Genomic DNA, 72,089 nt, shown 5'->3' with positions numbered 1-72,089 from the left:
TAGTTGTCAACTCGGTTAAAAAGACATAAGAAAAGGATACCCAAGTACTATTCCATGTTTGTAATCCTGTACATATTTTTTTTCAATTTTATCCTGTAGTCTTTAGGACTATTTGGGAGGTTTTAGTTTTAAAATGATCTAGTTCAAATTAGCATCCCAATAGTAAACACCTGGTAGGTAGGAAAACTGTCATATTGGGTCCATATTCGGTTAAAAAAAAGTAAATCTGTTGCTAACCATATGGTAGGGTGATACAAACTTATTTTAACATTTAAAGTAAAGATTTGACATTCTTTCTATACATCATAATAAACACCTTTTGAATGAGTGAATGAATGAGTGCTGAATGAAAAATGGCAAATCAACATCTGCTGTCTTTTAAAATCTGTGTTACCTCACTGCACAAGGGTACTCATGTTTTTTATTTAAAACTTTATTTTGAGACACTTGATTCTACCATCTACTTACACTTAAATCCCCCAAAATTCTTTGCAATTATTTTCTCATGGTTTGTATTTGCCCCTGTCTTCCTCTTACATGTGTTTTTAAAGGGGTATTAGTCACTAATCTCCATTTTCTACTTTCTGTGGGTATCACTTAGAGTGTAATTCATATTTTATGTCACTTTCAAGTTTCCACATTTAAGAGTAATTTTTTTCTGCTGTTCATCTCACAAACCTCCAGAAAGAAGTCTTTTGGTAGTCTGGAATAGGACACCTACAAGTATCCTGGGATCACCTCTCAGGTCCAAATGAGTCACTATGTATCTGGTAAGAGTTTCCTTCTAAGTTAAGCCACCAGTAACACACGGAACAATACTCTCTGATATCAACACCCACCACCCTGTGTGCTAAAAAAAGAAAATAAAGTCATGAATTGTTTTGAAAGTCTCTTAACAGTCAATCACTTACACTAACTTTTCCACCCAGAGAGTACCCTTGTCTCTTGACTCTAGCTAAATAAGTGGAGAAGCTCTGTACATTCCAGAAATTGTCATCTTCATCTTGGACTTGGTAAACTGCTAAAAGCCAATTTTAAAATCTTAATGTGCTATCTATTAAGTAACACTCAGGTGTTCCATTTTATAAACAATGTTTCTGTTTAATGTTATTTCTCAAATGTAAGGTTGTCATATTTAGCAAATAAAAATATAGGATTACCCAGTTAAATTTGAATTTCAGAGAAACAATAAATACTTTTTTTAGTATATGTATGTTTAATGCAGTATTTGGGATAAACTTACACTAAAAACACTTCATTGTTGTTTCTCTGAAATTCAAATTTAACTGGATATCCTCTATTTAATCTTGCAACCCTACTAAAGTCCCACATATAATAGGTAAATGTTTGGGGAATCAACACTCTTTGTTTTGTTTAGATGAAGAGTTTGATTTTATTTGTGTTAAGAATATTTTTGATGAGAGGATAAGCTAAATTATGTTGAGGCCAAAGAAAATGCGTCAGAATTGCAGCAGGAAGAATTTTGATTAGGTTTAAGGAAAGTTATTTTGACTCAGCAGTTTTATATATCTTAAAACAGAAACTTTTTCTCAGCATAACTTTTTCAAGATCCAAGATCCTCTGAGATATTATTGACTCTAAACTCTAAGATACCTTAGGTATAAAGACCAAACTGTTTGAACAATGGAGAAAAGTAGACTGAACCTTTATGAACACATAGACTCTTAGCACAGATACTTCACTGGTTATGTCTCAGAAGAGTGCATCGAAGGAACTGAAAGCACCGTTTAGCAGAAATCTTTGCAGGTGTAGAGCCTGAGAGAATCATTCTAGAGAGAAGCCCTTAATATTTAAAAAACATAATGTTGAATTTAGGTTTTCATCTGATCTGAAGGTCTTCCATTTGAGAGTAGACTGTATGCTCCCAGATGGCAGACCTTTATCTCTGTATCTGTGAATCATCCACAGCACCTTGCAAAGCAGGTGCTCAGTAAATACTTTTCAACCAAGAGATTAAAAGCCAAAGTTTGTATGGAAGGAAGCATTTGCTCTTTACCACAATGTCCCCTGTGGGCCATACTAGCAGATCTTCCAGCAAATAAATATGGATAGTTTGCTATTCTATTCATAGCACTGATGAGCTGTCAAATCATCTTTGAGCTTCTTTTGCTGGTGTGTCCCAAGTTTTATTTTCTTCTTACTGATGTCATCTAAACAGTCTTGTTTTTCTGGTTCTTCTTTGAACACTTTGATATCCTCCTGCCTTCCTCTAGCCGCTTCCAGCATCCATTATGTTCCCTTTGCCTTACTGATTTATCACACCCATTTCCTGCATGTGTTCCAAACTAATGTTTGCTCCATTAGAGGGATTTCCTTGTAGACGGTTCTGCCCAGAATATGTGATGCAATATAGACAACAGAGAGAATCTGTTCAACTGGACATGTATCTTTTTTCCCCTGTACCTTCAACTGAACATTTATCACCAAGCAGTGTTTCTTAAGCACTCCCATGCTTGGCATACTTTATTGGTAATTGCACCGGTCAAAGTAAGACGGTCTTTCCTTTTCTGAAACTTAACGTTGCTTACAAAAGAGTACTTTGTTGGTTCATTTGTTAAGAGATGTTTCCTTTGTTTCTTTCTCCCGCCATCTCTCTCCTTAAAGCACAAATCTATAACCCCACCCCCCAATTAAAACACTATTTACATTGTTGAATAGGCAATGCAAGTGCACATTATAAAGTTCAAACGGCACAGGTGATTTGGAGAGAAAGTAAGTACCCCACCCCCACCTCCAGCCACCGTGCAATTCACCTGGCACACAGTCACTGTGTCTAACTGACCTGTTAGGTCAAGAATCTCCCTGTGGATGAGCTGCACTTACATAAGTATATATATTAATTGCAAAATATCGTGTACTTTAAGCATTGTTCTGCTATTTGCTGTATAAAAAAAAATTAATACCTATTAGGAATATAATACAATTTTGAACATATTAAGCTTTCTCTTTTTTAACATGCTTACATAACAGCCTATTTTATAGTTATATAATGATTTCTTTTTTACTAGGTACCTTTTGGTAGTCACTTAGAATATTTTCCCAACTTTTGCTATTATATACAGTGTTGCAGTAAATATCTTTAAACATATGCTATTTCACTCTTTCCCAATATATCTCTAGGAAAAATTCCCAGATGTTAAATTTCAGGGTCAAAAATCACAATGTTGACTAGACTGCTTTAGTTCATTATCATGAAAGAAAGTTCTCAAATAAGTTTCTTGTTGTTGCTGATCATAAATATGTGGAGGAGATGGTCTCTATAATTTTCCTTCCTATGAGGTTCACCTTAATTTGGCTATTATTTACTTTCCAAATACCTGTAGATTTAAATCAAATTTTATTTTATTTTATTAAAATTTTTTTTCAGTGTTTATTTATTTTTGAGAGAGAAAGAGAGAGAGAGAGACAGAGTATGACCGAGGGAGGGGCAGAGAGAGAGGGAGACACAGAAGCCTAAGCAGGTTCCAGGCTCTGAGCTGTTAGCACAGAGCCCGGGGCTCGAATTCACAAGCCTGAGGTCATGACCTGAGGTGAAGTTGAACACTCAACCAACTGAGCCACGCAGGTGCCCCTAAATCAAGTTTCTGAGAAAGCTTACCATTCAGAAGAAACCTAAGGTGAATCTATATAAAAAATATAAAGCACAACAAGTAGCCTTCTTTTAATTTTTGATTTGCTGAAGATTAGGAATTAAGAACTACATGTAAGGGTTTCTTTTAAGTGGATCATTTTTTGTAAATTATCCACTTTCATATGGACCTTCCTAGGGGTCACTTGGAAGTCATTTTAGACTCTGAAATGTAGAACATGTGAGATCTATAGATCACAGTTGTACAGATCAATTCTAACACTGCCTAGTCACATAAATTTTTAAAGTTATATTAAATATGTTCTCCTTATCCACTGAAGACATTACCAGGAGAAATTTTCATTCCCTATTTCTCTTTTTGCCTAAGATGAATGGAGGGCTTGCCCCATCCTCAGAGGCTTTGGAAAGTGCTGCAGAAAATCTTTTCCCCATTGTTTTCAGAAGACAGCCCAGACCTTTGAGGTATAGCTCAGACTCTGCTGCTCAGATAAATCAGCCTGGTGCTGACTTCCAGCAACAAAACAGTACTGGAAACATTTCACATGAATGATCTTATATAACTGATATTGTATTAATCCAGAAAAAAATATTATTTCCCTCTTTTCATGCACAGGGAATGGAAATAGGCCAAGTTTTTGCACTGCCCACGCTGAAGCCTTTTTTCTAGACTTTGATTTACAAGCATTCCACTGAGGTAGATACTATAGGAGTTCAGACCTTCTTGACATTTCCTAAGTATGTGTATCACATAATTAGACAACGCCAGCAGGCCCTAAGTGTGAGTGACTTCACATCAAAGCTCTATGAGTTGCTGTCATGGGCCTTTTGCACTGATATTTGCACATCACCTGGCGACAAATGTATGATGGAACTTATAATAAGACTTCCTCTTTGTGGGAAATCCAAATTTGCTTCAGTTTGGTGGCTTCCAAAAGGTGAAAGCCCAAGAAGCACCCTGTCTGTCCTTACCCATTACGAAACAGAACATTGAGCCACAGTCAGTCATGCTGTCTTACTAGAAGAAATTGTGGTGAAATGGGAACTGTTGGTTATGTAGTCTTCAAAGGCACTCTGATGGAAATGGCAATAGATACACCTGAGAAGATACAAGCTTAGTTTCTCAAATAACACCCAGTAACATTCCTTTACTCTTTCACTTAGAAATCCTCACCACCCAATTTGCAAAAACTACTGAGATTAGAATTGACACTTTCACATTCATGCAGTTTTAGCTGAGGGAAGATACTTAGCTGACACTACTTAGTGACTGAGCCATCATTATCATCCATCAAGCAGCCTTCCTCAGTTTCCCACAGCATCGGCTGTAGAGTGTGCTCTTTACTCACTGGGATAATTCTAGACAGTTTATTTAATATATACTTTGTATCAAATACAGTTCTGACTTCTTAGGATGGTTTGGAAAATTAAATGAGATAGCATGTGCAAAGCATCTTAGATTCATAACCCTGTCCAATAAAAATAGCTGGTCACAAATGTAGGCCACATCAATGATTTTGAGGTTTCTTTTAGTTCAATTTAAAGGGTATGAAGAAACAGTTAAAATACCTTGAATAATATTTTCTTTAATCCAATGTACCTAAAACATTGTCAATTTAACATGTAATCAATATAAAATTTATTAATGAAATATTTTATATTATTTTTTTCATACTAACTCTTTGAAATCTGGTAGGCATTTTACATTTAAAGCACTTCTCAAATTAGATAGACTACATTTCAAATGCTCAATAGTCATTTGTAGTTAGGATACTGAACAGTGTACTCTTGGGACAATCATAAACATTCCATAAATATTAGTCACTTTAGCTCTTACTAATACCCTTTTTCTCTTCTACTGTGATGCTTTTTGACTCTGCTCAGCACTTATTTACTTTTTCTTTATATTCTATCTACTGCTTGTCTTTTTCTTTTAGAAAGAATGTTCATTGAAAGGCATTTTTGTTTTCTATAGACTTTCATCCACTACATATCCCTTGAGAATCTATGTTCCAGGCACTGTGTGGTCTATTTTCTAGGTTTGTATTTCCCATAATACATGGCAGTGTCTTCCGGATGGTAGGCACCCAATATATCTCTGGCATGTGCATTGCCTAGTTTTGTTTACCCACACACATGTCTGACCATTTTTTCTCAAAAAAGTATGTTTTTATAGATTTAGATTTTTATTTTTAATTAATAAGCAATGGTCTTGAACAGTGATGGCATTTGCCTTGATTGAGTATGAAATTTAGTCATTGATGTTTCTTTATTACTGTGCAATCATAGAATGATTGCTCCACTAATGGATTCTTCTAAGATCTGCATTGCCACAGAAAAACACAAACTTGGCACGAGTTCATAACTTCGTGTTAGAAGTAAACAAAACTAGATATTTATATGTAGTATTTTAAGTGATTAACCAAAATAACATAATATGAAAATTCCATTCAAACCATAAAAGCTATAAAATGTTAGTTGTTGGTAATATCATTATTGATGGTCTATAATAGTTTTTGCCGTATGTTACATGGAATATTGACCCATGACAAGCTCTTTGGGAGAAAATAAAATGGATCTGTGGTCAAACAAGTAATGAAAGTTATATATACCATATACCTCTGTTGGATGGTAATAGTGCCTCTTAGGATATTTAAAGCCCTTTTAAGTTCAGTAATAAAACTATTTGAGTTTGTTATTTGACCAGTGAAAACATTTTTTTTTTAAGGATGACATCTGTAATTCTACAAAACTCATATATGATAGAATACAAATTGGCAAATTCTGGACTAAAATAACAACTGTAAGCAGTCAAGAGATCTGAATTTTAAGCTTGGCTCCCCACCACCTACAACTGAATCTTACTCAAGTCTTCTCATCTCTCTGATCCTCAGTTTCTTCCTTGGAAACTATATACGTAAGTGATTTTCAACCTGATTAAACATCTTCCTCACCTGTGGAATAAAATAGACATATGGCTGAGCCCCATCCCCAAAGACTCTGACTATGGAGATGTGGGATATGGCCTGGATGTCTTTTGTGTGTATATATTTACACACATGTATATGTATGCACTGAGTTCTAAAGCAAAATGTATTGTTTATAACGGGCTACTTGGAAGATGGGTAAAATGGGTCTCTAAATTTGGGGCAGACATGGGAGGGAAAATAAAAGTGGAGTAACTAAGTTTTGTGTAAATAAGAGATGTTTCTAGAAGGTGCTGTGGAGTCAGCTAGAATTCTGTGGTGAAGGATTCAAAGTATGTCACACTGACCCCTTTATCAATTACTGTGTAGTTGGGAATGTGGTGTAAATCTTAGTTTCAGGCTGTCTCTGTCTCAATTAGAATAATTCTAATAAACTGATTAGTTTCTGGTAAGACTCTCCTTTATTCATGTGCTCTTAGAAATAAAGGTGAAAATCGACCCACCATCCCTAATAAGAAATGTTAAAAACTTCCTATATCAGTCATGTCATAGTTAATTTATCACAATTGTTAACATAGAGAATCTTAAATTCCATACAAAAGTAGTAATTATTACAAGGTTTTAGTTTTGGCATAAAGAAATAATTGGAATTTGGAAATATGATCCATTTTACTTTATTCTACTACCTCATCAAAATAGGTTTACTCACTTTTTCCTTGCTTCCACGGACCCAACTAAATACATCCTAACCAAACCAATGAGTAAGTAGACCCTTCCTGCATCATGGGACTTTCTGTGTCATTCTGACAAAGGTCAGGTTGAAACAATGGGTCCTGAACTACACCCATAAAGCCAATGGTTTCAACAAAGATACTATCTTGAAAGGTTTTCCAAATTGTTATACCACAAACCCAAAACCCAACTGAAGCTCCTACAGAAATAGCCTAGGATGGAACTTGGCTCCCTCCACCTGCATTTGTTGCATATGACAAGTGGAAGAAGAAATACCTTTTAGCAAAAATCTAAGGACAGATTTCATTGTGCTTAACAAGAGATGTTGAACAAGATTGCAGAAATCACACCTGAGAAGCAACATGCTAAATGTGTTTTCAACATTAAAGCTAAATTGCAATTTGGTTATTTTGCTGGTTATCTAGATTATTTCTGACTCTCCTTTTGGATAAGTCAGCCCAAGTCTTCATTGGTAGGATTTTAAGTTTTAAATTATTAAATGCTGGTTTTACCTGTTTTCTTCCATTTGCATGTACCAAGTCTGAAGGAAAAAGAAAACATAAAAGTTTTTTAAACTCAAATATATCGACATCTTTGTGATTTTACAAGTGTGCAAAAGAACCAAAATATTTTATAACTCTTTTTTCTAATATCTTTTTCATGGATTTTCACAATGCTCAATATCTCACAATAATAGATATTTTTCAATAAGCCACAATCATTACCTAAAATTTCTTTATGTGATACCATTCATGTATATAGGCATATACAAATTAAAGGAGAAATTGTATTTATCATCTTCTGATCAAATAAAAGCAGACAAAAAAGAAAATAAGTACTATTCACTCTTATGAATAAGGTATTTTCCCTTTGTAATAAAAATGCTCAAAGAATTGCATAATTCTTTCAGTTAACTGTGGGGACCTTTAATGTGCCTTTTGTTTGTAAAAGTAATTTATCCAAGAGACAAGACTTGGGGCTATAAATTAAGATTAAGAAACAGATAACAAAACAGAGTGCAGAAGATGTTGCTATTGGAGTTTATCAGATGTGGATATTAAAATCACTGGGATTAAGAAGTTCAAAAACTAAAGATAAACCTGAAGAATTCCTGCAGAGAATTGGAATATGAGTAAGGAATCAAAAGAAAATTAGAGAGCTATAAAAACAATAACTGATATTAAGAACTCATTAGATTATTGTGGTGGGTTGAATGGTGGTCCCAAACTTTTCTCGGGGTTAATAGATAAAGGGGCTGATATAACCATTATATCCTCCACCCAATGGTCTTCTCACTGGGCTACCTATAGCCACCCTGGTTGGAGTGGGAGGCACCAAGTCTTCCTGACAAAGTCTCACCTTATGTAAATGTTTAAGGCCTGATGACCAGATAGCCTACATACAGCCCTATATAATGAATATCCCTATCAATTTATAGGGTAGAGACTTACTGAGTCAATGGAATATTCAGCGTAAAACAACTTTTTCCTAGCCACTGCTCAAATTAAGTCCCTCCCATTCAAATGGAAAACTAACAAACCTGTATGGGTTGAGCAGTCGCCAATAAAAGTGGATTGATTGATTCATCTCCAACAATTAGAACACGAACAGTTAGAAAATGAGCATATAGAGCCTAATAGGTGCCCTTGGAATACGCCTATAAAAACTGGCAAGTGGCGACTTCTTCATGATTTTAGAGCTATTAATGCAGGAATTGAGCCTTTTGGTCCTTGCAGCTAGGAACCCCCTCTCCTTCAATGTTGCCTCAAAATTGGCCAATTCTTATTACTGATTTGAAAGATGGCTTTTTTCACAATCCTGTTAGCTGAACAAGAGAGAAATTTGCCTTTACCGTTCCTGATCTTAATCACTGCTGGCCAACACGCCGTAACCATTGGAAAGTCCTCTCCCAAGGGATGCTTAATAGCCCAACTATATGCCAATTTTATGTCAAAGAAGCATTAGAACCAATTAGAAAGCAGTTCCCTTTTTTGATCATTTATCACTATATGGATGATATCCTTTTTTATGCCCAGCATCAACAACCTCTAGATGAGCTCTTTGCCATTCTCCCTGACCCAGTAAACAAACAGGGTTTAAAAATATCCCCTGAGAAAGTACAAAAGTCAACTCCTTTTTCTTTCTTAGACTGCAAATGTTTCATACTCAAATTCATCCCCTCATTCAGACCATTCCTAATGATGTTCGTACTCTTAATGATGTACAAAAATTGTTGGACACCATTAACTGGGTTCATCCTCCCCTAGGCATTACTAATACCCATCTAACCAACCTCCTAGCACTGCTTTCTGGTAATCCTAATTTAACATCACCACACCAGCTCTCCCTGGCAGCAAAGAAGGAGCTGGAGAATATTCAGTCCATTCTTACCTCTCGTAGTTATGATAGGCAAAATCCCAACCTTTCTTTGCAGCTATATATTCTTAATACTAAAGATTTTTCTACTGTGTTAATTGGGCAAGCCGCTGTTAAAAAGTTTTAAAAATAGAATGGCTCTTAATCCACGGTAGTCTTAAACATATTCTCACCCCACTCATATTCAACATAGCACAATTAATCCAAAAGGGACGTTGGAGATGCTGAGAATTATTAGGTCAGGACCCTGCAAGCATCCACTTTCCAACTTGCAGCACATTTTTGATAGGGCCATCCCTAATTCGCCGGCTACAGTTGGCCCTCACAGATTATGTGGGCAATATTGTTTATGGGCTCCCCTCTGACCCTTGGTTTAAGATTCACCAGGAAATTAACATTGTTCCTGAGAGAGTCATGCTATAACAACAAAGGCTTCTCGTCTTTGGAGAGTTCGGAAAAACTGGGAACATATTTCTTATACTGGACCTGGCTCTACGCAGCATTTACAATTACAAGCTGTATTATTAGCATTAGAAACTTTTCCCCAACCTTTAAACATTGTTTCTGACTCTCAATATACAGTGAATTTAATGAAAAATTTTCCTTTTCACATTCTTCACCTCCCACCAGACACTGCCTTTGCTATACTCCTCCAAAGTATTCAACTAGCTCTAATCTCTCACACCTCCTGGCTCTTTTTCATTCACATTTTCATTCACATTCTTTCCCATACATCCCTTCTTGGGCCCATTGCTAAAGGCAATGCCCTAGTTGACAACATTGTTTCTCAAGAATGTTATCCTCTTTTTGAAGCCAGAGCCTCCCATAATCTTTACCATCAAAACTGGCAAGCTTTAACCAAACAATTCAACCTTACTGCGAATGAGGCCAAACAAATCATTCACTCCTGCTCAGACTGTCAATTACTATCCCCTGTTTCCTTCCCAGCAGGAATAAACCCCTGCAGCCTCAAGCCTAATGAGATTTGATAGACAGATGTTACAGTTTACCCTGCATTTGGTAAACATAAGTATATCCATGCATCTGTAGATACTTACTTAGGTGTTATTTTTGCCTCAACTCATACAAAATAAAGCAACAAAGCGGTCATTCAGGTCATTCATCGTCTTTGGCATGCTGTTGCAGCCTGGAGCTTCCCCCACACAAGTAAGACAGATAACAGCTCAACCTATGTCTTCATTTCATGACTTCTGTGCCTTATGGAATATCTGACATATTACAGGTATTCCTTATAACCCACAAGGCCAAGCTATTATAGAACGAGCACATAACATGCTCAAAAACATGTTAAAAAAAAAAACAGAAAAGGGGAACCCATGACTGTCTACATTACAACCTCAACTTCATGTCAATCGTGCTGTGATTACTCTTCATTTTTTAAATCTTGACCCTCAAGGACTAACTGTAGCTGAACAGCATTCTTCAAAACCAAGTAAACCCTCTCACCCTATGGTGCTGTACAAATCCCCCAAAGGGGGCCCACATGGTCTGGGCCGACTAAACTTCTCACCTGGGGTAGAGGATATGCTTGTGTTCTTTCAGATTCCGGACCTCTGTGGATTCCCTCTTGGTTGGTGAAGCCTTACCATGGCATGGTAGAGACCCCCAGGATATCTTCCAATGAACCAAGACTTCCAGAGAATGACTCTGAATGAGCGGCCACCAGCTCCCTTTTTCAACATGGAAGAAGCCTCTTCATGGACTCATCATCTTGAAGCCTTCTACAAATGCAAGTCCTTGCCCCTGATATAACATGGGGGAAGCCTTAAACACCTGCTTAACCAGGCCGGCATCCTCTTACAACACAATGGTATTGCATACACCCCTGACTCGCTTCTGATGACCATGATCTCCATCACTGACAGAAATTCGATTTGTGTAATCCTGATTCTGCTCCTTGCCCTCATTTGTCCAGGCCAAGTTCAATATTCATATTGGGCTCATTGCCTTAACCCACCTATATTTGATAGCTTAACATTCCTAGACTGGGATATTCCTATTAGCAATAATGACATTGAATTCATGGGAGGAGCCAATCTTAAGCCACCCTTCCAAACAGAACAAGAGCCTTGGCTTTATATGCCAAGACCTCAGTGATGGCTTGCTTCAGCACCTCCTATGTGTGTTACTAAACTTAGCAACTTATCTACTTGTGTTAAACTAAAAATAAACTGGATTTTGCATATACAGCCCAAAACCTCTACAAGCCAATTTTACCTTTTTCTCAGCCACAAGCTTTGATATGCCTCAAAAAACAAGCATATATCACACTCCTAATGTTATAGTTTATTCTAGTCTCGAATATTCAGATCACCCCTGGAATAATATATCTTGGACAACCTGTTATGGAGAGACTGAGCGTAATCTTCACTGGGGTAATTGGACTGTTACTGACAGGGTCCTAGAGGACATCTTGAAATGAAATATTCAAATAAGACCATATCCTTTGACCAGGTTAGTAGGGAGAATATTTTTTGGAAAGACAGAGGATTGTTTGGCCCTATAATTTCTGCACATAAAGGGAAATTAAAAGGACCTTGGCTTGTTAATCTTTGGAAACTAGGTCTTCCCTTCTTCACTTGTATTATTAGCCTTGGTGAAATTTATGTAAAACGACATGTTAACCTAAATTGGGCCTCCCTGGCACAACTATCAGTTTGCATGGACCACTATTTGTGTCCCTTCTCTCTACGTTCTCTTTGCTACCTCCACTTTACAGACCCAACAACTAGAAAATAGTTATAATATCTCTACCTGCCAGGGCTGGTTTATGTCCTATGTAAGTAATGATAACATCACCCAATTAAATATCTCCTCCTTATTTGAACTTCAACAGTGCATCTCAGCCTGGGTTCCTGTTAATAGCTCTGAACCCTATATGCATTCATCAAGACTAGGCACACTTTCTAAGCTCATTTGACATTGGCACTCTACTCTAAGGCAAAAAAGATTTGTTGGCCTGTTAATCATGGACATCCTAGCAGCAGTAGGCGTTATTGCCTCTGCCACTGTAGCTGGCATCAGCCTGCATCTTACTATCCAGATAGCCCAGGTTCTTAATAAAAATTTATGGTCAACACTACCAAAAAATTTATAAGCCAGACTTCCATTGATAGACAAGTTTTGGCCCACCTAGAAGTTCTTGAGGCTGCAGTGGAATTTATTAGAAAACTACAGGAGACCTTCTTCCTCCACTCTAAACTGCCCTGTGACCCTAATTACCAGAATATTTGTATAACTGGCATTCCTTATAATCACTCTCAAGCTTGGGATGCTGTCCACACACACCTTCACAGTGTCTTTTCTTCCTATTTCTCTGACAATATAGGAAATTTAGATATGACATTGTGCCAACAGCTACAATATACAAAAGATCAGCTTAAAAATGAATATGCTGATTCCTGGGTAATGTGGCATAACCTAAATCCTTTCTCACTTACAACTAGCACCCATCTCAAATTCTGGATAACTCTGAGAAGTGGAGTGCTTTTACTGTGTCTCTTTTTATGTCTTTGCAGAATCACCCCTCAGATCATCCAAAAGCAAAAGAAGGACCAGAAGCTCATCATGATGGTCCTTGAACACTAAACTAAAAGAACCAAGAAAAACAAAACAGGGGAAACTGTGGGGAATAAACTTAGGAATTCCCTGGGCTTTCACCAATTGGTTAACAAGGCATAAAGAATTAGAAAGCCATAGGATGTTCTCACCCAGGTTTGGGTAAACAAGATTAGCTAAATAAGTATAGAGAGGGTGAAGCAAAAGCCCCAGTACAGATAGGGTGGGGCAAAGGCCCCAGTATAGAGCAAAGATATATGAGGTAAACAAGGTTAGGTATTCAGGGCAGAAACACCCCCCCAATTTAGTACTATAGCAGAAAGTGCTTCCACAGGAAGGAAGGATCAAATTAGGTAAACAGGTAAATGGGGCTATAGACCCGTTGCAGTGCGAAGTTGTCCAGAGTGGAGCTGATTAACAAAAGAAAGGTTCCTTGTTGACTGTGAGGTAGCATGCTCTGTCTTTCTTGTCCCCTAGACCAGTTTAGGTAAACAGAGGTGTTGCCTCACATCTGCTGTAAACAACCTCCCTCCAGGCATCAAGATTTTGTTTTGTATTAACCTAAACCCCTAGCCCCGCATATCTTCAAAACCCCCTTTCCCTCATGCCCATGAGGTAACGTTCAAAGTTTCATCGTCCCTTTGTGCACATCCATCACCATGTTTGTAAGCCTTCTGATCCTAATAAAAACGGAGCAAGGACCCTTAATCAGGGCTCTTGTCTTTTCTTGGACATTAGCCATCTCTCGCATTTTAATCCTGCATCCCGCTTTCTTGCTGGACAAGAAAGAACTCCAGACCCAGAGTCTATGACACTAACTATATCATTAATTACATTTAATATAATTGACTAAATGATTAAAAATTACCATCATATACTGCATAAAAGAGAAACACTTTAAACATGAAGACACAAGAAAGGCTAGGCACCTGGGTGGCTCAGTTAGTTAAGCATCCAACTCTTGATTTAGGCTCAGATCATGATCTCAAGGCTCATGGAATCAAGCCCCGCAACAGAATCTGTGCTGATAGTGTGGAGCCTGCTTGAGATTCTCTCTCTCCCTCTCTCTCTGCCCCTCCCCGACTCATGTTCTCTCTGTCTCAAAATAAATAAACATTTAAAAAAATGATGTAATAAAGGTAAAAGAAAGAGCAACATAAAAGATACAGAGTGAAAACAGAAACCAAAAGAGAGATGGTATTAGTAATAGACAAATACCATATTATGAATAGACAAAATAAAAACATTGATAGATATAAAGTAGCATTCATGAAGATAAAAAGTTCAATCCACCAGGATGATACAGTATATAATTTAAATTGTATACATCCTTAATAAAATAGTCTCAAAATACATAAAACAAAAAAATGACAGAACTAAGTGAAAAAGTAAGCAAGCCTATAAATACAGTGACATGTAAAAAAAAAAAAAAAACAGAAACAAAAACTCAGTTACTGAGTAAACAGTGGAAGAATCAGTGATCACATAGAATATGTGAAAAATATAATAAAAGGTAACTTTGTGGACTTATATAGAAAGCACTGAGCATCTGCAGAATACATATTCTGTTCAAAAGCACATGAAACATCTGCCTAAACTGAATACATACTGGGCCAGAAATCAAGTCTCAATAAATTATAAAGGACTGAAGTCACAAAGAGTAGGTTCTAAGGTATAATAAAGATAGAAATAAGTTACAAAATAACTAGAATGCCCCCAGATTTTTGGAAATTAAGCAATACACTGCTAAATAAGTCATTGGGTAAAGAACAAAAACCCCAGGGAAAACTGGTAAATATTTTGAGCTGAAAGACAGCAAAGAAGAGACATATCAAAAATTGTAAGATAATGCTAAATAGTGCTCCTAGAAAAAATATATAGCTTTATATGCATACATTAAAGGAGCTAAAACACCTAAATGATCCAAATTTTTTAAACATTTATTCATTTTTGAGAGACGGAGAGAGACAGAGTGTGAGTTGGGGAGGGGCAGAGAGAGAGAGAGAGAGAGAGAGAGAGAGGGGAGACACAGAATCTGAAGCAGACTCCAGGCTCTGAACTGTTAGCGCTGAGCCAGACACGGAGCTTGAACTCATCAACCGTGAGATCATGACTTGAGTCAAAGTCGGATGCTTAACTGACTGAGCCACTGAGGAGCCCCTAAAACACTCAAATGACCTAAATATACAACTCAAGTAGATAGGAAAAAAAATCAAGTGAAACACAGAGAAAGTAGAAGGAAGAAAGTAATAAGCAGACATGAAATGAATGAAAACAGAAATGAATGAAAACAAAAACAAAAATAACACAATAGAGAAAATCAATAAAAACAAAAGTTGGTTTTTTGAAAAGATAAAATTTTAAACTCTGGTGAGACTGTTAAGTAAATGAGAAGGAAAGATACAAAAATATTACAGGGAACAGAGCACAGACTTAAAATGTTAATAAAGGATGCTATGAATGACTTTAACAAAAATTTGAAAATTAGGTTAAATGGATTCCTTAATACACAAATTACAAAGCTGAAAAAAGATAATTGAAATAGTCGTGTATTTATTAAATATGTTAAATCTTTCCTTAAAATCTTCTCCAAAAGAAATCTCCAGTTTTCTTTTACCAGTGAATAGTTTTTACAGTGAACTCTTTTTAATATTTAAGGAAATAGGAATATCTCTCTTACACAAACTATGTCTGATGATGTAAAGAATGAGCCTCTTCAACTTGTTTGATGATGTAAACAGAAATTAAAAATCCCTAACAAAATATTAGCGATTCAAATGCAATAATGTATGCAACATGTAATACATCATGACCAAGTTGGGTTCTTCTTGATATATAAAAAGAAAATTATTTTAAAGTTCAAAAACCAGTCAGCATAATTTACCACTTCAGCAACAAAAGAATAAATATCACATGACTATCTGGATAGATGCAAAAAAAAAAAAAAGTGTTTGATAAAATCCAATAGCCATTTATGAAACAAAACAAAACAAAACAAAACTCACCGTGCTTGAAATAGAACAAAACTTTCTTAACCTGTTTAAAAAACTATCTCAATAAATTTTGCAGCAAACGGCATCCTTGGTGTTGAATTTTTAGTCTTTCACCCTGTAACACGGGATAAAACAAGGTACTTATTATTATCACTTCTATTTGGCATTGTATTTGCTGTCCTAGCTAGTGTAATAAAGCTAGAAAGAGAAATAAAAGGTAGACATATGAAGAAGGCAAAAAATAAAAACTTTTGTTAGTCACTCTCAATGGTTTTTGTAGAGAATCTATTAAACAATTAGAATAAAGAAATTAAGCAATTTGTTGGATACAAGATTAGTGTGCGAGTATCAATTAAATTTCTATATTCTAGTAGTAAGAAGTAGAAAATTAAAATTAAAAATTTATTATAACTTCAGAAATACCTAATATCTAGGAATAAGTGAAAATTGTGCAAAACCTCAACACACACACACACACACACAAAACCTATATAACTGTATTAAAAGAAATAAATATAAAGAAAAGTATTTCCATGTCTATGGACTGGAGGAATTTACATAGTTAGCATTTTGCTTTTTCCCAAATTGATCTATATAATAAATGTACTCACAAATAAAAATCGAGCAGACTTTTTTTTTCGGGGGGGGGGGGCGGGTAAAATTTGGCAAGTTAATTCTAAAACTGATGTGAAAAAGCAGAAGGATGAAAATAGCCAAGACTATCTTGAGGGAAAAGAACAAAGTACTATGACTTATGCTACCAGATGTCAAAACTTATTGTAAAACTACAGTAATTGTTTCAATATTGAAGTGGAACAAGATGGACAAATAAACCAATGGGATAAAATAGAGCCCCCAAACAGACCTATATCTAAATGGAGATTTGATTTGTGGCAAAGGTGGAATTGCATAGCAGTGAGAAAACAGATGAATACTCTACCAATTGAATTACTATGTGAAAATATATACCCCCTTTATCTCTATCTCACACCATATGTAAAAAATTAACTCTAGGCTAGTTGTAGATCTAAGTGTGAAAGGTGAAACAAGAAAGTCTCTATACAATAAAATAGAGAATATCCTTTCAGTCTTACATAATGCAAAGATGTCTTAAAAAGAAAAATCATAAGTCCTATATAGATAAGGTCTGAAAATTGGAGTAAGAACTTATATTTGTCAAAATACACCATTAAGAAAGTAAAAACACAAGTTATTGAGTGGGGGCAGGTATTTGCAATCTGTAATACTAACAAATAACTTACATCAACAAGAACAGGGGCGCATGGGAGGCTCAGATGGTTGAGCATCAGGCCATGATCTCATGGTACGTTGGTCTGAGCTCTGAGTCAGGCTCTGTGCTGACAGCTCAGAGCCTGGAGCCTGATTAGGATTCTGTGTATCCCTCTCTCTCTGCACCTCCCCTGCTCATGTTCTGTCTCTCTTTCTCTCAAAAATAAATAAGCATTAAAAAAAAATAACAACACAATACATTGAATAAAAAGATTCAACATTATTAGTTGTCTCAGAATACATATTAAAGCCATCCTTCTAAATATCAGAAATTGCCACTAGTTGAGAACAATTGGTTTTGATGACATGGAATTTTGGTTTTAAAATTTACCAGCTGCTTGACTTTGGATAAAGATTTCTTCATCTGTAAATAAATGATAATAATATATGCTCAAAGTGTTTTATCTCTATACCTCAGAAGTTAAGTTCTATTTCTCAGGTGTTTTTAAATGGAAGAAAAAAAACCCCCACAAAACTCCACCCTAAGTTTCAGGCAATTGAGAGACAAAGGGATTTCACATTTGGAAAACACATTTTAAAACTTGTGGTCAGGTTGTGACTCTAACTCAACCAATGCACAACACATACCCAACCAATATATATTACATTCATGAACTAATGTAAAAATATATTCAAGAAAGTATCATTTTAGTGTCTAACCACCTAATCTTAACTTTGGTATGTTAATACTTAAAAAAAAAGAAAAACCACTTGAACCAGAGGTCTTCCTATGCTGCTTTTTTCTCTTTTTTGGCTATTTTGGTTAATCTCTAATATTTATCTAATGTTTATTTACAAATATATAAATGAAAATGCCTAGTGGAATATTTAATTCATATAGATATTCTCGTGTTTCTATATGCAGAAATTATAGTTCTGATTTGAGAACCCTAACTCTACTATTATTAAAGCTTTTGCTAATTTTGAAAATTTTTTTAGAGTTATTTATTTATTTTGAGAGAGGGAGTGAGTGCAAGTGGGGGAGGGACAGAGAGAGAGGGCGAGGGAGTATCCCAAACAGGATCTACGCTCTGCATGAAGCTCAATGTTGGGCTGGATCTCACGACCCTGAGATTATGACCTGAGCCAAAATCAAAAGTCGAACACCTAAATGACTGAGCCACCCAGGAGTCCCTAAAATAACTTTTATTTTAAAATTACAGTCTCACAAATCTCATTCTTTTTTTATCTCTATCTTTTCAGAAAACTCTACCACTCTTGATTTTGATTTTGACTGCTTGCATCATGAATGCCTAGGGGCAAAATGTATTTTTCACTATTTTCTTAACAGTGTAAAGTTCTGGGGGTAGGAACATATGGTTGTGGAGAGAATAGGAGTGATTACTGGAAATCCTTGGAAACTGTCAAGATTCCTAACATCCTGAGACTTCATTTTCCTTTCTCAGTGAAAGTTGTCTGACATTATAAACAATCAGCTTTCCATTTGGTGTTGGTTTTGTTACAGAGAGAAAATAGGCTTTGAAATTAGTTAGGCAGGCAACTTTAAAGGCAAACTTTCTACTTAGCATTTGTGAGACATTAGGAAAGTACTTAATTTCTCTAAACGTCCATTTACTCACCAATTGAATCAGGAAATTATATATTATTTATGTTTTTTGCAGTTAGAATAGTAAAAGGAAAATATGCAGAACTGTACCTGATACATGCAAATATGGAGTAAGTATGGACTTTCTCCCTTACTCCTTTCTATCCACTTAGGTAGGCCTTGCAGCCCTGGAAGATGTTTTGCATCTTGGCTCTATTCTTCCTCCTTAATAGTAACTCCTCAGACTCGTCCTTTTCATTAGCTCACTGAGGGAGTTACCTTCCTTGTGGCTTTTAAAGATTATTAACTAAGATGAACAGAGTGAATGATCTGTTTTTTTTTTTTTTCCCCAACTGCATGTACTGATTTACCCTTCCTTTGAGAAACAACTGTTATTCCTTTAATATGAAATTCACTTCAGTTCCCCTACCTTTTTTCATGGTTAACATGCTCTTGCCAAGGATGTGTGTGAGTTCCCTCCCTTGGTATCTGAGCAATATTTTCAGCAGATAAGGATGAGTTCTGAGTTCTGCTGTTACCTCTGTTTCCTTCTACATAAAGCACAGTGGGAAAAAATGCAAGGTACCCAGGTGACTTTCTGAGATGCTATCTGGGCCCTAAGACAGCACAGCTACTTGAAAGAAGTCTTGATGCCTGCTTAAGAGACTGAGTTCCTTAGATGTGTGGTTCCAAGTTACATTTCACATATCATCATTCTTTCAGCTGCACAAGTTGGTGAACAGAGAAGAATGTATTAGTTGTGTAACAAGACATCAAACCAAAAATATTCTAGGTGATTCAATAAGAATATATGACAAATGTGTCTTAATATAACTCTGCATTTTAAAGCCGATCTCCCTAGTGTTTTTAAGAGAAGAATACAGAAGAGAACATTCTTTGCCTAATTACAATTTGCCTGTAGCTTGATGTTATTGCTGTGGGTGTCTCTTACAATGGATCTACACCTCCTTTGCTGCCAGCCGTTGGCATACTCTGCTTCTTGTGCCAAAGCTCTTTCTGAGGACACACGAGTAAAACAGTGCCTTGAGGAGCATGTGAACTGACTTAAGGAGTCCATGGAAATATATATATTTTTAAGTCAAAATGTATTTTGCTCAAATATTTAAGGTTAGTTATTTTCAAATAAGCAAAATGGAAAAGATAATGGCTATACTTTATTATGTAAGGAAAGAGAAAAAAGAGCTAAAAATACAAGTTTGAGGAATCCTCAGGGGTATCTGACTCTGTTTAACTGTCAAAGAAAAAGTGTATTTAAATTAATTTCCCCAAATCTGACAGAAATCTTTAAAAGCTGTTTAGAGGTAAACCTTAAATTGAGCAAATTTCAGAAACAATCTCATTAAACATATTCAAGGAAGTATGGAATGAGGCTATTTTGGTAGAAAACAGTGTTTCGCCAACTAAAGAAGTGTGGTATCTTCTGAAATACTGCAGTTATTTTGCTTTTCTCTTCCCAGTCAATCACACTTCCTCTATATTATATGTGTTATTGTACATAATAATATACCTTCATATTATCCATAATATTCTCAACTTCTCTTAGATAAATGTCTTTCTCAATCACCTCCATGGTTTGTACAGCTGGACTGAGCCAAAGAACTTTTTCAGTCAGATGATCAGAGGTGGCCATGTCTGAAGGAAAACTGGTCCTCTAACCTCAGTGGGGACAGCATGGAAGGAGGCAGCATGCCCTCAGAAGGTCGAGCTCTACCTGGTTTGGCTGACCACTCCTCCTTCAGCTTCTGTTTAGAAAGGAGTGGAGAAATGGGAGGATTACACTAGGAAAGAGAGCCAGGCGCCAGGACAACCTTCTGAGTCACAAACCCTGAATGGCCTTGTCCTTATGCACTCTACTCCTCATGAAGTTCTTCTGTACTCACTAATACATCTGTGGTGTGTGGGCAGTTATGTTGTTCAAGTGATAGCTTTTACTTGTGGTAGTATCCCATTTGAGTCAGCATAGTGCTTTATCTATCTTACCATAATATAATCCTGAATTAATGCAACTCATCTCCCAGAAGGCTTCCATCCAACCAATAGGAAGAAATTTGATTATTGTTGGTTTTCTTTTTTTCTTTCACTTGAGGATGAATGGCATACCAGCTCTTAAAACTCAACAAAAAGTACACTTTGTATTAGTGACGACTAATTTTGCATAAGAGCAACCAGATTTCAAATCTTATTCTATTGTACAGAGAGGTTAATAATAATCTGGTGGGAAACATTGGCTAGTTTAAAGATAAGTACAAAGGAGGATGAGTTGTTGTTTTTAAAAACTCCTTCCCTTAAACAAGATTATACCACCATCAAAGTACTCCAGCAAGTTGTTAGAAAGAGATAAAGGACAGAAAAAGAATATTAGTTCAGGGTCAGTCTGAGTCCAAAAATCCAGGTGTGGAAGTCTTTCCACTTTTCGGGGACTCTTCAGAGTCCTTCCACTCTTCCATGGCACTTTATTAAACTGAGTAATAAGGCAGCTCCTCTGTCATTTGCCTTATATCAATCTTAGGAATTTCCCAATTTGTCAGGTCTACAGTGCATTATAATTTCTTCTTATTATTTTGGTTGTGTCTTCCTTCCTTTGGAGAAGTCTTCATTTGAAGCTAATGATTTTTTGTTTGTTTGTATGTTTTAGTGGAGTAGGGAATGGGAACCCATGATGGCTGGATCTTGTCTCCCTCTTCAAATATTTATTTCTGAATTTATGTTTGTCTTCACTTGCAGCTATGTTACTGCGATAACCCCAGGGTTAGAAGTAGAAGTTAGATGAATGGTGCCCAGTTGTCATTTCCAGAACTTGAAGTTAAGTGTTTTTCTTTTCACCATGTTCCTATTTTCCATGCAAACTGTAATGCACAGAAAGATGAAATAGGAAGACTTTTGAACTTTCACATCAGGTCTTAGAGAAAGCATTTTGTTAAAGTGCATTTCACTATCTGACAATAATAGGGCAAACAACATGAGTCCAAATATAGCTTCCGTGAAAATTTTGACCTGATAAGATTCCTGGTTGTAACTGATGACCCACTTGGAGACAGAGAATCAATCAAGAACTGAATGTGGTGGCTCCTTAGAATCTGCTGTTTCAAAGTTTGGCCAGTTTGTATCTGTAGCAATTATGACCCTGCCACTACATCAGTCTTGCTGTGGAGCCTTTAAAAGTACAGATATCCATTGTTATGTCACCACTGCTCACTCCTAACTCCATCCTGATGATCCTTCAGTACATACAGGGTGGGATTCAGGGGTTCTCTGTGTTAAAGAAATCCATAGGTGATTCTGGTGGTTATCAACCAATTTGAATTCTGGTTCTATTACTTACTAACTGTGTGACCCTGGGCACAGCTTTTAACTTCTGCGTATTCTCATTTCTTCATCTAGATTACATAGACTAATGAAAACTAAACAATAAGTTATTATGTTAGAATAAGTAAATATAATTTAAAGGTGGCTTTAAACAATCATTTAAACTAAATCATTTAAACTAAATCATTTGGTTCATGATTTTAAGATCTTGTCCATTTTACTCCTAGTATTCATAGTAACAGTTATACTCAGGGTGACAGAATGAGTGTAGTTAGTTACCTTCAGAAATAGGAAAATAATTAACTATTTCCCATCCACAATGCAGCAGAGGGGAAAACTTCGCCAGGGATTTCCATCTTGTTCCAAATTTCAATGTTTCATGATGCACATGTCTGAACAGCTGACTGTAGCTGTGTGGTTAAGTATGTAGACATGCCTGGGGTTTGTTTCTATTCCATCACTCCACATATTGGCTTTCTAAAAATTATTTAGCCACTCAAGTGCTGAACAGATACTCTGTATGTATCATTGTATCCTCAGAAATCATTAAGGCCGCCAAGTCTACTGGCCTTGCTGTGAGTCAGTGCACTGCATCAATTACATTTATTAGTACCAATAAGACTTACAATTAGTTATTAGGACAGATATGCTCCTTCGTAATATTTTCTATTGTTTAATGCAGTTGCCAAGCTCCTTACAGAAGAAGAGGGTGCTAGTTTTTTTTTCTCTGTTTCCTCTCTGAGCCTCTTCTCTATCCATTATTCACTGCTCTCTGCCTTGCTCTGAAGAGTGACCCCTATGGACTAAATCTCCCTGGTTCCTTTGTCCTCTGCTACCCTTTTTGTTTGGCCAGTGGGAATTGTGAGTGGGGAATCAGAACGTCTTCTAGACCCAGAGCTCTAGTCATGCAGCCCCACTCAACTCCCCCATTTCCACCTCTTACAGCATTTGGTAACTGTTTCCGCCTCTTACTGCTTGAGATCTAGGGCTGGTAACGGCTTCCTATTTGTGTCAGGTACTGGGATAGTCATTATGTGTCACGAGCTCACTAACCATACTTAGATCTCCATATATGTTCCCTTCGCTGATATGTTTGCATAAACCTTTTAGAGTGTGCTGTCAGTTTCCTCCTGAGATGGATAAACAACAAACAAACTTTGCCCTTTATCCAAAGTTCTAGCTTTACATTGTCCTTGGCACAGAGGAGGAGATGCAGGGCACATTTCCCTTTCCTAACATTGCCTAAGCTAATGAGTGGTAGCAACTACAACAGCTTGGAGCACTGTGCCTTAACGGTCTCTGGAAATAGCTTCTTTTAAACTGTGAGGACACAAAGCATTTGGAAGTACCATGAAGGGTATTTCGGTGGGCTAAATGGGGAAAGGGTGGTTAAATGGATGGCGTGGCTCTCTATCTACAAAGGGGACAAGTCATCATCTACCATTTTCCATGACATTTTTGTTTCTTGCAATTTGGCCTTCACTAAAACATGAAAGAAACTGCAAAGATATGTTTATTGCCATTATGCAGGCATATGTTAACTAGGTCCTCATTCAGGGCAATATTTGGTCTTTTTATCTCCTACATAGCTCTTGTATCATCTTCTATACATGCCTATGCTGATGCTGTTATAACATGCCAGTACATTGCTTTAACATCTTTAAAGAATTATTTTTTATATACTAACACAGAATGTTTTTCTGGTAAGGAATTTACAAGTGAACTCTCTTTGTCATGTAAATTCTAAAATACATCAGGCCAATAATTATAATTAGGCTATTTTATATGCATTTAAACACACTGGATGATGTAATCTTTATGTATGTTCAGTTCCTTTCCAAGCAAAAATGAGAGCTGGTGCTGTGTTAGTTGTTCCATATGCAAGTGTATGCTTCAGCTCCAGGTTTGGATTTGGGGGGCATATTCCATTCCAAACACAGGGTGAACATCTGCCCATGAAATCTGCAAATATGAACACTTCAGGTATAAGGAGGAACAGGGACAAACCACATAGACAGTTGAGCGGAAAATGTTTTTGAGAAATAATAACACAGGCAAAGAGGACATTAGATATTTGAGGGGAAATGGGTGAATTTAAACTTAATAAGATTAACTAGGAATACCTGTGGACAGACTTTACTGTCCTCCACAGTTTGAGAATGCAGAAGTAGTCAGATCTAACAGAGAAAGCGGTAAGCAGTATGTAACAATTACTACTTATTTCCTTTAGCATACATACATAGGTGCCTCTAAGACACAACACGCACCAACACCAAGAGATTTGATACTGTATTCTTTAGGCAATAGTAAGCTATTAAATGTCTTGAAGCAAGGGAGCAATATGATCCATGCTTCATTTTATTAACAGTTACTTGGAATGGGTGTGTATGATTTGTTGAATTGTGGGTATTTTGCCAGATCGGGAGATCAATCAGGGAACAGTTGCTGTCATTCAGGCATGACATAACGAACACCCGAATGAAGTAGCATGGATGGACCCAGTGATATGGATGAAAAGGGAGGACCATGTGTGAGGAGAATTAACCAAATCTGAAGCTACATGTGGGGACTTGGGGCTAGGGAGAAAGAGTGGCCAAAATATTTTTAGGATATTTTAGTCTCTATGGTTGCAGCAATATACACTGAAGAAAGGGGAAATTATGAAGAGGAGTTGGGGGAAACTGAGGACGTGGCAAAGGTGTTTTAAACCTGGTGAATTTGAGAGGTTGGCAATATATATTGTCTATAAAACAGCTGGAAGTTCTCAAGTGCAATTTGAAAAGGATTTAGAGGTACAGACCTAAGCCTGAGAATCATATGCCTCGAGTTGACACTTTAGGCTGTAAGTGCAATTGAAATCACCAGAGAAGGGGACATGATGTAGGGAAAGAAGTAAAGTAAGGGTGGGGAAAAAATAGTTTTGGAGAAGGCTTATCATTTGAGGACTTGAGGAAAAGTCAGTGCAAAGAACTTACTTTCCATTTTAAGCTTTAGAAGTGTTTCCTCATGCATTTCCTAACTTGATCAACAAGATAACCCTGAGAGGGCAAATGGTATTAACCCCAGGAAAAGAATGCCAGATACTGAAGTGGCTTGGCTAGGCTTGTTCAGTAAGGAGTAGGTAGAATAAAAACAAAAATTCAGGTCTCTCATGTCTTCAGTCCAGCAACTTGCACACTGTCTTCGTCTTTAAAGGGGGATTTTCAAATGCAATGTCCCAGAGCTCTAGGGTCAGGGGGAGGAATGTCCGAGAGCCCTCAGGGAATCTGCAAAGCGCCCTCAAGAAGCCCTCTCTGAATGGAGGAGGCCTGGGGAGGGAGGCAGAGCTCAGTACGATTTATTGAGGCTAACTCTCAATACATACCAAATCATAACCAAACATCTTGTTTGTACATGAGGTTCAGTCACAATCAGTGCAAAAACCACAGGTTCAAATATTCCTTGGTGTCGAGCTCTTTCTAAGACTGACTCATCTTCTTCATAAAACCCACATAATTCTGTGAAAACTTCTCTTATGTTACCTAGGGAAAACAACGCAGGGGGAGGGGGGGATTTTCCATCTTACTTGTGCCTCTTACAGTATTGTACTGTTCTAATACAGTATATGGGAGGTGGCTTCAAGGCTGAGTGGCAAGATGTATCATTTTAAGAGGGCATAGCAGAACGTTCTAACGGTTGGAAAACAGCTTCTTTGACTCTTTTGGCACCTAACTTACCAAATGGCAGCTTCAATATTGAAGCAGAAAGAATTTTTGGATATAGACATCATGCATCCCAAAAAGATTTTCAGTAAGATAACAAAACACAAACACACACATTTAGGTCACTTCCCTGGAATGCATACAAAAAACTGGTAAGTTTTTCCAGGTTTGCCAGTTTTTCGTTATTTTGTGCCTTATGTATTCTTAGAATTTAGCTTATTCATACTTCTGTGAATAAAAACATCGCTTCTTGGGGCACCTGGCTGGCTCAGTCTGTTAAGTGTCCATCTTGGACTTAGGTCATGATCTCACAGCTCGTGAGTTCAAGCCCCTTGTCAGGCTCTGTGCTGACAGCTCAGAGTCTGGAGCCTGCTTTGGATTCTGTGTCTCCCTCTCTCTCTACCACACCTCTGCTTGTGCTCTATCTCTTTCTGTCTCTCAAAAATGAATAAACATTAAATTTTTTTTTTAAAAAGCAACTCTTCTTTAACTTCTCCCATAATTCAGAAATCATCATGGGAAGCAAGTTTCAAATCCGTGGAGACCTAGGTCTGAAATATATTCCAATATGTTTACAAAATCCACTAAATATCTTCCCTGTAGTTTTGTAAAATATGTAAAGAAGAGCTCATGCAAAGAAATGAAACAGTCAGTTAATTATGTAAAAGATCCCATGAACTGCATGAGTTCAGGCATCCAACAGTTTTCTAAGGACTGTAAAGCCTGGGATTGGGAACAAAGGACAGTAACCTTTACCAACAGCCAGCTACTGGGTTTGGGGCTTGAAATATAGGACTTAAATGGGTTATTTAATCAACGTTTGAATGCAGGAATTATTACCAGAATTTTATACAGGGAGATACTGATGCTCAGAGAAATGAAGGTACAAGCCCAACCACAAGCAGCGGACTTGGAATTTGATCCTTGATCAAATTTACTGCAAAGACTGCTATGCCGGGTTGCCTCCAATCAAAACCTGAGATGGGTGAACTCATGTGGAAAAGCATGCCTTCGTAATTATCTTCTGGGTTGGGTTATACTCAGGCGTGGTCAAAGAAACAGAAGATCTAGGCAGTGCATATAACAATGGCTTATTATAGGGATTTGATGTCATGCAGTTGAAGGAGCTTGTTTCATAGTCTATGTGAAGCTGTGTCTGATGCTAAAGTCTGAAGACCAGAGGTCAAGTATCAGAGAAAGGCAGATGAACATCAAGTTGGGAAAGCAAGCTCAAGATGGAACTTGAAAGACTGAGCTCAACCCATAAGGATGGTCCAAAACCTTTATTAGACTGGCTTCACCTCCAATTGTGATGATGGGGGTGTGCTGTACAAGATGCTGGCTGCCCTTTATCACAAAGCTAACCACATACCTGACTCCAAAGCAGGAAATTTGGCAGGAGCCATAGGAGCTTTGAACCCACATGTTGTGTTTCCTAACCAGAAAAGCCAGAAATAAGGAATACTAGGATGTCATTCACAGACTTCTTGAAGATAAAGCAACGTATCTTCTTCACCTGACCTCCCAAATCTCATTCCAAATGCTTCCCGTGGCCCATGCTTACATGGAGCAAATGGCCTTCTGGGAAATGAAGATAAACCAGGCTGTGTATTATGCAGCCTGTCTTCCCCTTCTCTGGAATGTCATCTACTTGTTTCTCATTCACAAACACATTTTAAAATGCAAGTAAGAGTAGAATTATTGTATATGAAGTAAATAATTTGCAATTATTTGATAGTTCAGCTATTATTATTCACATTATTTTTCTATTAAAATATGATATTTCACAGCTGACCTAGCCTTTATTCCCATATGAATCTGTCTACTGTCATCAAATAGTTTAAATAGACATGTCTTATTAATCAGGTTACCCTCCCTAACGATGCATCTTTCCCCTCTCAATACGAATGCGATGATTTCTATGGCACAGTGTAAAACAATTATAGAAAAAAAAAACTGGAAGTGAATTAAATATCTCAGAAATTCCAGTGTCATAGATGTTATTCAGTTAACCTTCTTTGGATTTAGGTAACAATTATAAAGCACTAGGTAAATTGCTACCTTTTGTTTATGTCTTGTGCTATGTCTTTATTCTTCTGTGTACTTGTTTTCTGGTGTGTGTGCCCATGTCTTTAACTTTTTTAAAAAATGATGTATAGAATTAGGTTAATCAGAGCCCTTTGTTTTCATAAAGTGCTACCATCATTTGTCCAGACATGACTTTCTTTTATTGCACTTTTTCTATTTGTTAATTATGTAATAAAATAATATTCATAAATCTACCACTAAAACCAAAAATGAAAACATTCCCATTAACGCACTTTACCTATGTTCTCTATTTCATCTTCTCGTGTTTCTATTACAGATAACCACCGCTGTGAATTTCGTATGTGATGTTGCCCTACAAAAGGTTTGCATGTATAACGTATTCATACATACATATGTGTACATCTTCCTAAATGGTTGTGTATGCATATTGCTTTTTCACACATCCTCACACATTGCATATATATATATATATATATATATACACACACACATGCATAAAAATATATTGTTTTACTTATTTTGAAATCTATAAAAATAGTATCATAGTGCCTTCTAGTATTTGCTTTCTGTACTCAATGTTATTAAAGCTTAACCATGAGGGAAAAAAAGCAAAAATGAACTTTTGGAACCTCATCAAAACAAAAAGCTTCTGCACAGCAAAGGAAACAATCAGCAAAATTAAAAGGCAACCGACAGAGTGGGAGAGGATATTTGCAAATGACATATCAGATAAAGGGTTAGTATCCAAAATCTATAAAGAACTTGTCAAACTCAAAACCCAAAAAAACAAATAATCTAGTGAAGAAATGGGCAAACGACATGAATAGACACTTCTCCAAAGAAGACATCCAGATGGCTAACAGACACATGAAAAAATGCTCCACATCACTCATCATCAGGGAAATACAAATCAAAACCACAATGAGATATCACCTCACACCTCTCAGAATGGCTAACGTGAACAACTCAGGCAACAACAGATGTTGACGAGGATGTGGAGAACGAAGATCTCTTTTGCATTATTGGTGGGAATGCAAACTAGTGCAGTCACTCTGGAAAACAGTCTAGAGGTTCCTCAAAAATTAAAACTAGAACTACCCTACAACCCAGCAATTGCACTACCAGGTGCTTATCCAAGGGACACAGGTGTGCTGTTTCGAAGGGGCACACGTACCTCAATGTTTATAGCAGCACTAGCAACAATAGCCAAAGTATGGAAAGAGCCCAAATGTCAACCAATGGATGAATGGATAAAGAAGATGTGGTATATATATACAGGAGTATTACTCAGCAATCAAAAAGAATGAAATCTTGCCATTTGCAACTACAGGGATGGAACTAGAGGGTTTAATGCTAAGTGAAATTAGTCAGAGAAAGACAAACATCATATGACTTCACTTATATGAGGATTTTAAGATACAAAACATCTGAACATAAGGGAAAGGAAGCAAAAATAATATAAAAACAGGGAGGGGGACAAAACATAAGAGACTCTTAAATATGGAGAACAGAGAGTTACTGGAGGGGTTGTGGGGTGGGTGGATGGGTTAAATGGGTAAGGGGCATTAAGGAATCTACTCCTGAAATCATTGTTGCACTATATGCTAACTTGGATGTAAATTAAAAAAATAAATTAAATAAAAATACCAAAAAAAAGAGAGAACATATTTGTTTGCTAAGGGGAAGAATCCAATAAAAGGCAGAAAATGAAATATTACTTCAATCACAACTTTTAACAAATAAGATTGTCTACCAGTATATAGACATATAGTAGAATCCTATGCAACTTTTATAAATGCTTATATTATAAAACATTTATGAAATTTTTGATATAGAATGTTGTTTAGTTACATTATCAAAATTTAAAATAACATGTAGAATGTACTTCTAAAGTGTGTAAGTCTATTTGCTTAGATTAACCTCTAGAAGGCTATGATTCTAACTGCTATCAAGGCTAAAACTGAATCTTTCTGCTTGGTTGGCGTATATTTTTACCATGGAATTTTGTATTCTAATTTTATGAATTCAAAATAAAAAGCAAAGTCTCAAAAAAAAGTTTAACCATGTTGTTCATAAGGCTATAAATTCATTTATTGTCACTAGTACAGAAGATTCCATTGTGTAACTTATGTCATACTTTATTTATCCACACTCCTACTAGTGGGCACCTAGATTTCTTTCACGGTTTTCTTTTACAAAGTGTGCTATAAATGTTTCACATTGGTTCTTTGGGGGAATGTAATTAGTAGTGGACATGCTGAATGGACACAGCATAAGAGAATATTCCAATACAAAAATGGGAAAAGACCATGAATAACAGCCATGTAAGGTAACATACATATACAGTGATATGTTCAACCTCCTTAATACTCAAATCACATATCACAATGACCCACTGTTTCACATTCATTTAAATAACAAAAATTAAGATGTATGACTCTTTCCAGTGTTGGAAATTCATATTCATATATGATGATATATATATAGAGAGAGAATATATATCCATATTCGCATATTCATACATCAAGGCTGCTTGGTGTTGGGCGGGGAGTGCTTGGAAGTGAGGGTGGGGCCTGGCCAGTCAGCCCCTGCAGCTGGGAAGGGGAAAGGGTCGTGGGGGTGTGTGGGGACGATGGCGTCGGGCGGTGGCAGCAGGGTCTGTTGAGCCGTGCCCTTCGGTCCTCCATCACGGGCCGGCAGCATGACAGACCGGCAGCATGATATATATTTTCGTATATGTATGAATATATATGTATACGTATACATATATATTCATATGCGTATACATATATATTCATATGCTCATATGAAAAATACGGCATAACATATTAGTAGGGAAAGGAGAAATTGTGAATATACATGCATACATACGCATACATGCATATATATAAATACACATATGCATATGTATATGCATATATATATTCAGTTTCTCCTTTCCCTACTAATATGTTATGCTGTATTTTTCATATCTGAGTTATATATATGTGTGGTTCTCTGGGTATCTGCTCTATTGCTCTCTTCAGTTTGTCTATACCTGTACCAGCCACAAACTCTAATCACTATAGCTTCATAATAAATTTTGTTAAATTGAAATAGCAATTTGTTGCTCCTTCTCCACCCTCTCCTTTAAGATAGTCTGGGACAATTTGAGCCTTTTGCATTTCAGTACAGATGCATCACTTTTTCAAGTTCCATCAAATAAAATATGATTTTTTTTCTGATTTATTTAATGTTTATTTATTTCTTTGTGGGAGGAGGGCACAGAGACAGAGAGAATCTTCAGCAGACTCTGGAGCCTGCAGGGCTCAATCTCACAACCATGAGATCATGACCTGAGCCAAAATCAACAGTCAGACATTTAACTGACTGACCCACCCAGGTGCCTCCTGAAGAAAATGTGATTTTTTAAAACTAGATTGCATTGATTCTACATGTCAGATTGGAGAGCATTAAAATCTTAATACACTTAAGGTTTATGGTTTTTGTTGTTGTTGTTGCTGTTGTTGTTGTTTTATCCATGAATAGGAGCTACTGTTTCATTTGCTTAGGTCTTCTTAATATCGTTCAGGAAAGAAAATGTATGATTTTCTGCATATAGGTAGTTCGTATCTTCTGTTCAACATTAGGTATTTATAATTTTTAGATAGTTATGTTTGTTTTATGAATCATGCTTTTTAAATTACATATTCTGGTTGTCTATGACTGCTGCACAGAAATGCAACTGACTTAAGATTTCAAAAATTGATTCTATGCCTTGCTTTCTTACTAAATTATCTGTATTTATGATATCTATAATAATATTCTATTAATTTATATATGCATTTATAAACAGAAAATTATAGCATTTACTTTTCTGGTCTTATTGGATTGGTTAGAACTTCCTATAAGATGTTGAATGTAAATGGCAATAATGGGCATTCTCATTATTGTTACCAAATTTAAAGGGAAGGCTTCTGATATTTCCTTATTTAGACTGATGTTTATTCTAAGTTTTTTGCAGATGTACATTATCAGATTAACAAAATTCTCTTATCTTATTGCCTTCTTTTTGAATTAAAAATAGGTATTGAATTTTCTAAAAGTCCTTTTTGTTCCGTCTGTTTAAATGATCTTATTTTTCCCTTTTAATTTATTAATAACTTGAATAGTATTTATAGAATTTCTTTTATAAAAATTTTTTTAATGTTTATTTTTGAGAGACAGAGCACAAGCAGGGGAGGTGCAGAGAGAGGGAGACACAGAATCAGAAGCAGGCTCCAGGCTCCAAGCTGTCAGCACAGAGCCTGACGTGTGGCTCAAACTCATGAACCATGAAATCATGACCTGAGCCAAAGTCAGATGCTTAACTGACTGAGCCACCCAGCCACCCTAATATTTATAGATTTTCTAAAACCTACCTTTTTTTTCAGAAAGGAATTTCAACCTGGATATCATGCATTATATTTTTATATACTGATGAATTTTATTTGTTATATATATATATATATATATATATATATATATATATATATATATGTATATGTATGTATGTATATACACACATATTTACCTTAAATTTTTTTTTTATTTTAGAGAGAGAGAGAGAGAGAGCAAGCGGGGTAGAGGGGCAGAGGAGGAAAGAGAGAGAGACAGAGAGGGACAGAGAGAATCTTAAGTAGGCTCCATGCTGAGCATGGACCCTGACCAGGGCTCAATCCCAAGATCCTGGGATCATGATGGAGCTCAAATCAAGAGCTGGCCACCCAACCAATGCAGCCACCCAGATGCCCTCCACTTGTAAATATTTTGTTCAGGATTTTTGCACCTCATACATGTTGCTATCCATTAACATTTCTTCTTTGACCTATGCATTAGGTCATTCATCAGAGAGCTGCTCTGTGGGATACCTATTCTTTGAAATGTGTTGAGACTTGCTTTATGGCCTTGTACACAATTTTAAAAATATTCCATATGTCCTTGAGCAGGATAAGTGTTTTCTAACTCTTGGATGCTGTTCTACATAGAGCTATTAGATGAAGCTTGTCAGATGGGTTCTATTTTTATTTTCATTGATTTTTTTTCTCCTTGCTATCAATAATAATTGAGAGATCTGTTTTGCAATGTATCCTTATGTTGATTGAGTTGTCAAATTTTTATGTGGTTTTAACAGTTTTTACTGCCTACACTTTAAGGCTATTTTTCTATTCTTGTTTACACTGGTCATATTTTCCCAGTGGATTAAGGTTTTCTCATCGTAAAGTCACTCTCCAAGCCCCAGTCTTTGTTCTTAAAATATATTTGGCCTATGAGTAATATAGCTACTCCAGCTTACTTTTGGTTATTATTTGCTTAATGTATCTTTTTTATCTTTATATTTTTTCCTGTTAGTTTTCTTACTCTTTAGGAATATTTCCTATAAATAACATCTAACTGGATTAAAAATAACCCTATCTGAGAATCTTTTACTTGGTGAGTTTATGGTTTTATATGTGCTATATTTATGTATGTTGTATGTGTCTATATATGTGTGTGTGAGTGTGTGTGTGTGTGTGTGTATCTATATAATTGGCCATTTTATGTATATGTATTGCAATTATTGGAAAACCTGGATTTTTAAATACCATCTTACATTTCAATTACTGTTTGTTTTACTTTATCTTGGTTTCTATCTCCTTTGCAGCACTCATTTTAATTAAATATTTCAGTTTCATATTTCACTTTATTAACTTTCTTCAAATGTTCATCATTTTCATTTTACCTCTCCATTTTAAACATTTCAACCTATTTTCATTTCTAAACATTCCATATGAGTATGTTTTGTGTGTGTGTGTTCACTTGGAAAGTTTCCTGTTATTTGCTCATTTCTGTAATTGTGTCTTTTGTTTCTTCTACCATATGACGTATAGCCATTCCATATCCTGTGTCTGATGATTGCAGTCCTTGCAGGCTGGACATATACGCTGTTTCTCCTTCCTGCTGACTCTCACTACTAGTGGTTCTGGTAGTTCTGATCATCTTGGTCAGCTTATTGATCTTATTCTGAGGTAGTTCTTAAGAATACCTGGGGGTGGGGGTGGGGGGTGCCTGGGTGGCTCAGTCGGTTAAGTGTCTGACTTCGGCCTAGGTCATGATCTCGTTGTTCCTGAGTTCGAGCCCCTCATCAGACTCTGTGCTGATAGCTCAGAGCCTAGATCCTGTTTCAGATACTGTGTCTCCCTCTCCCTCTCTCTGCCCCTCCTCCATTTGTGCTCTGTCTCTCTCTCTCAAAAATAAATAAATAAACATTAAAAAAAATTAAAAAAAAAAAGAATACTAGGTTTGCTTCCTATCTTTGCAGGTAGGTACACCTCTGGTAAATTCTAGTTTAGATCAGGAGTGCCAGATTATAATGCTTCACTTCCTAGCTGGTCCAGGGTTCATTACCCTCATAGCAGTATTGCTACAGGGATCCACCCCAGGGCACCACACCTCCAAGATGCCTGCTGGTCCCACCACCCTAGTTCCCAGCTGTTCCAACTCCCCACTGCTGTGGCTTTAGCATCTTGTGCTGGATATTTAGCTTTGGGTCTCCCAGCTTTGGTTTTTAGATCCTCCACCTGAGGTTCAATGCCTCTAAACTCGTGGTTCCTAGCACCCAGAAGCAGTCTCTAACCACTCTGGGTCCCACTCCTCATTGTTTGTTTGCTCTGGGCAGAGGAGTGTTGCCTGGAGACCTCTCTTATATTGTGAGACAGCAATTATTGCAAAGAGTCTGTCCTATCCACAATCTCATGGCTGCAATAGGAGGGTCTTACGGAGAACCTACTCACTCATGATACTGAAAGCAGAATCCCTTCTCTGGGGGATTCTCCATTTTTTGTGAGTCCTTGCTCTTCATAATAGAAACCATTAAAAACAATGCCTCCCTTCTCTTGAGACTAGGGAGCAGGCAAATGATTCAGAGTTCCATGAACACATAAATCCAAGCTAATTTTTGAATAGGAAGTGAGAGGTTCAAGGAATCAGAAGCCATGTGGGCTGTACAGCATATAGGGTGGCAAGTATCTCCAGGTCTGTGATGACAATGCAAGGGACATAGTGAATGTATCCAATGACTGACAGAAGTTGTATTGGGAAACAAACAGGGAGACTCCGCTGGAGCAGTTTGTAATATATTTTGGGTGTGGTTTCTCAGTGTGTAGCTCCTAACTGGTTCTCCAGCCCTCTAAGAAATTCTTATACAACCTAATACTTTTTCATAAATTTCATTTTTAGAGATGGTTTCTGTTTTTTACAACGAAGGCCCTTTCAGATGCAATAATGTAACACCTATTGATGATCCTCAGCTCAAGCAGGAATACAATGAAATAATGGCTAAGTTCTCACTGGGCATTTTCTTCATCATGAACCCATCTGGACTTTTTTCTTATGATAAAGGAGGGCAGAGCAGGCCACAGGAAACAGAAAGTCCCTTCAAAGGGAGGAAAATACACTGATAACATGATCTTCCTGCTTTATTTCAAGAATACAATATGATGTAAGAGACTCTTAAAAACTGAGAACTGAGGGCTGATGGGGGGTGGGAGGGAGAGGAGGGTGGGTGATGGGTATTGAGGAGGGCACCTGTTGGCATGAGCACTGGGTGTTGTATGGAAACCAATTTGACAATAAATTTCATATATTAAAAAAAAAGAATACAGTATGATGGTTCTAATATATAAATATTTCCTATGATAATGATCTTAATGGAGTGAAAGAGTAATTACACAGATATTAGACATAGTACCTAGCTGGTACCAGGAAGTTGAAAATTAATTTCAATGATCTGGTATAAATTTCCACCTTAACTTCTAATGACAAAATATTAATTTTTTGTAACAACAATAAACATTTGGGATCAGAAAAATATTAAATTTTTAAAGACCTGGTTGTGAATCAAAATGCAACTAGCTATTTTAAAAATCATTTTGATTATATGTGTTTTGTTTGTCGTTTGTTTCTCTTAACAAACTTCAAAGCTTCCTTGAAAGCATTTGATCAACCCCATCCTTACTCTGGACGCAGAAAAGTCAAATGATTGGCTCCAATGTCAACACCTGGAGCATCAAAGTATTTTTAACAATTCCATCTATTCTCTTATAACTAAAAAATAATAATAATAATTTACACTTACTTTGTTTCCATTTCTCAAATGAACCATCCCCATTTAAAAATAAATAATTTAAACTAGTAATTTTAAAAATCATCCTGAGGGGCGCCTGGGTGGCTCAGTCGGTTTGAGCGACTTTGGCTCAGATCATGATCTTCTGGTTTGTGGGTTCTAGCCCGGCGCCAGATGCTGTGCTGACAGCTCAGAACCTGGAGCCTGCTTCAGATTCTGTGTCTCCCTCTCCCTCTGCCCCTCCCGCACTTGCACTCTGTCTCTCTCTCTCTCAAAAAATAAACAATCATTAATTTAAAAAAAAAAAAAATCACCCTGATATTGTTCCAGGAAGCATGAGAAGAAGGGAAGAATAGAATTTTATGTATGCTAATCAGCTCTCTTCCAATTTGTTTATCTTGCCTAATGATTTTCTTAACTGTGGAAAATACTTCAAGTGATTTTAAATTATATTGCTCCTTAAAGTTTTACCGATTGCTTCTGCAGTCTCTCATTTCTCAGAAGCCATTCAGGATCAAGCTTGTCGGGCCAAATGCACAGTTAGAAAAGTGATGTCCATGTGCTCATAACACCTGTGGTGTTTCCCACAAAGTTGGAAAAAAGCTAAAATAAAATTGCCTCTACAATTTCAAAAAATCCAGGGCTACATAGTTGAGTAAACATTTTATTTGATAAAGCCTTGAAAGTTTTACTGAAGAGCTGTTTAAAATTATGTAAAATGACAATATTTGTGGACTTTTAAGTGATCTCTACCTTTTTGGGGGACAGTAAGTAGTGGTGTAATATAAAAAAATATTGTAATTCTCCTAAATCTGAACATTTTATATTTTACCTGAAAAAAAGAATTAGTGAAATAAAATAATACTGCACATAAAGCTATAGCAAGATATGTTTAATTCTCTGAAGAAAGTTATGTTTTAAGACTGTTTTGCTTTTTAGTTGCCAGAGGGTGACACTTCTAATTTAATTGCATTTTAAATATATTTTAAAACTTTGACAAAACCGCTTAATGAATTCTAATTTTTATTGCATACTTGGAAGTAACACAATGCTTTTTTAAATTAATTTTTAAAAGATAGACCACTTTCTCTTAGAGTTACATATTATGCAGATGATGATATATAATAAACTCTGAAAATTTAATTATGAACAAAATTATGTGAATCAGATTTTATGTTCTCTTTTATAGTTCTCCCCCCCCCCCCCGTCCCCTTTTTTGAGACTCCTATATATTTGGACAAAATCTTGATTGGCTGTTAAACTGTTCAACAACTGTTTTTAAGTAAGTTTCCTGTAGCAAGAGTAAGCAAGAATTATCCAAACCCACAAATACAATTTACAGAACTACACTTCAAAATTTCCAAATATTGCAAGATTTCTTGTTTTCTACTCTTGGGTTTTTTTTGTTAAGGTAGAATTATTTTCTTATGTTACAATATCAATTTTTCTGGATTTCGTTCATAGAAATAAATATTGTTTTTAGGTTTAGAGTCTTCCATTATTTTCCAGTAATTTTATAAGCAACAGGCTTCACATGAGGTCAATGGAGTTTATTTTAAAAACTAAAATAAACATTAATTCTCTTTATATATAATCACAAAAAAATTTATTGTGGAAAGTTTTGGAAGAAAAAGGAAGGTGTAAATAATAATATAAAATCTCATTTTTTCCACTCAAAAATTGAAATAACCATTGTTCATGCTTGTTTTCTAATATTTATATTATATATGAAAGGATATATGTATTTTTATATATATCCTTTAATACTATTATGGTCACTTACATGTACATAAGTATATACATATATACATTTCCTTTTATACTACTAGGATTTTATATATATATATATATATATATATATATATATATATATATATTTGAATTTCTTTGTCATTCACTTTATTAAATATTTTATTAAAATATTTTAATGGTTGCAATGAATTTTTGAATATGGTTATTTCACAATTTATGGTTATTTTCTTATTGCTGGATATTTATGTCTTCAATTTTTGACTCTTTGAACTAATACTGTGATGGATATCTTTGCCTACTCTTCTTAATATTTCCAGAACATGGAATCAGTGAAGCAAAGCATATGAATCATTTAAAAAGCCTTGATATGTTGCTAAATTGCCACTGAGAAATTGCCATGCTTGTAACATAGCATGTTGGTACTTGGGTAGCCCACAGGACACATTGGCCAGGTGAGACACTGGATCAAAGTGTCACAAATATGTCTCTTTATTGTTGATGAATTATTCTTTTTGCTCTTGATATATCCCATGAATGGGTTGGTTCATCTCCAAGTACAGTCAAGAGCTTTCCCTACCTAGCTTGCAGAAAGAATAAAAACATTCATTAAGGGAAAGAAAGATTCCATTTCAACTATGGTAAACATGATATGAACATCTGGCATTATAGGTCATATTTTTCTTGTTGGTATTTCTGCGTTTTTTTTTTTCTCAGCAGAGTACAGACTTCACAAAATTTTATTTTCTCCCTCTGTTTAGTTGTTGGAGTAACAGTAACACATGATGCTAAAGATCAACTAAAAATATTAAATTCATAGTTCTGGCTCCTGAAATCTTATTTTGCTAGGCTTAAAGAGAGGGTTAATTACTAACAAATAATTATGTTGTCAATAAATAATGATGAACACAAGCAACATAGTGACAAAGCAAAGAAAGACATTTTTTGTGTACTGTTTTCAATAAAATCTTAAAATCTGATTCTGCATGTTTTTGATAAGTTTTGCCTAAGATGAAAACATGTATTTGGGACCACTGACATCAGACTTTTGAAACACAGCTGCAAGCATAGTATTGTTTATAATTTCAATGAAACCTAAAATACATTTCCTTTCTGCTAAGGAAGATGGTGAGTGACAAGGGTGGGTTGGGATTTCACTCTTCAGTTTCCCAGATTTCTCTGGGTTCTCTCAAGACTGTCACATAAACTGTGTGTGTGTGTGTGTGTGTGTGTGTGTGTGTGTGTGTGTGAGAGAGAGAGAGAGAGAGAGAGAGAGAGAGAGAGTGAGTGTGTGTGTGTGTGTGTGTGTGTGTGTGTGTGTGTGAGGAAGGCAAACAGGAATTCCTTTCTGAAGAGTGACAATCAGTCTTAGCCTAACACTACTTCAGGGCAGATGTTCCTAGCAGAAATCTGCTGAAGTAGATTATAAATACTGTCTGGTTGCCAGAAATCAGGCTCACATTTCTTTTTGCCTTAATTTCAAAATGCTGATTCTGATTAAGAGAAAAGGAACGATCTCCCAGCCTCTCTCAATTCCCCTTCCTTCCATCCCATCCTTTAGCGAAGAAGAAACAAGTCTTCTTATTTTTATCATGACTAAAGTTTTCATTTAGGTGAAGTGAGCCTTCTTTAAATCTACTAAAATACCTTCACAACTGCAGTACATTTTGTAAATCTAATCAAAACTATGAAAGGTAAGGGATGTCACAAAATCCCTTCAGATTTCCACAACATGACTATATATTTAGTTCTGATATAGCAGGCATGAAAATTCCTTATAATAAAGGCTCTTTAAGACTGGACTTTGCACTATCAATTTTGTTTGTATATTATATCTGGACCCTAAAATTAACAATATGCTGGTATAGGCATGGTTTCACTTTTGACAAGTCCTTCTCTTTGAAAGACGTATTTTTCTATCACATCACCCAGCCCCCACCCTGGAATCGAAAGTACTTCACTCAAATAATGGATAACCTTATTCATGGTATATAGTTTGGTTTTTAGGACTTTATGGAAAAATCATTTGAATTCATTTTCTGATGCATGTATTTTTGATTTGTGGAAGTATTTTACTCTAAATATCTACAGCCCCAGTAATCACATTCCTCCTTTCCTGCACAGGAGAGGAGCTAGCATCTTGAAATTATGGTGCATTTTATTAAAACAAATTTGAATTTTATTTTTCTATTGTTGAATCACCTCATTGTTTGAAAATTTAGACTGTCACTTCATATCCTAATATAAAAAGTTTCAAGAAAATGTTTTGCTTCCCTTTTTTTATCCGCAAGAACAATGATGATATTATCAGTAGAATAACAGTGGTTTTACAGAAGGGCTTAGCACAGAATTCTAATACATAGCTGACTTCATTTTCATAGCTGTTTTTTTTTTTTTTTTGGTAGCTCCTCTCACTAAATTGTGAACATATTTATACTCATATTGGCAAATACGCTTTGGCTGTATTTCTGTCCATCCTGAGAAAATAAGTTAAGGTTTCAGGATTCCTGAAGAAGGAAAAGTAGCAGAGTTGTCTTTATGATAATATGTGCAAGCATTATTTACCAAAAAAAAAAAACAAAAACAAAAACAAAAAACACCAGAAAAAAAAAATCCACCAAACCTGACAGCATTCTGGCCTTTACATTTTATAGCATTTTAAGGCATTGGACTTCACCAAAGATAGACACATGTTGTTTTCAGATGTTCTTAAGAGACATGAAAGTATATGAATAGTTTCAGAAATGGAAAAGGGCTGTCTCTTTCTCAAATTTTCCATGTGTTGCTTCAACCCCAGAGCGAGCAACAGTGTCTGTTGATTTCCCACTGAGGGATAATGAGAGGTAGCACAACAGGTACAAGACAGCAGTGTATCTCCTCTGGCTTGCAAACCCTGACTGTCAACACAGCCACATGCTTCAAAGCAAAGGAAACTTTCTTTTCTGTGCATTTGAATCACTGTGTACCATATACAGTGCGTATAACAAAAACACATTCCCAACCTTAACTAGAAATAAAACCATACTTTCAGTAAGTACTGAAAGTTGTCTCTATCTGTGTTTACCTCAGGCCTTGACTCTGGGTTGATGTTGATCTTTACTTAAATATGAATGAATTAAAGAATCAACCAATCAAATAACAACAATTGCTATACTAAACATTTTCTTTTTTATTTCTTTGGCCAGTTAGTTGATTAAAAGGAAGTCTGCTTCAGATTCTGTGTCTCCCTTTCTCTCTGCCCCTACCCCCCTCACACTCTGTCTCTCTCTCTCTTTCTAACATAAATAAACATATTTAAAAATTTTTAAAAAGAAAAGCCTGAATAGCATAAGTAAGGCTGGTGAATGTATGGAATATGTTTTTAAAGGTAATAACTGCATATACTTAAACTAGTCTTGGAAATTGCCTTAAATCAATCATAGAAAAAAAGTTGTAAGTCCTGAAATTACATTAAAGGAAGAAAGGCGCTTACAGTAAGAAGCAAGAGGGAATTGATACCCTCTGTAGGAGGAGATTGCTATCTCTCAGGGTAGAGAGATATTGCTATCTCATGGGTAGAATGGCCACATGAATGCCCCACAACATTTACATTATTTATTTAAAAACACTTTTCTCATAGCATGTACAACTGAGTTTGTGTACGTCAAACGTGTGTAATTACCTTTGAATGATATCGCGTATCTTTCAGCAGTGTTTCTCTATCCTCTAGCTCTGAGCTCGGAACCATGCATTCTGGACTGTAGCTTACCCCTAATTACTTCTGTGGTTAATTTTCTCTTTTCACGTAGATTATATATTCCTTGGAAGAAAAGCTTGTGTCATATGTTTCTGTATCACCCAATGCGGGGCATTCAATCAGTTTTTGCCCAATAAATGCTGCTTTATTGGCAGATTAACCCTCAAATATTTGGTGGCATTCAAAAGATCTACCAGCAAAGAATGAAGTATGTACCTTATTTTTCCCTTAAATACTTCTTGCTTTATTTGGGATTCAAGTATTCTATTATTCCCTTTTCTCTTTCCCATACTTTTCTCCAATACTTTTCAAATCCCAGTCTTAGAGATTCATTCCCTCAACAGGTATGTACTAAGTGGCTTCTAAGTGCTAGAAACTGTGCAAACCACTGGATCCGGGGACATAGTTAATTACTTTGTAGAGTTTCCAATGCAGGTAATTTTTAAACAATGGTCAGAAAAGCATCTTTTTGCTTCTTATTTTAGATCTGCAGTGTTCAAGGAAAATGAATGGAAACTTCTGCCAGATTCAATCTATATGCACTTAAATTCCTATGAGAAAATCAGAGGTCATCTTTGCACCCTTGCTCAGTGTGTGGGTGGGTACTATGGGAGGGTGGAAGTTGTTAGGAGACATCCGCATCCACAAGGGTGGAGAGTTGCCAAATACTTAACTGGGTTCCCGCAGAGGCCAAGGTGAGCAGGAAACAGGTTGCAGGAGTGACGCAGGGGAAGCCTGGTGGGGCTGCTAAACCCCCTCACTTGACACAGAGCTGCAGAATTAATGGCCAACACCATCAAGAGAGAGTTTAATGACCTTGAGGGGCCCCTCATAAAGTCAATGAGCTTCTACTTTCCAGATTGAAACTGCCCTTAATGAATAGAATCACCACCCACCCTAATGGGCTAAGGGTAGTAGAATGTTGGTCCAGGAGAAATTGAAGTCAAGCCAACAAAACTTTTTTTTTTTCTAATGACTGGAATGGTTTTCTGCTATGAAGTGTGATTTTGGACATGCACAGAAGGCCCCCAGCCCATCCCCTAACAATTTGCAAATGAGGAGATTTTACTATCAGGCTGCCCTATGAACTTGTAGTTTTCCATTCCATTGCTTAGAGTTCTAATATGATATGCAAATATTTGTGTGTGTGTGTGACTTACCAGATTAGCTTTCTTTGGGACTGGGAGAGCTGAGGATTGAGAGGAATTGGAGAAATAGGAGAAGGGAGAAGAAGGAGGGGTATGTAGGTAAAGAATGGACATGAACGAGAGCTGGAGTGAAGACAAACTGTGACAGTAGAAGTTTAGTAAGAAAATCTGTGTCAAGAACAACTTAATGTGAAGCTATCTGAGATGGAAGTGGCATTTTAACTTCCCTGAGTATCTGTAAAATGTGAAATAGGTAACTTCATAACTGAGAACACTGTGATTTCAAGATTTGTTTAAATATTTTTAATGTTCATTTATTTTTGAAAGAGAGAGAGACAGAGCGCAAGCTGGGGAGGGGCAGAGAGAGAGGGAGACACAGAATCCAAAGCAGGCTCCAGGCTCTGAGCTGTCAGCACAGAGTCCGACACTGGGCTCAAACCCACGAGGTGTGACATCATGACCTGAGCCGAAGTCGGCCACTTAATGACTGAGCCACCCAGGGGCCCCTCAAGATTCCCTTAAAGTTAAAATTCTTGGAAGCACCACCAACCTCTCTCACACAAGGCCAGAGACATCACCAAAGGAAAACATCCTCTATGAATACAGAGCTGACCGATACACTCCAGTCACTGTGATTAGCATGGTTTAACTCAAATGGCACACATCTTTGCTAAATCTTGGCCATAAATCAATGCTACAAGTTTCATGCTTTAATCTTTGCATTTAAAAAACCGGTATCTGGGTGGCTCAGTTGGTTTAGCATTCAACTCTTTATATTGGCTCAGGTTATGATCTCAGGGTTCATGGGATCGAACCCCATGTCAGGCTCTGTGCTGAGTGTGGAGCTTGCTTAAGATTCTCTTTCCCTCTCTCTCTGCTCTCCCCAAAGAAACAAATAAACACTTTTTAAAAAGTAACACTAGTTGACATAAATGTCTACTGAGGGTTTATTTACTTGAGAATCTCAAATCATGATATGTCTTTTATTGCTGTTTTGGTAACTTCAAGAAATAAAAGGAAGGATAAGTGAAATTCAGTGGTTGCTAAGCTTCTGTTTACTTTCATTCATTCATTCATTCATTCACTCAGTCATTCATTGAGTATCTCAATTCACTGAATAAAATGTTGAAAATTCAATGAGGGGCAAACCTAGGCAGAGTTCTTCATAAAATCTGAAGTTTGTAGTAGACACTGCATTTAATCAAATAATTAAAACTTAAGCATCTACAAGAGAATCTTGGCTTCAGTTTGGGGCTTGGGTTGATTCTTATATTTCTGTGTCTGTACTTTATCAGAAGATGGCAAGTTTTGCTTAGGAACTGTTTCATTTCTGTTTTTTCAGAAATGTACTTATTTGTAAATTGGGAAAATAAGTTATCTTGATAGTTAAAATAGTACCATTTATTGATATATTTTGAATAAAAGCCAGTAGCCTACCTGTATTACTAACTTTGATATGTTCAAACAACTTGAATAAAACTACCAAAATCAGTTCACACTGGGGAATGATTTTCCGCTTTTGGACACTCTCAAGTTTGCATTTCTGTGACTCTGTCAGAATATTCTGAGTGCCCTAATTACCACGTAGCCACCGATACATTGATTTGGTCATAACATAGAACAATTCTCTCCAATTTCAGGTTTGAAATCTTGGGCTACTTTGAAAAAATTTCCAAACCCGAATAGAAACATTTCTTGCCGAAGCAGCTGGGCTCTAAAGGAAAGAATCCTAGATACTAGATATTGTGTTCCTTTTAAAAAAACTTTGTGATCACTTTTCCCTTAATATGACATTCTAATGTCATTTATTCTTCCATTCCCTTTTGTTCTTTCTTGGTGCTATGTGTGACTAATGCAATTCAGATGGGCTTGTAGCCATGGAAACTATAGAAGGCAGAAATATAAGTCTATTCACTTGAGGGCATCTTTCCCATTTACCTATACCTGTCAGATTCTTGGTTGCTGATATACTGAAATAAACTTTATTAGATATTTAAAATAGAAATTGTTGTGATTATTTTTTTTAAATTTTTTATCAACTTCTTGCTTCATTATTTTAAAATGGAAAACAGTGGTGTCTTATGAATTATTAATGTCTCATGTTGCCTTGGGGCTATTAAGGAGAAGGTATCATATCCAGAGATAAATTCAGGTTGTGATTTTCATGAAAATATTGAAGAAATGCACAAAACATACCCAATAGGTGTGTACTTGTTGAACCACTTAGTCCTGGTGTGATACAAAGCTGTCTTGGGAATATTCATTCAATAAACACTCTATGTAAACTAAAGCACTTGGAAAAACATTCATGCATGAGATCATTATCTTTAATGGCATTTGAGAATAAGAAATTTGCTACCAATCATTCACTTTGAGAAAGTCTGTTTTATCTTTCATGGAAACAAAAGGTGTACATATCAGATAAGAACTATTCTGTTCTTTTTCCATTTTAATTAGTCTTTCCTCCCATCTTGGCCCATTACTTTGCCTCCTTTCTAAATGAACACTGTTGTTCATTTCCATGAAAATTTCATTTGGTTTTCTGGTGTTTTTTTTTTTTCTTTAATCAACAATTCCCTTCATTTTCTTTGATTTCTAGTTCACAGACTCACAGAATATTGGAAGTGGAAGGGTCTCACAAAGGATCTAATTCAACACATGCATTTTACAGAGGAGACAAAGAGCTCCAGTCTCAAATATAACAACCTCCCTACATTTCCTCTTTGATCAGGCAAGTCAAACGTCTTATGTCCCCAAATGAACTCTTATAATCCCCCAAACCTGCTCCTCCCACAATTATTTCCAATCAAATAAATGTCAGGAACATATACTCAATTGCTCAGGTCATGAGTCCTGAGGCCATTCATGACTCTTGTTTTTCCCTCTCAGCCTGACATCTAATCCATCAGCCAGTCTAAATTCATGTGTCAGCTCAAAACATTCATTCCATCTGTAACGACGCCATCCCTGACTCCCATCCCCCAAGCCATTCTATGTCTTCATTGGCACTTGTGTTTCTTTGTGGAGCTCTTCACCTTCTGAAATTGGTGCTGCGTATTGACTGGCTGAATCACCATCACCACACTGTAATGTAAACTCCTTGAAGGCAGTGACTTCGCATACCCTGTTCATGGTTGTATCATTAACTGCAGAATAGTGCTGATGCCCAGAATATGCCCAATAAATTATACATGAAAGATCAAACAATGGCATTAGTTGAGTCATTGAGCAGCTATGTTATATGACTGTGTAGCAGTAAAGCTGGAAAGAGGACCTGAAAATTCTTTTTGTTCTAGTGCTTTCCTCACTCTAATAAGCTGCCTCTGATAGTTCTCTTAGTTTGTTTCTACTTCTCTAATATTTTTCTCACAATACAACATTTGCTTTCAAATATAAAGGGTAATCCTGCATTTACAGAGTTAATAACTTTATGGAACGTCACAGATTATTCTTTCTGGATGCTACCTTATGTTCACAAGATCTAAATTTTTCTCTTCATTCCAACCCTAGAGGACATCCCCTTTCCCTAAAATCTGAAGCCCTTACAGTAGAAATAGTTCTGATGTTACAAACCAGTTTTCTAACTTTCCATATCCAATCCACTGATATATTTTTGGATGGAATCATTAAGATACTGCAAAGAAAGCCTGTGTGCTATGTGAAGCTTGGAGTTCTCTTCCACATTCCTTCAAATTAGTGGCAGAATACAGTTCCTCACATCACAGAACTGCTAGCTATTTCCTGGGGACTGCTTTCAGCTCTTAGTGGCCACTCCTTGCTTCAGGCAGTTCACAACATAGCTGTTTTGGAACTCTAGGCCACCAGAAGCACATCCTTTGACTTCAGCAACCAGCTAGAGAAAAAGCTCTTTTTTGCAAGAGTTCAGTGATTAGGTCAGGTCCACCTTAGATATTTCCCCTTTTGTCATATAACATAATAACCATGGGAGTGATACCTCATTACATTCACAGCTTATGTCCACACTCAAGACAATTCTATGAAACATGCACTCCAAGGACAGAATGTTTGGGAAACATCTTAGAATTCTGCCTTAGACTGTATAATTTCCAGTAGTCAGAATTGCTGAGGGTATACAGAGACATAAAAAGATAAATATAATCAAACTTTTTCAAACTGGGGTATTTCTCTTTCCCTCAGCATTTTTACTAAGATGCTATTTGATGTTAACAAAAACATTCCATGCACCCATTGGTTTGGAAAACTTGTAATCTGGTATTTTATTTTATTATTTTATTTCATTAATTTAATTTAATTTAATTTAATTTAATTTAATTTAATTTAATTTAATTTTATATTTTATTTTATGAGAGAGCCAGCAGGGGAGAGTGGCAGAGGGAGAGAGAGAATCTTAAGTAGGCTCCACACTCAGCTCAGATCTCAATCATTGCCACCACCCTGGGATCATCACCTGAGCCTAAACCAAGAGTCAGATGCTCAAGCGACTGAGCCACCCAGGTGCCCCTGGTAGTTTATTTTTAATTCAAGGTCTTTCAGAGCCTTTAATAATCCTGTGCAATCTCTAATAAGCAGCATTTCCTAATCGTATCTGATCAAGGAACATAGTTTCATGAGAGCGAGGCTGATGGCTGTGCTAGTTGTTTACTGTCAGAATACTTTCTGATTAATCAGGTTTTCTTTCTGATTGGTGGGTGCCTGCTGGGCAACTAAGTTTTTTTTTTTTTTAATGTTTATTTATTTTTGAAAGAGTGCAGGTGGGGGGAGGGGCAGAGAAAGGGGGACAGAAAATATGAAGCGGGCTCTGCACTGACAGCACCTAGCTCTATGTGGGGTTTGAACAGATCATGACCTGAGCTGAAGTTGGATGCTCAACCAACTGACCCCCCCCCAGGCTCCCCCACCTAAGTATTCTTAATATCACTTGTTTCATAGTCTGTCTGATTCATATTAGAATCACCTGGGGAGCTTTTAGAAATGACTAATGCCTATGTTCCAACTCAAAATATTGGAATATATGCATAAACAGAGACACACACTTCGGTAACATTTTAATACTTCAAGTAGTTAAGAATAATAGCCATCTCCACACTTATCCAGGATTTTCTATATGTTAGGCATTATGCCACATGATTTCAATTAATGGCATTTTACTTAATCTTCCCCCAAATCCTATCAGGTCAGGGTCATCAGATCTATTTTCACAGAAGAAATAATTGAAGATCTGAGGAGTTAAGTAACTTGTCCAAGATCTCACAAGGTTAAAACGGGATATGAAACCACTTTAGCCTCCCTCCCACACCCCTGCATTTCTTTAATAATTCTGCTATGCTATTAAGTAAAGTAAGCCTTTGTCAAAAGAACATAATATAAAATCTCCAACAATTTCAAAAGAGCTCCTCTCTCTCTGGACCTGTGGTTACATGATGACACAGGAAGAAAAGCACCCAGACAGAATTTTGGCATCGTGGCTCGTTGCAAGAAATGCCAGCCTTACTGAATGGAGACCATAGTGCTAATGCAGGATGAAAATCCGGGAGTGGGCCAGGAACTGAACTTGCCCAGGATCCATTTCCAGCTGGTTAAAGCCTGCTTCCATTGTGTTGAGCTAGAATGCAGTCACTTTCTAAGCAAATTATGTCAGTGCCTGCTGGGAGAGCCAGCTATCCCATGCTAAGTAAAAGGCACATCTTATCATTTCTGCCCATTCTGATGGAGATTTGGGGTTTAACCATTGGGCACCAAGATACAGTAACCTCAAAGGCATCAAGGACAATTTCACTCATGTTTATTGCATTTTTTTCACATGACTTTTAAGAGACTTAAACCCTGCCCATATCACCAGTTTCAGCAAGTCAAGGCTGAAAGATTAATATTCAAGCTTCAAAAGCACCTTTTTTTCCAGACACCCTTTCGTGGATTTGCACACAAATTGACTCATGAACACGTATTTCAGAAGATGGAAAGTCCTCAGAGCTTCTAATAGGTAATGATAATAAAATCACAAAAGGTATTTGAGGATGGTGGACCACACAATGAACTGAGAAAAGCCCTAAATTCCATTTTCATTGTTTGCAATAATCCACTGTGTTTCCTTAAGCAAATATGTAGAACCTAATTGTGATTGTCTTCTACTTTGTAGAAATGTGGTGAAAAAGATGGTCTGAAGGTAATCTTGGCTAAATTGAAAGGAAAAAAAAAAAAAGGAGTTTGTGACCCGATTTAAATCCATAGACATTAGAGCTCTGTGAGGTTAAAAGTTATATAGGAACAAATCTCCCATTCTCACAAAACTCAAAATGTAGGTAAAATCAAGGTGAATAAACAGAGTATATGAGAGAATTTAATAGACTCTGTCATAAAAAAATGCAGATACAAAATGCTTTGGAGAGATCGTGGAGTTGATATTAGGGATTTAAATCCTAACCTCAACATTTGCTTGAATGAGTAATTAACTTAATCTCAGGTCAGCCTCAAGTTTTATCAATCGATAGCCATATTAGAACAAACGTTTTGGAATGTGGTAAAAAACTAAAAAGAAACCTAATGAATGTGCAAAGTGCTTTGGAAAGTTTTAAGTGCTGCTGTTGCTATAATTCTTCACTCTTGGACTATGAGGGGAGGGATTCACGGAGGGTTCAGAGAAAAAGGGATACTGGAAAGGTAGAAATCTGATTGTTCTTTTCGTTTGTCTGAAAGGCAAATGTAACTGGGTGTTCTGTATTTTATTTGGCAACATGGCCTCAAATTTACTTGGAACTCAGCATTGGGCAAGCATCCAGCAAGCGTGCAAGCTAGGCTGGGCACACTGGGTTGTTGTTCTTTCCTTCCTACTTCTTCATACTTCATAACCCCAATCAGGTCAGTTTCTTTTTTAATAGCCGATATTGCTGACTCACGCTGGGCTTGCACTCCATTCCTCTCTGCAGATCACTGGCCAATGAGCAGCCATGAATGTATTCCCTCAACCTCAGAGAGAAGGAGAGCTCAAAATGCCCTTGGAAAGTAGCCTGCACAGCTACCTGGGTCACTAAAACGTGATCCATTCCAAAGGAATTACAACAGCTTAGTGTGATTTCCATATGAATTTGGGAAAGTCCCTCTGAAGGAATCTAACACTTTGAAATCAAACACAGGGTAAACTAGCTCCTACCTTATCTCAATAATTTACAAGCACATTCTATTACTTCCCGAAGCTTATGATTTTGTTTTATTTTATGTTTATTTTTCCACCCTGAATGAAAGGACCAGCCACATCAGAAGATTGGTCTATGTGTGTGTGTGTGTGTGTGATTTTTAGTTATGTTTGATTTTATGCTCCAAAAGAAAGTATGGTGTCAGTAACACTTGGTGTTTTGAGAAGACAATCAGAAGCAGTGAAGGCACCCTATCTCTCTGTTGGAGTGGAGGGGCTTCTGTCCAGGTAACCATCTGTGGGAGTGCCTGGAGGCCCAGATTTTGGACATGCCTATGTATGGCAAGGATATTGTATTTATTTAGTTCAACTGATACAGAGCAATAAAAATAATGTTTCCAAAGATGATTTTATACATACTATAAGTGGGAGAAAATGAGAATTACCCCCCCGTGATGATTGTTTTATAATATATATACATATATATACATATATATAAACACATATATATGTATATGTATATATTTAATGTTTATTTATTTATTTTTGAGGGGGAAAGAGAGAACATGCATGCACACATGCACAAGCAGAGAAAGAGGGAGACACAGAATCCAAGTAGGATCCAGGCTCTGAGCTTTCAGCAGGGAACCTGACAGAGGTGCTTGAACCCACAAACTGTGAGATCATAACCTGAGCCGAAGTCAGATGCTTAACCAGCTGAGCCACCCGGGTGCCCCAGAATTTTATTTTATTTTTAAACTTGAGGCAGCATTGAGTGACATGTTAATGGAGCATAATGATGAAAGGCTGCCGCCCTTCCACAAACCCAACCATGGATGCTCCCACCGAGAGGAGATAAAATGACTGAGTTTTGTTCAGCAGCCCTCCCTCATGACCAGCGTTCCAAACCTCTGGACCATTCCCCACAACACCACTTCCCCAAATTTTTGCTGCAAACACCATTAGAAAATCCAAAAGGGAGGGCCTTGCCTGGAAGAAATGTGATTTGACACTGCCATAAAAATCACTTGTTTGAGAACTCTGGGAAGTTTCAGGAGATACTGTGCACTAAAGGAATTTTATTTGCTTAACTCTGTAACAACGCAGGCAGAATTAAGTGCTTTCTGCCAGACATCTGCCATGGCAGGCAAAACAGATTTTAAAAGTGAGCAGGTTATGTGCCTCCTCTTTCAAGAACAGACGTCTGAGTGGTGTATGCAGGTTGCAACCTTGACTGTGAGACCAGTTATAGGAAGAGCAACTTAGTCTGTAAAATGGCTCGAATCAAAACCCATGTAGGTCAAGAACACTGTTAATGGTGTAAGTTTGGCAATTTTCATTTTCAAGTCACTCAAACTTAGGATTTTAGAGGCAGAGCAGTGGGGTGACTTGAATAGTGGAAATAAAGATTTCACTAGATGCCCAACACAACAGGCTTACAACCAATTACAGACATGGTTTTTTTCATTTTAGGTGGTAATATAGTTTTAAGTTGGTTCATCCCATGTGGTAGATCAAGTTAAGAAAAGCCTTATTTTCCAGATTCCTTTCAGATTGTTTTGTACATGTGTGAGCACACACACGTGCGTGCATGCATGCATGCGCGTGCACACACACACCCTTTTCTAAAAACAAAGTACTAATCAACAAAGGAAACTCTGAAAATGGAAACAAATCTCCAGGGTTCTCAATTACTAGGTTGTTCTAACTTTGTTCCCTTAATACTTCATCAAAAATAGGAACATTATGGCCTAACAATAATAATGTAGCTTTATCACTGGAAAAAAGTAAGAATCATAATTAGTCACACCAAAGAGGGGTAGTCACCCTGCCTTAGTAAACATAGCACTAAATAGATTCTTGAATGTTCTTTCTCTGGAGACCTTAGAAGATCATATGTTTTCAGATAACTGCTATATAAAGGGGTTCTCAACCTTCCCACCTTGTGCTTGTTCTCTGGGAGGAAAGAGAGCATAGACAAAAGTCGTTACAACACAAGTCTGAGTGGAAATGACCCATTACTAATGGAGGTGGAGTGCCATGATAACATTTAGAGATTGGGGAAAATGCTTTTTTTTAATTAACAAAATCAGATTTAAAATGGAATATCATTATTATAGTTGGTATATAATTATGAGCTCAGCCCGGATTACATTTTTCTTTATGTCAATGCAGTTATAACATACAATTTTTAAAATTTTGTTATGGAGAAAGAGGCTCACAAAACAAAAGAGCTGAGAGCACATGGAAGTCATTGAGCAGATCTGAGAAGGCATCTCCAATTAAGAACTGGTCAAGCCCAATGGAGGGTGAGAGGAAGGAGACCCCTTAGGGCTAGGGAGAATCAGGAAAGTCCTAATAAAGAAACAGATGTGAGAATCAGGCTGTGAAGGATGGCAGACTCTTACTTTTGAGGAGGGGGAAAAGATATTTCTGGCAGAAGAAAGCCACAAGCAAAGACTCTGAAATATAGCATGGGTTAACAGCTTCTTGGAAAACAGCATGTTCCTTTTAACTTACTTGGAGTACAAACATAAAGGACGTTATGAAATGGTAGGCATATGTTGGTTTGTTAGCTTATTATGATGTCTGAAATTTTTATGTCTTTCTCAATTCTGTCCTTACATAATATGTCAATAAACTTAATGTGAAATTCTCATGTGGGAGTCAATGAATTTCAAACATATTAAACAGGTATCCCCCTTGGAATAGATGACTAAAAATATAAAAAAAAAATCAATATGCTATGAAAAAAGATGATTCCCCCACCCCATCTTTTGTCTGCTCCTTCTACCTATTTACTTGATTTTCACAGAACTCAAGTAGTTGATAGGACTTTAAAAGCTTTCATTTAGTAGAAATGAAACTCAAAATTTATGGATAATTTTTAAACAGTGACTGACAGGAAATGAATTATGGGACTTTCCATTCTAAACCAGACAGAAGTTGATGGTCCTTTGGAGCTTGTTTAAACATCTCATTATATTTTACAAAAATCTTGGACTGGGCATTTAGCCAAAAATGTATTTCCCTTTATCTTTTGAATGAGGTACATCCCAAAAGAAATTTAACGTGCATGTCTTAGGCTCATTAGCACTTTCTTCCTCAGCCATATCTATCGGCTATATTGGATAATGGATAATTTTGACAAATAGTAGACCTCCCCTCCTTCTCCAAAAATTACCTACCATTTTTTTTTTCTGATAGCTGAGATATCTCCACGCCTCAAAAGAGAAGTCTTTTAGTAAGTTGGACTTTGAAGGTCTTGATCTCTCTGTGGTCCACCCCCTTCTCGACTTGTAAATACCCATATTGTGGATGCACAGCTGTAGGTCATGAGAGGATAACGGAAGAGAAGAATGATAAACCACAGGGGCCAATGATTCTCCTACAGGCAAACAGATCCCAATTAGCACTCCAGTTTCTAGCCTATTCTTGAGAATGAACAAAGAAGCAGGAGGGAGAGGAAGAGAATGTCTTCTAGACATCAAATATCATTAACAGTAACTTATGAGCCTTCTCAGAGCCAGTCACCATGCTCTGAATTTTTCACAATCTCACTTAAATCCTCACAACAAACCTGCCAGATAGGTATCATCTCCTTTTTTGATAGAAGAATGCAAGTATTTAAATTGTTGCCAAATAAGTGCTACAGAAAATACACATTATAGAAGTTCAGAAGGAAGGAAAAAGTCACTGGAGTGGGGTTGCCCAGGATGGTCTCAAGGCAGAGCTGGAAACATGTATGATTTGGACCAGTAGAGGGCAAGGAAGGGAAGTTGCATTAGAGATGAGATAAAGAGATCAAAAGGCACGTTGGGCTCTTGTGACTAGGGATTTGGGTTTACACAGGAGAAGAAATAAAAGATAAGGCTAGTGAGGAAATTTGGGGACACATTAAGAGGGTGACGTTGGTCAGGCTTCCGGAAGTAAAGTCTGAAGCAGGGATTCAGGTCCATGGGTGTTATTATGCGTGCGCTTTCTGGAGAAAGGGAGCGAAGGCAGCAGGATTCAGCAAGGGAATATGTTCAGCATGAATGCGGCTTTGGCTGGGGTCCTGCAAAGGCTGGATACTGCAAGGAGCTCAGAGCTTGAACAGCACCACAGATATGGTCCCCCGTTGAAGCAAGTGCAGCCTTTGCCCCCCTGCAACCTTTGTTTGTGGGATGCCCTGAGAGGTGGGGAGCCCACTTCACATTTATCTGAAAACAATCCTCTGGAGAAGGAATAGCTGACAACAGTCAGCAGGTGACACTCCCCATAGCTGAGGAAGTGCACACAGCCTTGCACAGGGGATCAGGGTGGCCCCTCAATGATGTCCACTCTGGAACGACTCAAATACCATGCTAACAAGTCTGGGGTTGTCCTCACTGAGGAAAGGAGGCTGAGGAAGGGGTTTCAAGGTCATAACACTATTTGGGATGAATATTATGAAGTGCTGGGAAAAATGGATTAGAAGAGTGAGGGACTGAAAGCGCCTTTGGTAGACAATTGTGATAACATACATATTGATCATTTAGTTTAGACACACACTGCAATAAGTGCCTTATGTGGATTATCTCAGTTCCCAATATAGTCCCCCCAAATCTTATGTTATTACAGATGGGGAACTCAAGTTCTAAAAGGCTTATTAACTTGCTCAGGTCTGTGGCGGGTAAATGGTGGAGCCTGAGTAACTGGTAGGTAGAACTTTGTAATTGTGTGTGAGGAAGGAGGCTGTTCGTACTAGTTTCCTATTGTCACAATAACAAATTACCACAGATGTGATGTCTTAACACAGCAGAAGTTTATTCTCTCATAGTTCCACAGGCCATAAATCAGAAATCAGTACACCTGGGCTGAAATCAAGACGTCAACAGCCAGCCATTTTTTAGCCTACGACACTGTGGAAAAATGTCAAGATTTTTGAAGCCATATCACTAGGAGAATAGGGGCATTAATGAAAAAAAAAAAAAAAATGAAACCAGTCCAGGGATTAGATCAGAGACAGAAATGGAGGGGTTTGGTTTGGGGTGTACTAAACCTGAAGTGTTGGCAGAATATCCATGTGGACAAAGCCCGAGGGAGCTAGAAGACTGGGACTGGAGCTCAGAGGCAGTCACAGATACGGGCTTAGCACCGTGAGGAGGAAGGGATGGGTGAGGCCCAAAACACTGCCTGCAGCAATGGGGCTGGACCTCCCTCTCCTTACAGGGCCCTGCCTGCCTGCTTTTCCTCACATCCAGGGGCAGGCTGGTACCTAGTCAGAGCTGCAGCCCAGGTGTCTCTATAATTCCTGCCAATCTCTTACTTATTTCATCTTGATTCTAAACTTCTGCTATCCTCAGCACAAACGTAGGGCTCCTCTGTCTTTTAGATCCCAATCTAATTCAGATTTTCTTTTTCCCCATCCACTGTGTGCCCAACTCTGTCATGTGCAGTCTTTTGCTGTTCTCTTCTTCTTTACACAACGACTATCTAATTATGGGCTTCATTTTTCTTAGCTGGATGTCTTAAGAGTGTCTTATCATTTATGTTGTATACTGCTTCCCACTTCCTGTATCAAAACTAGAACATGGGTTCATCTGCTTCTCACCCTTCATTGTTCTTTCAGACCACTGAGGTACAACTATCACCTAAAAGCTCTACATTTGAGATCCATCAGCCCTATTTGTACCTTTATAACTCTTCATTTCCAAAACTCTCTTCTGTTGTGTATCTTTCCAGGATCGGCCTCCAGCTTCCTCTAGGACTTCAGTGGAGAAATCCCACTTATCTGTTCCATCCAAGCCACATGCTGAAACTTTTGATTTTTTTTTTCTCAACTTCACTGCTTTTCCTCTTTACTCCTTTCATGATATTTCTCACCCATTACCTCTCCACTCTCCATTCATGCCAGCACAGATTCTAATCTTTCATGTGCTTCATCTTGCCTATGAAAAACCTCTGATGATACTTGGATCTCTATTCAACTGGAAAAGCATGATGTGAATTAGATTCCTTTAATGGTCCAGGCTCTGTGGTCAGTACCATGGGATACAACATGAACCTGGCAAAGTCATTGAGGTTAGTTAGCAAGTTCACAGTCAAGTAAACAAGATAAGCTCACATCCACAGAGTATGTGGAGTGCCAGAAGACAGGAATAAGTGGTGAGGAATTCCAGAGGATAAAGAAATTACTTTAAAGGAGACACCAGGGAAGGCTCAAATGAAAAGATGGATTTTAAGCTAGGTAGGATATAATCATGCAAAGAGGGGGAAAAGGATATTCTAAACTGAGGAAGTATGGGGAAAGCTAGAAAGGCAAGGAACGTGCAGGAAACCAGTATTTTAGTGTTGCTGGAATCCATGTGGATCAGTCAGCTTGGGTTGCCACAACTAATTATCAAAAACTAGGTGGCTTAAAAACCAGGAATTAATTTTCCTCCATAGTTCTGGAGGCTGGGAAGTGAAAGATCAAGGTGCCAGTTGATTTGGGTCCCAGTGAGGACTCTCTTCCTGTCTTGCAGGTGGCTTCCTTTTTGTTGCATCTCACAGGGCAGAGAGAGAGAGAGAGAGAGAGAGAGAGAGAGAGATGGGGGGAGAGGGAGGGAGGGAGAGAGAATGCTCTCTCTGCCTCTCTTTTTATGAAGCCACTGATCTCATCAAAAGAGCCTCACCCTCATGATCTCATCTAACTCTAATAACCTCCCAAAGGCTTCTTTTCCAAATACCATCACATTGGTAGTTGTGGCTTCAATATACAGATTTGGGGAGGGAGGTGAACAATACATTTCAGTCCATAGTTCCATGGCACAAAAAAGAAACAAACTGGAGAAGTGGGAGAGGTAGACTGGGGTTAAATTGTATCAAACCTAAGGCTAAATAATTTTGATCTCACTTGATAAGAAATGTGGAAACATTGAAGATTTTTGAGCAGGGGAATGCAATTCTTCAGAACAAATTTAATTCAGTAAGCACTTATTATATACCTGCTATGTTTAAAGCAGTGACCCTAGTATGAATGGATATAATTCTATAACATGATATTTGACTTTAATGACCTCAATTTCAGTGGATAGACAAGATATATGCATTATGTATATAATTAACATGTCAGTGTATGCTATTAATAATAAAATTATTAATGCAGTACAGTTTTAGCTACGGAAGTCAACAATGCTGGAGAAGGAAGGAACCCTTCCCAGAAATGTGTTTAGGATAGTAACGTGGCAACACTTGTTAAGAAGGTATGGAAGGACCAAAAATAGAGGTAGAGACAACACTTTGACTTTCATGAAACAGTAATTTGGGCAAGGAGGTATTAAGTCTTGAAACAGAGGGGAAACTCCTGGAAACAGCTGTGAGAGACAATGGAGTAGTGCAGCTTATATGATTTGGCAACTGCCTAATCAGAGTGAAGTGGGGGAAAGCTGATGGAGTTTATAGGATTACTTTGAAGTCTCTCCTCTGGCTGCCTAGTTAAAGAATAATGTCACTAATGGCAATGAGCAGGTTGAAAGTTTGTGTTTAGGTACAAATTGGATTTGGATTTGAACTTGTTGAGTGTATAGTGACACAAGATATCTAGATGGGGGTGTCAAAATGCAGTATTGGAACTTAGGATATTAACCAAGACTAGAGATTCAGATTTTGGAAGCTACCTCCATATTGGATCAGTTAGAAAGGATTGCCTAAGCTTTGGGAGAAGATGTGACCATGGAGAAAGAAGAGGAGCCAAAGGCAGAGCTTGGGAAATACCTACACAATGACCTGGAAGAGAAGCCAGAAAGAAGTTAGGTAAACAGCAGCCAGGGAGATAAGGGTACATCCTAGAGAGTATGTCAAAGAAAGGGGAGTTGTGTTAGGGTGGGTGTTCAATGGAGAAAGATAGCCATCAAAGAGGTAGCAGGTAGAGCATAGGTCACTGCCTCTGCTAATTTGTGCTTACCGGTTACCTTTGAAACAATAGTTCTAATAATAATAATAATAAATTATAATTAATTATAATAAAATGGCTACTTAGAACATAGGAGACATTCTTTTAAGTTAATTATGTGCATTTTTTCATTTAAGTCCCATAATTCTATTAGACAGGTTATTTTTGTTGCCTCCATATTACTTGTCATGCAAGTGAGCGTCAGAGCAGTAAAGTAATTTGCCCAAGATAACATAGCTAGCGAGGATCTGACAGAGCTGGAACTCATGTTCAGGTAAGAGTGACTCCAAAATTCTTGTTCCTAAACCCCTGGGCAAACTGTCCAGCATGTCTGTAGATCTAGGAGAAGAGAGAAAAGAATTCAAAGAGACATGACAGAGAGGTGATCAGTCACTTCCATGCTGTCTTCATTGACAACAGACTCCAGAGTTCCTTGTTCCTCTGACCATCTCCATGTCTACTGTGCCATCTTCCAATATGGTATCACCTCAAAGTTCTTGTTTTTCAACTTCCACTTCCTATTTTATTGAGAAATATGCAAAAACACGCGGACTTAGTCCCGTGCATATTTAGTAATTAGCTATTTCCCCCTCTGTTACTTAGAAATCTTTCTTGTCAGCTGTGAGTTAGCTCATTGATTCTCCACAATAACCACTGAAAAGCTTTATTTCCTAAAAAGTAACAAATTCTCACTTTTTACCTCATCTAATAAATACCACATACTATTACCAGATCAACTTTCTTAAAAATATTAGCACCCTCTTTAAAAAACTGAAATATTTCCCCACTGACTATGAGATTTCTGTTCAAGTACCTCAGCATGTTATTCCAAGCCCTATTAACTTTGATTCAGATCTAGTCACTCCTACTTACTACTTTCTTACATTCTAAACCATCCAGAATACTAATTATTTATGGAAGACATGCTGTTTTTTCTTCTTTGCCTCTTTGACTTGTCATTCCCTTAGTCTTGGATGCCCATTCCATTATTTTCATTCATTCACTTACTTGGGGTAATAAACTTGCTTCAAGGGGTCACAGAGAGAGTGACATAGAGTAATTTATCCAAATGCTCTCATCTTTATATGCTCCAAAGTATTTTACAGGTATATTGTGGCCCTAAGTCATTCTTGAATTCACAATAGACCTTGCCACAGTGACTTGTCCTTAGCCTATTCAGTACGGATTCACTGAATGAACCAATGAATTATGCTTTTTGGTGTAGTAATGATGATGAAAATGACACGATCAATAGACTGCTGATTCTACTTTGGTGTTCAGAGAAATCCCTCCCCCAGATTTTATCAGTATAATCTTTTCCTCTGTAATATTTGGTAGGTTTTCCTATGAATTCTGCCACTTGTTTGTAGATAAGAAGTAACAAGTTATATCACCACTTATGTGATAATAAAGATGTAAGTCATTTGACCTATGATTATGATAGGAAGAAAGAAAAAAATGGAGAAAATCTGAACCCCAAATTCATAAAAGGACATAATGTCCTTTTCTGTCAAGGTTTGTACATTTTATAAATTCAGAAATAGTAGTTTCTGACTTGTAATTTTATGAAGTGTAACATATTGAAAATGAATCTGAATGAAAACATAATAGTTCCAATGGAATTTTTATCTCCCAAGGCCTTTTATTTCCAAAAGTGAGTAATGTTGGTGCCTTACACAAATTAAATTGAACTTTGCTAATTTCATCCTACAAAAGTGTGCCAAATGATTTAATTTTGAGGCAAAATTATTATGTAATTATATTTGGTGTTCAAAATGCATATGGTTGAGTTATATAAATTCCATAATGGCTGATTTGTTTCCATTAAATTATTTTTTTCATGGTCTCCTTAGAGGAAATGAACTCAAATTGTTAAACTAATTACAATCAAATATCAACTAGCTGGAACCTAAAATTGGATAATAGTTGCTGGATCAGCTTTTATGAGAAAGAGGCAAATACCAAGATACTAGGTTAGAAATAATTTATCCTTCCTGCCCATGCAAATTCAATGGTGTGTCTTGGGCCCTATACTAATTCATTCATTATTGCTGTAATTCCTTCCTCTTCAATTTTGTTTATTCAAAAGCAAATATTTACTGAAGGCACTCTGGGCCATGTGCTGTAAATCCATGTTGAGAAGTGAATATTTTCAATAAACACCCAGACACTGCAAGGACTTCAAATAAAAATTAAATCATATTCAGTGTAGTGTACTTACAAAGGCAAGAATATGGATTGTAGCAGCTATTAGAAGATACCACTCAGGTCTTCTGTTGAATGAAGTGTACCTGAATAATTGAATAATGGCCCTAGCTGCCCCTGTGGGCCTACCACCCTGTTAATGCCAAAGCTATGCTTCCCATGAGCTGCTCCCAGCCAATGACTAACCATGGCAGGAGTATCATTGCAGGCCGATTACTATGGTCTGTAGGACTCTGATGGGCATCTTTGGCTCAGGTTCCCTACTGGTCTATCTATAAAATGATACTCCTTCAACATACTCTTCCTTTCCTTCTCTCTCCTATCTGATAAGCCTTCATTGCAGTCTGAAGGCTCTCCCCTTTCTCTCTTTCCCTCCCTTCTGTTCTCCACAGGCTTCTTGAAAAATTACTTGGATATCTCTACCCACTTGGCATCTATACACTGGAAAACTAAACTAACACATAGATTGACATGTGCTGAAGCTCCAAAAGCCTTGCAACCCAAAGCACAAGAGAACTTTGACTTCACCTGAGACCTATTGAATTAGAATCTGCATTTTAGTGAGGCATCAGGTAATTCCTAACACAGATAAGTTTCAGAAGTGCTCGTCTAAAATAATGAACCATGTAAATGAATCTTATTGTTATAATACCAACATTACACAGCAGTATATAAAATCAGAATATGTATATCATCTGCTTCATTGATGTTTGTTATAGTGAACTTAAATAATGGCAGAAAGACCACAATGCATTTTCTTGATTCAGTGAAGTGAATCCATAAACCTCAATCTTCAGTTCTATGAGGCCAGGTGTACAACTTAACTATGTTTATTTGCTTTTTTTTTTTTTAAATTAAAAAATTTTCTTTAATGTCTATTTATTTTTGAGAGAGAGAGAGAGAGCATGAGTGGGGGAGAGGGAGACACAGAATATGAAGCAGGCTCCAGGCTCTGAGCTGTTGGCACAGAGCCCCATGCAGGGCTCAAACTCAGGAGCCATGAGATCATGACCTGAGCCGAAGTTGGATGCCTAACCGACTGAGCCACCCAGATGCCCCATATTTGCTCTTGGTTTTATTTTCAGGCTCGGCAGCTAGGCAGTAATCACCTCCAGGTCACCTTCCAGCTGATCATAGGTTGCTCACCAGTATAATACTTCTGAGATTTCCATAAATTCTTTACATTCAGACTAAACTGTGGTAGAGACTACTGGTTACCTACGTGAACATACACTCTTCCTTCTCCCTAAGAATAAAACCTCAATTTTTGCTTCTCACACTACCACCAGCTAAAAAAATACAACAAGCAAAGGAACAAAAACTGTCATCTGTCATTTTCCTGACCGCTACTGTGGGATGTAAGTGGACATGTTGTATGGGATTTCCAAGAAGCATTCTTAAAAGGGAGGAGCAAACACATTTTCTTGTCTTCCTTCTTTCTGCCATCTGAAATGCACATATGATAGCTAAATTTCCAAAAGCCACTTTGGATTATGAGGAAATGCATGAAGAAGCAACAAAATAGGAGGCATGTGAATTCTTCATGAACATGGAACTGTGTATCAGCCCTCGACTGCCTCCTTAGGAGTTCTTGAATGTGATAAAAAAAAAATTTTATTGTTCTTAAGCCACTAGTATTTTGGGTTTCTCTATAACAAGAAGCTAATCCTAACATAAATCATACTACTACTAATGAGCATATATAATGACTGAATATGCAATTTGCATTTTGCATTAGGAAAATATAGATGGCAATTTTGGTAAGGGAAGACAAAAAAACAAGGGGCGGTGCTATGGAATTTAGTAGTGTTTTTCTATAATGTTTGTCTTTAAGGAAAATAAACATGTTATAATTAATACCTAGGGACAGAAAATGTCCAGCAGTGTAAACAGGAACATTCTCTTACTTAAATTTGTATGTGCGTGTGTGTGCTCTATTGAAAAATAACTCACAGTAAAAGAAAAACAGCGGTTTATATTCATTCTTTCATTTGTTCATTAATGTATTCATTAAAACAAACATTCATAAAGTGCCTATTTTATATTAGTCACTATAGAAAGCATTGCAAAATCAAAGAAAAACATGACAAAGTCTTTATGTTTAGGAACTAATAACCTAGTAGAGAAGACAGAGACATACACAGATTATTAATATTTTGTAAAAAAAAATACAAAAAAAATACAATGACACTAAATGCTAGGACAGGATGTGTAGCCTTTGATGAGATGTAAAGAAATACAGAAATTATCCAGGTAGACTGAATAGGCCAAGGGAACAGAAGCAATAAGGGACAAAAGTCCTATGTGCAGGAAACAACAAGTAATTTTATGTTGCAGATAAAGCTGAAGAATCAGCAAGACTAAGTGAATGCTTTATGTTCCCTTATTCAGAAGGTAGACTTTTAATCATAGGGAATCAGGAACTATTGAAAGGTTTTAAAGCAGGGAACTGACATGCTCAGATTTGTGTCTTATTTAAAACTTTCTGTTGCCACATGGTGACTATGGGTTTGAGGAAGACGGCAATGGAAACAAAGAAATCAGCTAAGAGGCTATTTGAGTCGTCCAGTGAAACACAATGATGGCCCACATCCAGACAGTGGTGAAAGGCCTGTGGGGAAAAAGGAGCCCAGGTTGAAGACGTATATTGCAAATGAAATCATCAGGAGCCAATAACTGATGTGCTGTGGGAAGTGAGGCATGAGGGAGTTAAGAACGATTCCATGAGTTCTAGGTTGAGGGATGGCTAGAGGATAGAGCCACTAACTGTTGTTCTAGAAAAGTTAAGCCCCAAATCTCTTACATGCAACCCCAAATTTGCACCTGAGCATAGGCTCTAGGGCCAGATTTTTGCAGATTAAAATCCCAACTCTACTCTTTTGACTATAAGCAAGGTATTTAACCTCTCCAGTTTATTTTTCCCATGTATAAATGTTTTTTTTTTTTGTAAAATACAATGTGTATGAAGACTGAGTTAATACATGTAAAAGTACTTAGAACAATAATTGAAATAAGGTGCTCTGTAAATATTGTTCATTATTATTATTACTGCAGTAACAATCTCATGCATTCAGAGTGAAGTGGTTACCCATGAACCAAAGGGAAGTTGTTTGAACATAGAATGCTGGGAAAAATTAGTATTTAAAGTGTTTCAAGGAAGAAGAGACCATGCAAGATTTGAAGCAGAAAAATATTAGAGAAATAGGAGAAAAGCCACAGGAGTTCAGTATAAAGAACCCAAGTAAGTAGAAAGCTTTAAAAAGAAAGTAATTAACAAGATCCAGTATAGCAGAGGGGCAGTAAGGTAGCAATACAAAAATGCTGACTGTATTGTACAAGGAGGAGATAATCGATGGATTTAAAGCAAATTTGATGGAGTGGCAGGGCTGAAACCAGGTGGCAGAGAGTTGAGAATAAAAGGATTAAAAATGAAAATAGCAAAAATAGACTAATCTTTTGAGAAGATGAAAGGAGTGGGAAGTAAAGTAACTGAATAAATGAGATTTGAGTTCAAGGGAGGGCAATTTTAGAGACTAAAGAGAAACCAAGAATCATGGGAGAGCAAATGATCAATGACAGGAAGGTGAAAGAAACAGAATTAATAAAACATGTAAAGGGATCAGCTTTGTGCATGAGATACTTCATATTCTTATGATTAAGTACAGGAAAAAGGAAGGGAATGGTTATTGATGTTTGTAAGTATGAGAGAAGGGAAATAAGGTTGAAGGAAGTCATGCCTAATGGCCACAATTCCTTTTAACTGATATAGAAGGTAAGTTTACTGGTCAGTCATGGATATTCCCATTGATCTAGCATCAAGATACACTAATGGAAAACTTAGCACGTGCTAGATGCCATTAGAAATAACAATTGTTTCAAGATAAATTGTTGACCCTTAGGGAGTCTTCCAATCTAGCTGGTGCCAAGATATGCCAAGTGACTGGCAATGGAAAGAAGAACATGACTGTTGTCATATATGTCCAGCAGGCAGTATGGACTCCTGGGATTTTGTGGAGAGGAAAATTAGTGTAGACTTTCTTCTTGAAGAAAGACTTTTGTCGGGACTTTAAAGAATTGATAGGCTTCGAACAAGCAGAAAGGAGGTGAGCTGGGGACAGACAGCAAAAATCAATATGAGATGTGATATTTTCTGAGTAGGATATTATTGGATTAACTGGAAAACTATAGTAAAGGCATGAGAATAGAGAATTTTGCAAGAAGACTAAAAACTTCAGAGGGATTCGGAGGAGATGAACACTGGGGTGGATATTTCCATGAAGACAATCTGGTCAGAAAGGGGCCTTTAAGAATGGTGATATCTGAAATTTCTGATTTCCTGGCACTGAGTCATTTTAAAGGAAGTGACCAGTCCCTGGAGAGACTGATGAAGCAGGATACAGTCACTTGGGTTTGGGGTCCCTTTGAGTGTGTCAGAAAGTCTGGAAAAGGATTACATTCTTGGTTCTCATCAACCCAGCCATGTTGACTGAGCAAATTCCAGAGTGGAGATGGGCTCTGTACCACTGAGTAATCTATCTTCTTTTTTTTTTTTTTTAACATTTATTTATTTTTGAGACAGAGAGAGACCGAGCATGAACGGGGGAGGGGCAGAGAGAGAGGGAGACACAGAATCGGAAGCAGGCTCCAAGCCATCAGCCCAGAGCCCGACTCCAGGCTTGAACTCACGCACCGCGAGATCGTGACCTGAGCCGAAGTCGGACGCTTAATCGACTGAGCCACCCAGGTGCCCCCAATCTATCTTCTTGTATACAGAACTTTGTATACCACACTTAGACACCACACTTACATCCTCACACCACCATCATGCACACAGCTATGGATGCCACATAACAGACAAGTTACAGAGCTCATGAACCACTAGGGCTCCTTGGACCACTGACCAGGTGTTTTTGTTTGTTGTTTGTTTTGTTTTGTTTTGATTTGTTTTTGCCTACAGACTTATGAGTTTTTGCTCTTTTTCTATCAAAAGCATTTCAAACTACTATTTCCATTCGGAAAGCCACAGTTACACATGATAAGCAATAGAGGAAAATCCATCTAAGCAAATGGTACACCCTCTATCCCTATGTCAAGCCTTAGGCTGAGCATAAAGCTATCATAAGCTCCCAGGGTGTCTGAACCAACTTGAAAGTCTGGATGGATAGGCAGTTGGCTGAGGAATGGAGCAGTTGTGGTTTCTTTGTAGAATGATGACTTCTGAGACAGATGTTAGGGATGGGAGTGAATGAGTGGGTGAGAGAAAGGACTTATGTCCAGAAAGAATTATTAATATTGGAAAAGTGAGACATCTGGGCAGAGGAGGCAGGCAGTTCCCTTGTTTTGCATTATCATGTGGGTTTAAGAATTTACTGTGTGCAAAATAAGTGGGCAGTACCAGGGAAAAGCTGCCAGGGCATGAGGCCTTTTGAAAGCTCTTTCTTTTGAGACAATTATTGACATTGGTTTTGAATGCCAAATGCCTGATTGTAATTCTAGTCAGAGGCAGTGTTCATAACATCAGGCCGTATGTGTCGTCGTGCACATGTGGAGAGTAAGGTTACTCTGAAAAAAGATATAATTTTCCCATCCAAGATGGCTCATTTATTTTGATAGCTGCAAATGCACAAGGGAGAATGGGCATAGCCTTTGGCTGCAGGTGTTTCTCAGCTAGCGCAGATTGGCGGGGGCTGGATGGTGGAAAACCTGTCGACTTCCTCTCCAAATAGAAGCTGGGAAATCATCCAACACGTCCCACTTTCCTGAGAGGAAGCAAGATGTGGGGACAGGAAGGCTGTGTCAATAAAGCGGTGCAGCAAAGCCTTTTGCAATTGTTTTTGCATCATAAATATGCTACAGCCAAGCTTATGAAATTCTGATTCTGAACAATTATAATTTGCTGACATTCTTCGACAAAATTGAGAGGAACTGAGTTTGTGGTCCTTTCCCGTGAAATCTTCTGTAAAACAACACAGAGAGGAAACTTCAGAATGGGAGCCACCCTTGTCAAACCAAGAGTGCTAATTAGGGCATGGAAGATTGTGCTTCCGCATCACAACCTGCCCAGAAAGAAGAGGATGTGCGCTTCTCAGGAGGGGTTTCCTGCTTGGGCCAGTAGCCTTGACTTCTGGGATCTTACTGACCTTGACTTCAGATATAATCCAGTCCACACAGGGTGGCTTCCCCAAATTCCTCCATGATGCTTCCAAAAGAATCTACGATAGTGTGCCCTCATCATCACCTGTTTCCCAAACGCACAATCTCTTGTTTCTGACGTTGAATTCTTTTGGGTGATGACTCAGTGAATTCATCGCAGTCCTTCCTAGCTCCATTATCCCCCTGCTTCCTCTAATTGTAAGGGCCTTAAACATCCCTCAGCTTGTCATTCCTCCCTAGCAGCAGCTGCTTCTGGGTGACAGCGGTCAAAGTGGAACAGACAGAATAATTCTGCCTCCCACTGCTCCCCTGCTGCTTCACTGTGCCCAAGTCTAGGACAGTTTAAAGAAGCCTCTAGGGCTGAGGACTCAGATCTAACATGATGTTTATGAATCACTGGAAAAACCCTTGAATCAAAATAGTTTGGTCTCTGCAGCAGGTTAGTTTCCTATTTTAAGGATCACGGATTTACGTCATGTTGCATCATTAGGGAAACTTAATGGCCGAGCAGAGTTATGGAAAGATGCTCTGGGAGGTCCACCATGTTTGACAAAACTGTTGAAAGAACATACTAGATAGAAAAGTGAGAAGAGAAGTAGTCAAAGGGTTTTAGACAAAGCTCTCTGCTTGAGCAAGACTAGCATCTTGTAAAACTGCCACATATTTTGTTTTCTCCCAGTCCTTCAAATATTCAACAAATCTATATCACACATGGACTACACAGCAGGCATGGTTCTAAGTCACAGATATAAAAGATAAAACAATGGCAGTCAAAAAGATGATGGTCAGAATAGGGCTTATATTCTTATTCAACACATATTTATAGAGCACCGGTGTCCCTATTTTCCAGAGGTAGCCTGCGTTTACTCCTGCTGTCTCACATAACTATTAGCACTTCACCCTTTCACTCAAAAATATCTATGTCTGCTCAGTAATTTATATGGTCATGTTAACTTATGTGCCTGGAGCTCTGTGAGGTGTTGGGAATGTGAGAAGAGCAGGTCTCAGGGAAACTCACAGTTTTAGAAGGTAATCAAGCACACAAGCAAAACAGTTATTCAGCAAGTGCTACAGCAGAAATTAATACAAGTTTCTTAGAAATTCTGCCATATCTTTTTAAAGAATTTTTTTTAGTCTTTATTTATTTTTGAGAGAGAGAGAGAGAGAGAGAGAGAGAGCGCACAAGGAGGAGAGGAACAGAGAGAGAAGGAGACACAGAATCTGAAGCAGGCTCCAGGCTCTGAGCGGTCAGCACAGAGCCCGATGTGGGGCTTGAACTCACAAACCATGTGAGATCATGACCTGAACCGAAGTGGGGCACTTAACTGCCTGAGCCACCCAGGCGTCCCCATATCTTTTAAAAGCATTAGCATTTGGGGGTGCCTGGGTGGCTCAGTCGATTAAGCATCCCACATCAGCTCAGGTCATGATCTCACAGCTTATGTGTTCAAGCCCCATGTTGGGCTCTGTGCTGACAGCTCAGAGCCTGGAGCCTGCCTTGGATTCTGTGTCCTCCTCCCTCCCTCTCTCTCTCTCAAAAATAAACATTAAAAAAAATTTATTAAAAAATAGGTAGCAACATTTGGCTGAAAGATAAGGGGAAGAAGGCAGAGAGGTGAAAGCAGGTGAGAATTAATCACTAATTTTTTTCTGACTGGAATAGACAGGGTAAACAATGTGTGCCTGAAACTAATAGGCCAGGAAAGAAGATGGCTTGTGTGGGGCCCAAATGATTTGAATGTAATAAGAAATGAGGGTTTACTAAAAGCATATGGCTGATATAAGTACACTTTAATATATACTTTTCAGGGGCGCCTGGGTAGCTCAGTCAGTTAAGCATCCACCTTCAGCTCAGGTCAAGATCTCACGGTTTGTGAATTCAAGCCCCACGTCGGGCTCTGTGATGACAGCTCAGAGCCTGGAACCTGCTTCACATGCTGTGTCTCCCTCTCCCTGGAACCCTCTCCTGCTCATATTCTGTCTCTCTCTCTCTCTCAAAAATAATCAAACACTAAAAAACAATAAAATATACCTATTGCACTTTTCAATATTTCCTGTCCTTTTTCACACTCTGGACCCCAACTGTGTCATATGTGTACACACACACCACACCACACACATTCTCACACACAGCTGAAATGGAATATCTATATGCTCCATATTTATATTGATTCCACTCTTCCGCTGGGTGATAATCTAAGGTAAGAAATGTTTTTTATAAGAGAGACCCAAAGAGGGCAAACTTCTCCCTGAGTGCTTTCTGAACTTCTCTTTTTATTTGGATTTTCCCCTTCCATGCTTCTCCCTGACTTTTTACTTTCCTCTTTGAGAGAATTCTGGGTCCTCCTCTTTTTATAAACAGCTAAACCACTCCACCCTTGCTGATGGAGGGAGCCTTTTTATCGCTTTCTGGACAGTGGAATGTGAGGAAACTAATATGCAGCATTTCTAGGCCTGTAGTCTAAAAACTTTCCCATCATTAGTCACGTGCTACTAGCTGGACATTAACTTGGAGCAGAGCTGCCCACTTCTCCCTACTTGATGTTAGAGGAAACAGAAATCTATGGGAAGCTATGGAGATTTGGGGGATGCTTCTTACAGCAACCAGTATTCATTACGTTAAATAATATACCTTCTCTTCTTCCTCACCTTTTCCACTGAAGTTCTGCAACCCGAAAAGTTACCTATAGATCATTAGACAGGAATTCTCCTCTTCCTCCTCCTCCTTCTCCTTATTATTATTATTATTTTTTATTCTTGAGAGAGAGACAGAGAGAGTGAGCTCATACATGAGGAAGGGAGGGGCAGAGAGAGAGGGAGACAGAGAATCTCAAGCAGGCTCTGCACTGTCAGCATGGATCCCAACATGGGGCTTGAACCCAAGCACCATGAGATCATGACCTGAGCAGAAATCAAGAGTCAGAAGCTTAACCAAATGAGCCAACAAGGCACCCCTAAAAGAATTATTCTAATTGTTTTCCCAATTAGAATTGGAAAATTCTTGTCTTATTCTTGAGATGGACTAAGTGAATGAAGAAGACCAAGGGTTTTGGTTTTTGTTTTACTTTGTGCTTTAATGTTAAAGTTTAGTTGTGGCCTATTAGAAGATTAAATACCTGTGTTCTCTCAAATAGGCCCGGGAGACCCCTCCAGTTACCTGCAACTCTTCTCTCAACATTTGCCAGAGAAACAAAACATAGTGTATGAAACAAAACATAGTGTATTAACTTCCACTCCTATATTATTTAGTTTTTATGAGCTCCACTAATGGAAAAATCGATGGCTTGGGGTCTACTTCTTGGCATCTCTCACTAACAAGGTGCAGGTAAGGGTTCCCTAAGCCTTTCTAGCTTGGCTCGAAGTACTGCTCAGGCTTACTACCCACCATCCTTCACTCAATTACACACACTCCTACTAAAGATGTCTCTGCTTTGAGGCAGGAGCTAGAATTTGTTCACTTATTCAACAAACTTTGAGCCTCAGGGACTGGAAATTTCTAGGGATTCAGAGATAAACAAAACAAAGGTGATCCCGCAGAAGAGCCTGAAATCTGGTACCAGAGAGAAACATATCAACAGAGAATCACAATAGAGGTTTTGATGGGAATGTGAACAGACAGAATGTGAGAGGGCATGACTAACATAATCCAGGGTTATCAGGAAAGACTTCACAGAACACTCACCATTCCAGCTGGTTTCATGGGAGAAGAAGGTTTTGTCAGGTGGAAGAGGAGATGAAGAAGGTTAGGCATATGATAGTATAAATTCAAAGGAAAAAGTTAGAAACAAGTGTGTCACATACAGAGAACTATAAGGAATGCAGTATTGTTGGAGCATCATGTTGGTGCATATGGAAGAAGTGGGTGGGTCTAGATTGAGAAGGCTTTGGGAAGCAACCTAAGGAATCCCAGCTTTATTTAGGGGGGTAGGACTCTACCTAGGACAACTGTCGTGATAAACCCATGATTTTCTTTATAGTCTTGTGGTTGATACCATTTTGTCATTTAGACTGTGTGTGTCTAGGGATTTCCATGGTCCCTTTGAAGCTTCCTTAGCTATGATTTCATGTTCAGTGACTCAGAGGGAGCAAGTAGGATCAGGAAGTTAGAAACAATGTGACTGGGAATAACCATTCTCCCAGGTTGAAGGCAGCTGATAAGGTCAGAGGGTGGGGTCCCCCTCACCATCCTGCACTGGCTGGGCAGAGGCAGGACTGGGGGTAAACTGTGCTCTTATAAGAAGGAACAGCAGTGTTGGAAGGTCTGAGATACAGGGCCACTTTTTGCTCTCCTTAATACCACGATCTGAACCTGCTTCTGTTCAAATGCCATGTACATGTTGGGTGCTCAACATATGTTTGTTGTTGATGGTTGCACTGAATTAGCTCAGAATCTATATAATAGGAATAAGGACAAGATGTCATCTTCACAGCTAGGACTCCCCTGACAAATATATATATATATATTTGTCAGGGGACAAATATGCATGTGTAGGTTTTATGCATGCATGCATGTGTAGGTTTTATAGGAATAACAGATGTTTTCTAGTTAAATAATGCACTTTGGTCTACCAATTTTAGAAATACACAAGGATGGATCTAGAATAACAGAGCTGGAAGGAAGCTCGGAGTTCATCTAACACCTTATTTTTAGATGATGAAATTAAGGCTCAGAGATATTTTCCAGGTACTAAAGTTCTAATAGGATTTTAATATAAATGAAGCTCATTCTAGTAAATTTATATCTATTGCCAATAAAATGAAAGGTTCCAGGGCACCTGGGTGGCTCAGTCAGTTGAGCGTCCAACTTAGGCTCAGGTCATAATCTCACCACTCATGGGTTAGAGCCCCACGTCGGGCTCTGTGCTGACAGCTCAGAGCTTGGAGTCTGCTTCAGATTCTGTGTCTCCCTCTCTCTCTGCCCCTCCCCCACTTGCACTCTGCCTCTGTCTCTCAAAATTAAGTAAGTGTTTTAAAAAAAAAAAACAGGTTTCTATATAATAAAATAAAATATAAAATAAAAGGTTTCTATAACCACACAGCAATTATTTTACTTTTAAAAATATCAGTAAGGACCTCAGAATTCTTCTTGGTCCATTATTATTTTCTTTAGTAAAGAAGTTCTCCACTACACTGAATCTCTAAAAAAGGAAGACATTTTGCTCTTTTGAACACTACATAGCACATGGTATGTGTTCAAAAATTCTTGTCAAATAAGATTTAGCCATACCTTCTCTAATTCCTGCAAAATTCTAATACTTCTATGAGCTAAACATTAGAGATGTTCTTGAAGCACAAAACTGAAGGAAGAAAATATCATGTCTACATTATCAAATACTACTTTAAAAGCAATCTTTTAACATTTTCTGGAAGCTAATACCTAGTGGATTTTTCAGATAGAAACTTCTAGTCTATGCTGATTCTTCTGTGGTTGGTCATGCATCTGTGATGGCTGGTGGTCCTTTGCATTGACAGGAAATGTTATGATGACCACAGAAAGCTGCATACAGGTTTGTTTTTTATCCTGAATATTCAGATCCTTTTATGCTAAATCTGGGATGGAAATAGTTCTCTTAAACAAACTTGCCCTTTTGACCTATAGAATGAAAGAATCATACCCTTGAGGTCAGTCTAAAATCTCTGAGCCAGTGAATCTCTAACAGGTGTAGCCAGACAATGAAGGATGCACATAATTTGGGTACTATATCAAATAACGTTGAGTATAATTTGAAAAATTGTATTAAATAAAATACAAAACCTATTTATCTATTGTTTTCTGCAATACAAAGTACAGAAAGTCAAACTTAAAAGAATCTTAGCTGGTTGGGGAGGCAAAAGATTGAC

The sequence above is a fragment of the Panthera leo genome, chromosome A1 (assembly GCF_018350215.1).
Source record: "Panthera leo isolate Ple1 chromosome A1, P.leo_Ple1_pat1.1, whole genome shotgun sequence".
Lineage (NCBI taxonomy): Eukaryota > Metazoa > Chordata > Mammalia > Carnivora > Felidae > Panthera > Panthera leo.
Note: the sequence above shows the minus strand (reverse complement) of the source record.